Here is a 70,182-nt window from a genome sequence, read left to right as displayed (position 1 = left end):
AAAGTCAGATGCTTAACCAACTGAGCTACCCAGGGGCCCCTAGGCAGACTCTTTTACTTTACTGGTGTCCTGGGTCTAACCACTGCCTGCTAAGGGAGGGTGGGGCCGGATGGGAGTATGACACAGCTACGCTCAGGGACTGCTGTTGCACCCAAGATCAGAATGTTGGTGTGTTACCTGTCAGCCTGACATCAGCCTTTTTCACCAGCCAGTCAGGAAGCTGCCTTTTTGTCTCTGGCATTAACTGGATTCTCAGTAAGCAATCAGAGTTTCCTCCATATACACCCTCTGTGTTGGGGACCTGGAGAGATCAGGAACCAGAGGTGTAGAGAATGGGTCAAGAATAAGAAATAAAATAGTCTTAGGGTCACCTAACTGGCCTGGTTAATAGAGCATGTAACTCTTGACTGTGGGGTTGTGAGTTTGTGCCCCATGTTGGTGCTTAAAAATTATAAATTTTTTATTAAAAATAATTTTTTACTTAATTAAAAATCTAAAAACAAATAAAACAGTCTACCATTCATTATCATAATGCAGATCTTACAACTGATGAGATACCTCATTCCTAGTCTATCTGAGCAGGGCAGGGCCTGTGACCATGCCTTGTTCAACCTTGTCATTTCATAAGCATAGGAATTAAGATTTCGGTGCTACTGGTGGCTCCTGAAAAGGAGGGACTTGGGGCGTCTGGCTGGCTCAGCCAGCATACCGTACAACTCAACCCTTGATCTTGGGGTCATGAGTTTCAATCCCTGTGTTGACCCTGAAGTCTACTTAAAAAAAAGGGTGGGGGGTGACTAAGTAAGTACATGTATAATTTAATTATGGACAGGTCCTATCACACAGTAGATGCTAAATTAAAAAAAATCTTTCACTGAATCTCAGGAAATCTTCATTAAAGATCTGCTGGAGGAAAGAGGGTGGAAGAACGGGGTCTAGGCTGAGCTTCTTAGGGGGAGGAAGAGGGCTAGGGAGAGCCACTCCCCGGCACATTGTGACTCCCATCCTCCCAGTGAATGGATGCCTGGTGTACCGTGGCTTCTCTATCAGTTTCTGCATATGTGTGCAGAAGTGCCGATAGTGGTGGAAATAGTTTCCTGAAAGTCCTACTCTGGCCCTGCTTTGACGTATCATGGCCAGCCCAACTCGGAGACCTGGAGAAGGTTCCCCCACCCTAAGAACCCTCCCCTGATGCCCTCAGGAATGCAGTGCCCACGCTCTGGGGTGGGAAGCCATAATGTTCATTTCTACAGGCCATTTTGGGCAAGTTGCTTTCTGCCCCCTCCCTTCTGGGAAGATCAGGTGATACTGGGACAAGAAGAGTATTGTGGTGCAAACCAGCATTGAAGTGTCCTTAAATGGCTGTGATTCTGGTGCACGCTCTAGGCACACACACACACACGGGCACATGCCTGCACATCCCCCACTGGCTTTACCCAGGAGAAATAAGGGGGTGGGTTGGTTGTGCCTTCTCTCCCTGAAGAAACACGGAAGTTGGATGATTTGTGACTCATTTTAAGGAGAAATGGGGAAGTGAATTTTCCTGGGTAGGGCATATTTGGTAACACAAAACAAAAATCAGGGTAAGAGGGAATTGTGAGGCTGTAACTGGAAATTCCAGGGATCTCCGCAAGTCCCAGGAAAGTCTGCCAGGCCTCCTGCGCTGGAGGTGGGGACTGGAGAGGCGGAGCCTGGAGGACTTGCTCAGTGTCTTGGGCAGCAGCTAGCTCTTACCTCAGTTTCTCCCTGAGTGACTGTGCTCTCCTGCTCCCTCCTGCTCCCTGCTGGCCTGCTCCATGTCCTCAGATTCCACTGGGTTCCACACGCCCCCCGCAGGACAATGGGACTTTGACCCTCTTGATGGACAGCCCTACCATTTCTTAGTTCACATGGCCTCGGAGTTAGCAGACCAGTCTAGGTTTGCCCTGAACCGGCAGTCAGCTGCTGTGTCCAGGATTATGTGTGTGCGTTATTATAGGTTAATTTATCAGATATGAGAGAGCTTACTGTATATAAGTTCGGCTTAATTACTAACAGCCTCATCCCGCTTCTGGAACAAAGCCCGCCTGCTAGGTAGGTAACTTAGGTTGCAAAACTCTCTCTCACCCCTTTTACTAAGACCTGGTCTAAGGCAAGGTCAATAAGTGAAAGTCACCTAGTCACTGCCCCCCGCATATCTTAGATGTCTAACTATGGTCATTTTAATGGGACAAAGAACTTTAAATGATAGGTTCCCGCCAAAACTAATGTCTGTGTATTACAATGTAATTGGCTACCATGGAATGTTGTGAATGTAATTGGTTAACTAAATAATGACGTATTCTGTCCATATAATCTCACTGATCACTTTGTTCAGGGCCATTCTCTGCTCCTTAACACCAGGGAGATTAGGTTTGGCCCGCCATAAATAAAATCTTGCCTCGCTTCTATTCGGTGTTGGTGGTCTTTTTGTCATCACCCTGTAACATGCGTGTGTGAGTGTGCGTGAGCAGGGATGTCCTAAGGTGGCTACCTGGAGCAATGGGTAGGACGGTTGGGGCTACCCCAGGATGAGGGAAACTGCAAGCTGACCTTCTAGGTCAGTGTGGTCAGGAAGATAGTGTGGCCTCCCATGGTGAGATCCGATCAGCAAAAGTGCCTTGCCGGAATAAAGGGCAAGGAGGGAATCTCATCACCTGGGTGTCTGTTCCAGGTCACAAGCAGTGCCCGCCTCCTCGGGAGCCGCCATCTTGGCACTAGGTGGCTCCACCCCCATCCAGAGTTGATTGGCCCAGGAACTGACATGTGACCAGGAGCTGAGCCAATCCGATTCTCTCCTCTGGCTAGCCAAACTGCATTGCCATGTGCACGTTGGTAGGCAGCCCCTGCGAGGTCAGGTCCTGATGCAAAGACTGGGAAGAGGGGTAGAGAGTCTGCAGGGAGAGAAGTGAAGCAGGTTGCCCGGAAACTCAGAGACCGGAAGTGGTCTGGATTGGTGACTGATCAAATCGTGCTTCTAATTTCTTTTGGAGGCCTGGCAGCCTCTCTGCCTTTGGCTGTCATGGACAAACCCACTTTTAATAAATTCCTCTTTGCAGGAGAGATTTTTCTAGTACCTGTAACTAGAATCCTCATAACATATCTAATAAAATAGTAATAGTCATACCTGATATTTATCGAATGCTCATTATGTATCATATACTCTTCCAACATGTTTATATAGTTTGTCTTAAACTTCTCAACAATGCCACGTGGTGTGTATTAGTATGTCCATTTCACAGCAGACATAACTCAGGTCACACAGTTCACTTGCTTGAGGTCACACAGCCAGTGAAGCCAGATTTGAATCCAGGCAGTCTGATTCAGAGTCTGGGCTGATCCATCGCTACATCTTTTTCAGTAGAAGCTTCTAGGAGGCAGGGACTCAGACCTTTGGAGGCCACATATCATATGCTTTTACTCTGGTCCTGCACCCTAAGCTGGGGGAGTTGGCAGCTGAAGTGAAGCATTTGCCCTCTGCTCTACCCCCAACACCACCCCCACCCTTAGAGGTAGAGGAAGAGTCTGGAGAGCCTGGGTTTCCATGACACTGCACTTTGGGGTGGTAAAGATTAAACCACTGGCCTTCCTCTGAATGCCTTGAGCCCTCTAGAACCACCAGGGAGGAGGCTAGAAAGGAGACCGAACTGTCCTGGAGGTGTGGCATGTGGTCACTCTCACCCCCCAGGGGTACTTGCTGGGCACTTTGTAAATTAGCAGCAGCGCATCCTTCCTTCCCTACTTAGAGACTGTGAAGTGCCATGGTTAGGGGCTAGGGACTGTGTGCCAGCGGCCTGCTCTCGACTTGTTCTCCAAGCCTCTGTTTCATTATCTGTAGAAAGGGATCATAATAATCCCTATCCAGAGGAGAAAATGAGCTAATGCATCCAGAGGATTTGAAAACCGGGGAGGGATTGGGAAAATGTGTGCATATTACATAAGAAAAGCAGGGACCTGCAGTCTGTATCCTATGATCCCATTCATTTAGAGTTTTTGTTTGGTTCTGTTTTGTTTTTAAATCTGGAAAGGTAAATACCAAGGTGTTAAATGGGATATTTCTGTGTGATAAGATTACAGGGTATTTTCATTTACTTTTTCTTTTTGCATTTAAACGTTCTAGCATGAGCATAAATGGTTGCTATATTTTAAAACATCATACTTTACACATATAAAATATTTTTATTATTATTTACTTCTAAGTGCTTTGAAGTACAAAGTCCTCCATAAATGCATGAGTGTGAGTACTTGCCTGAGTCCTAAAGCTATTGTGTGTGGGGTACTTGTGAGGTGCCTCCCCAGCACTCACTCCCCTCTTCCTCCAGCAGATTAGGTGAGCTGAGTCCCATCCCATTTCCACCAGCTGGCCTGGATTGGCTGGAATCAGTCATTGTGGTGACCGTGTCAGGGCGTCTACGATGGAGGTTGGGTCAATCCTCGGATTTGTGTTTGTTTGGGGAAATAGATTTCTACTTCTTTTTAAATTCTTTTCCTAATGTTTTTATTTATTTTTGAGAGAGAGAGAGAGAGAGAGAGACAGCACGACCAGGGGAGGGTCAGAGAGAGAGGGAGATACAGAGAGAGGGAGAGCAGGCTCCAAGCTCTGAGCTAGCTGCCAGCAAAAAGTCTGATGCGGGGCTCCAACCCACGAACCGCGAGATCATGACCTGAGCCAAAGTCAGACGCTCAATTGACTGAGCCGTCCAGGCGCCCCAGATTTCTATTTTTTAAAAATATCTTAAAGGTGACTTCTATAACCAGGTAACATTGGTCTGAGTGACTGTGGGGTCAAAAAGGAGGAAGAGGAGCTGAGAAATGGAAAAAGAAAAACGAGGTCTTGATTACATCACTAAGCCACTGAGAAAAGCCTATCTGAATGCAGACTTTTTGGTTTCATGTACCAGGGAATTCCCTTTATTTTCAAAACCAGTCTGAGAAGTTGGATTTTCTGTTAGTTACAACTTCCTAGCTGATAGAGAAACTGGGACCAGAAGCAGGATGTTGTGGGTAACAAACCCAGAGCTTCTGGGGCTCAGGAGATGGGGGGGCAGAGGTGGACCCTAGGCTCCTGGCTGAGAAGCTGGCAATCCTAAAATAGAAGGTGAAGGAGTTGGTTATACTGCAGCCTGTTGAATCTTGGAATTCACACCGGGTGCCTTTAAGGCTGCTCTTTAAAGAGACTTGTGGGAAAATCTCAGGACTTTGGAAAGGTTGTTCGTTGTTTGTAGTCATTAGTAAATTCCTGCAAGAGACGGGACTCCCTGGAAATAGGCCTGTTTAGAAGGCGGGAAGGAAGTCTGAGGGCTTTGCTCAGAGAAACCCTTTATACCTAAGGTCTGCAATCCAAGTTGACGGTGAGCTTGGGGTTCCTATTGAAAAGGAGAATTTTCTACATCAAGCTGTATTTAGTGTAAGCAGAGCCAGGAAGTAGGAGCCTTGGCAGGAGATAAAACTGAACACCCCTCAGGTCCCTCACAAGCATATCCTGTTAAGCATTCTTTGTCTGACAAAGATGCCCAACTCCTACTCTTTTGCTTTTGATGGGAGACAAGAGGGCAGTTAGTGACACCTTTCTACCCCTGCCATGGCTTTGACATGTCAAGGTAAAGGCCATCCATGAAAGCAAGGGCAGGGGACGCACTGAACCAAAGGCCAGTCATCGGGAGATAGATATCCTCAGGCCAAGTTCTGGACACAAAGATGTGGCAATCACATCTGGCTTGGGTTACTAGTACATGTATTTGATTAAAAGTAAATAGATTAGAATCCTACTAAGCCTTTAAGAATGTTGCTAAAGTAAACCTCAATCTACCAATATCGGCCTGCCATTGTCCACATCCTAAAGTCCTGACTGTGTCCACCAGGAAGTGAGGGGCCAAAGCGGTACAACCTCCCGCAGGAACATCTCCAAGAACCATCTCAGGTGTGTCCGTTGGAAGATAGAGAGGCGGTTAGGTAGGCCCAGGCACGGGCAGGAGGATGCACACATCGTCAAGGAAGATTTTATCAGAGATGACGAAAGCCTTGGTGCTAGGGCGGGATGGAGAGTGGAAAAGGTCTCTCCACTGCCATCCTGGGTACAGCCAGTTTTTCTTCTACTTATTAGGGATGGCTTCTCTCCTGCCTCCATTCTGGAAATGCCACGGGGCTGCTACCGCCAGGCCTGCCTGAATCTGCTCTGGCTTCTGGAATCCAGCCCCCAGAAGATGGCCTTAGTTCTTCCTTTTGGCCTACGGCCTTCTCCCTTTCAGAGCTGGGAGCTCAGAGCTCAAAGCGTGCTCGCAAGTCCTTTTAGAAATAAAACACAAAATGGGGACATTGTTCCCTGGACAATGGGGTTTCTCACTAGCGGGCTTCCCCTTTTGTGAGGAGGGCTCCCTTTAAGAGCAGCTGGGACTGGCCAGTTCTTAGGGTATTGAGCGCCAGCTGCAAAGCTGACTGCTGGGAGGGACTCGGGACTGGGGATGGAGCCATCCGCATGAAGGGACACCTTGGGGTAGTACTGCCTGGAAGATTGGACAAAGAGAAGATGGGGCCTGGAGCAAGCCTAGGCTTCAGATGGGATTCAGACAGGAGCTGGGGCAGGATTAGAGAGTGAGCCTAGGTCTGGGGCTGAAGCCAAGGCTGGCATGAGGCTGGGAGGGCCGAAGTGGTCTGGGAGGGCATGTCACACACAGCTCCAAAGCCCAGGGATTAGACATAGGCGGTTCAGGTCCTTCCCTGACTGTCTGGTTGGCCTCAGACAGGCTCTCTCTTGCCTTTCATCTTTGTTCCAGTGTCACCTTCCTGCCCTTGCACACCTTATTTAATGTCACAATCTCCCCTGGAGGTACTCTTGTTCCTCCTTATAGCTCTTTGTCTATTTTCTTAACCTCTCTCTCTCTTTTAAATGTTTATTTATTTTGAGAGAGGGGGAGGGGCAGAGAGAAGAGAGGGAGAGTCCCAAGTAGGCTCTGCGCTGGCCAGTGTGGAGCCCAACACGGAGCTTGAACTCACAAACGTTAAGATCATGACCTGAGCCAAGATGAAGAGTCAGTCGCTTAACCAACTGAATTACCCAGGGCCCCCCCACTTAACATATGTACCATATGACTTACATATTTATAACATTTATTGTTTATTATCTGTCTTCCCTAACTAGAACGTCAGCCCCATAAGGACAGAAATCTTAGTTTTACTTACTCGTGTCCCCAGTTCCTAGAAGAGTGCCTGGTGCAGAGCAGGCATCCAATACATCAGCTGAATGAGTAAAATTGTTAAGCTTCTCTGAGCGGAGAGCTTCCTGCTTTGAGAAGTGAGGAGGACATTCAGGACACAGCCTCAGTGTGGTGGTGAGGAGCAAGCGAGACAGCATTTCACACCGGGCTGGCAGGCGGGAGCTTCCGCCAATGACCGCCCGTGTATGCCTGAGTGTCCTCACCTGTGAAGTGGGAATGAAAGGCCGACCTTGCAGGGTTGTTGTAAGGATTAGAGAGGGGGATAGGTGCAAAGCACTTAGACAGGGCTTGTCATGAAGTCAGTGTTCAGTAATGTTGGGCATCAGTTTGGTCTAAAGAAACTATTTCCTCCTTAGTCTTCCAGAACCTGCCTTTCAGTTCGTGATTCTATGGAGCTGAAGGTGGGTTTGGAAGTGGTCCTGGGACACAAGTAGCGGAAACTTTGGTTATGTCTGGGCTTGAGATAAGATGATCTTTTGAATACAGGGGTCAAAATAGACAAAGCATTTCCAGACTCCAGTGCCTTTAAATATCAACCTAGAGGGGCTCCTGAGTGGCTCAGCTGGTTAAGTGTCATTTTGGTTTTGACTCAAGTCATGATCTGGTGGTTTGTGAGATCTAGTCCCAAGCTGGGCTCTGTGCTGATGGTATGGAGCCTGCTTGGGGTTCTCCTTCTCCCTCTCTCTCTCTGCCCCTTCCTTGCTCCTGTGTTCACGAAAGAAAGAGACAAACTTTTTTAAAAAGGTAAAAACAAATATCCACCTAGATTTCAGGCGGCTCTTCCCCAGCCCCAGGTCAGAGCCCACGCCTCACTGCCCTCCCCCTCCCCCCCAGAAACAGACCTCGGAGTTTTGCCTCTTTTCTCTCTGTCCCTTGTCCTTCCTGTCTCTCCATCCAGGGCCTGAGCCACCGGTGCTCTCCATCTCAGCATTTCCCAGTGAAGGAGGCTCCCCAGGGGACAGTGGAAGTCAAATTAAGACCCTGGACCTGCTGGCCTATTCATCCCAAACCTGGCTTCTAAGGCCCGGTAAACTTCAGGCCTTGTTAAAAGCAGAGGGTTCATAGCATGCTCTTAATAAGTATGGAATACATGGATGAGTAGAAAAAAAGTAGAAAAAGCCCCAACGTTGACCCTGACCTTTACTTTTTAATTTAAAAAAATTTTTAGGGGCATCTGGGTGGCTCAGTCGGTTGAGCGTCTGGCTTTGGCTCAGGTCATGATCTCACAGTTTGTGGGTTCGAGCCCCGCGTTGGGCTCTGTTCTGACAGCTAGCTCAGAGCCTGAAGCCTGCTTCGGATTCTGTGTCTCCCTCTCTCTCTCTGACCCTCCCTTGCTCATACTGTCTCTCTCCGTCTCTCAAAAATAAATAAAAAACATTAAAATTTTTTTAAAAAATGTTTTAATGTTTGTTTATTTTTGAGAGGGGCAGAGAGAGGACAATAGAGGATCTGAAGTGGGCTGTGTGCTGACAGCACAGAGCCCAATGTGGGGCTCGAACTCACGAACCGTGAGATCATGACCAAAGCCAAATTTGAACACTTAACCAACTGAACCACCCCGGCATCTTGACCCTGACCTTTCCGGAAATAACATCTTCAGCCTTCAGTTTCCTCATCTCTTATGGGGACTATACATGCCTGTCCTGTCCACCATATAAAATTGTTGTGAGACTCATTATGTCATTAGTTCTTTGGGCAAAGGGAACTTGGGGGCCAAGCAGTCCAAGTAACTTGTTTTTCCAGTAAGGAAACAGAGCCCTGGAGACAGGGTATGTATAGACGTGGAGAAACCTAATGCAGTGAACTGCTTTCTACCAGCTGAGTGGTCCTGGAATCCTGGAGTCTCAGCTGGATTGAGATATTGTCAGTCCATCCAGCCAGAGGGCATCTGAGCCTAGGCAGGGAGAGTGACTGTCTCAGCTCCCCCGGAACGCCAGGGCAGAGTTGGAAGGTGGGGCTCTTGGGTTCCCAACCAGGCCTCCTTCCTGCTACGCTGACAGCACCAGGAAGGGAGGTACCCAGGGAGCATGGGCAGCAGTGGCTTCAGCTGAATTTTCCTTGTGGGACAGAGCCCAGGAGCAGGCTAGGAGAGGTAAGGCAGGAAGGAGGTGCGGCTGCCCAGGGAGGTAAGGCAGTTCCTCTCAGTGGACTCCCAAGATGGGATGGTACCTTGGGGAAAATCACCCAGACACAGGGGCCCCCACCTGTCCATGTGGTACAACCGATAGACCCTATCCCTCATTACTTTGGGGAGATCAGGAGTCAGGGGCCAGTTCCACCCATGATAGGTGGAACGGGGTTGCCCCAACTTCCTGCTGGCTCAGCCTTCCAGCCTCTGTCTATGCTGGGACAGGCAGACTTACCATGCCTGGGGATGGTCCCCTGGCTCACTGATGACACCAGCTCAAGCCTCCCCTGTCCCTAAACCCTTGCTTGGAGTTTGTAAGCAATGACAGAGCCCCTCTTAGATTCTGGGCAGTTCTGGATGTCTTCACCCACAATGTCTTATACAAACGTGTATTTCCTAAACTTCACTTACCACATCCAGGATTTTTGCTATAATAACCTAACCTATTAGATATATAAATAATGCTCTCTTGAAAAAAAAAGTGTGGGGGGGTGGCACCTGGGTGGTTCAGTCAGTTAAGAGTGCGGCTCTTGATTTTGACTTAAGTCATGATCCCATGCTCTGAGCAGAGCATGGAGCCTGCTTGGGATTCATCCTCTCTCTCTGCCCCTCTGCCCTGCTGAAGAAATTTTGTATTATTCCTGTAAACGAAGAAATAGTATCCATTGCTAAACAAATACAAAGACATTCTTGGTTTGGGCCCCGTTCTGGCTCCAGTCTTACTGACAAGTCATGTGCTTTTTCTGGGCCTCTGTTTTCTCTTCTGTAAAATGGGATTGTTGGGAAATACTATATACAAGATGCCTGGCCCTGAGCTACCATGGCAGGTCAGAGAGTTCTGGGCTGGTATCGGGTTCTGCTGGGGCTGACACCATCTCCCCTCTGCTCTAGACTTGACGCCCTTCTCACTGTTAGGAGGTGGCTACAGGAAGATTGGGGTTTAGATATTGAGGATGGCAGAGATCTGGGGGAGCCAAGGTTCCTGCCTTCAAATCTCTGACTGGTTTTTTTGGGTTAGAAGCACAGAATGCTCCCGGCAACCCTAAAGACCACTAAGAATACCCTTTTCTTGGGAAGCAGTGAGCTCTTTGTCCCTGAAGGCATTCGAACATTGCTGGGAGACTTGGCAGAACATTGTCAGGAGACTTCAAACTCAGTCCGGTTCTCAGGGAAAGGAGGCACATCTCCCCTGCTCATGGGGGCTGCTCCCTGGGTAGCAGCGACAAGGCCTGTAGTGTTCAGCGTCTGCTCTTGTCCACGTCCCTCACACTCATCTAGAATTGTAGGGTTTCCTGTGCACTTTCCCACCGCTCTCTCATGGCTTTCCCAGCATGTGGTGAGGGAAGCCGGGGTGGGGGTGGGGGTGGGGGGGACACTGTCTGCTAAGGAGCAAGGGCATCCACAGGGACCAAGTGACTTGTCCAAGGTCATTAGGGTGGAGTTTTGAACCTGGGATGCCTGACTCCTTTGCCTGGGAAGTGTGGCTCACTCCTCTGTCACTCAGGAGACTCAGGCTGGGACAAGTCAGCATGGACCCTGGCTGGCTCTTTCCCTCTCAGGAGAAAAGAGGTAACAGCCCCTGTCTAGCAGAGGCTCCCCTCTGGAAGCCACCACTCCTAGGTCATCCCCTGCTTCCTTTGACTTTAGCCAAAGAGAGAGTCCAAGGGCAGGGAAGAGTGCTTGCGGTCTGGACTGAATTGGAAAGGAGAGGCCAGGGAGAGTCAGACAAGACAGGTGGACAGAGACAGAGGACACGTGGATAAAGATGAACAGAGATGTGGAGAGACCCGAAGAAAGATAGGTACACAGACACAGACAGACTCAGAGAGGGGCAGAAAGACAGAGGGCAGGAGAAAGACCCACAAAGAGACGCAGAACGAAGTTAGAACCAAAGATAGAGACAACGGGGCTACGCGTGCAAGAGACCTGAATCCGCCAGACCTCGCAGACAGGGAGGCCGAGAAGTCCCCGGCGGGAGGCGCGGAGGAGGACAGGGACCGAGACTGCGGATAAGGGAGGGGGCAGTGGAACGAGCCGGCAGCTGCGGCCCCCCGCCGTCCCTCCCAGCTGCCGGAGGAGCCCGACGGAGGTGGGGCTCCCCGCTTCCCGGCAGGGGGCGCCCTGGCCGCGCGGCCGGGTCAGCCTGCACAGCTCCGGCCGGGGGCGGGGCGGGGGCGGGGAGGGCCCGGCCGGGGGAGGGGGCGGGGAGGGGGAGGGGAGGGGAGGGGAGGGGCGGGCGCGGGGGAGGGCTGCCCCGGCCTCTCTCTGGGCCCCGCGGCCGCCTTTATAAGCCCGCGGGGGAGGTGGCCCCGGCAGCGTCGCGCTCCCGCCACTCCGAGCCCTCGGCCCCAGCGCAGCGACCCCACGTCCCTTGTGCCAGGACAGATCTTCGCCTACGAACCGTGCTCAGGTAAGGACCTGATGCCATCCCCCGGCTCTCCGGGACCCCCGGGGACGTGGTCGATCCCGGTCCCACCCATATCTTCCCCTCGTCCGTGGTCGGCGGTGAGAATGGATAGAAAAGTCAGCGCGCGGATCTCCACGCCCGCACACCACCAGGGCAGCGCAGTCCCGACCCTCAGGCACCTGTCCGGCTCCCGAACTCGTGCGCATCCGAGGCTCTCGGCAGCGCGCTGGGCCAGGCTGAAGGTTGGACGTGGCGCCCACGGGGACCGCGAGCTAAGGGGACCACGCTCGGGACCGCCGCTGCAATCCTAGGGCCTCCTGCCTCTTAGGGTCTCTGCCGGGGACCCACACCTGTCTACGCGCCTCTCTCTGGTGTCCCGTGACCAGGCTGCTCTGATGATACCTCACTCTAGGTGGGAGATCAAGAGACTCAGGCTGCCAACCCCAGCCTGGTGTCTTTCCATGCCTCCCACCTAGGAACGTCTAGATCACGCTCAGCCGCTTGGGCAGGAGGCTGTGTCCACGTGGTGTCCAAAGTAGTTTGGGGCAGAGCTGGTATGAGCAGAGAAAGAGTGGTGCTGGGGTCCCAGAACCGCGTGGTTGGAGGGGGGGAGGGAAGCGGGGACATCTGGCGTCTGTTTGCTGGGAGTTGGGGTGGACACAGCAGCCGGGGGCGGGGCGGGGGGGGGGCAGGGGAAGCAAAGCCCTGGAGCCCCGGAGGCGAGGGAGCCTACCACTCACCCCTGGCTGCGAGCAGGTAAGTGGGATGCCCTGGGTTGGTTCCTCTGCCCAGTTTAAGTTAAATGCACTGTCACAATGGTGGGGGAGGAAGCTGAGAAAAGCCCCATCATTGTCCCTTCCGACCCTTTTCCAACACATAATGGGGTTGGGGGAGGGGGACTTTACAAAGACCTCTGGGTGGAGGAGGAAAACTCTGGAGATCAAAAGAGGGGGGAGGGGGATTCTTGGTCCAGAAAGGGCTTTTGTCCCTGGGGAAAACTTCAATAGGTGGGCAGGTTTCCCAAGGAGGCAAGGGTTGGCTCCCACCCTTAGTGAAGATGTCAGCGACTTCATTGAGGGCTGATTGAGGGCTGCCGTGTGCCAGGCCTGCTCCAAATCCTCACATACATTATCTGGTTTACGGATGGGGAAACTGAGGCTTACAGAAATTAAGCAAGTGAGGAGACCAGGATTTGAACCCAGAGTTCCAAGGCTTCATCCCTTCCCACCCTCCAGACCTGCCTTCTCGAAATGTTCCGCCCTCCCCTTCCCCACCCCTCTACTACTACCCTGACCTTCTTGTCCCTCTGCCTCTTTTTTACTTCCTGAACTCTGTCTCTGAATTTCCTAAGCAGAAGAGGCCCCTGGACACAGCTTCCCAGGTGCCAGCCCCTGGAGTGAGACAGACTCTGTGTCCGTGGCACCCCCTGTAAAATGGGAGTATGCCCCTCTTGTAAGACTCTTTGAGGAATAAAACTGAACTGAGGCCAGAAACAATGCTATCTTTATTCAACAAATACTGACTAAGCTTTGTGCCAAGCCCTGTTCTAGGTGCTGGCGATGGAGCAGGAAAGAGAACAGACAAGAACTCTCCTCGTGGAGTTGATGTTCTGACATTCCCATAGAATCACCAGCAAGTAATTCACAGGAGAGGAGATTAAAATGCAATAATGTGAGGGCTCCTGAGCGGCTCACTCGGTTGAGTGTCTGACTCTTGATTTCGGCTCAGGTCATGTACCCAGGGTCGTCGGTTTGAGCCCCACACATCAGGTTCTGTGCTGGGTGTGGAGTCTGGCTGAGATTCTCTCCCTCCCTCTTTCTATTTCTTCCCCTCTCCGCCTCACCCCTTCCCTTTTCCCATTCTCTCTCAACTAAAAATTTTAAAAAGTTAAAATGCAGTAACATGTATAAAACCAGTTGGCCAAGGGGCGCCTCGGTGCCTCATTCAGTTAAGCATGACTCTTCGGCTCAGGTCATGATCTCACAGTTTATGAGTTCCGGTGAGTTTGAGTCCCGCATCGGGCTCTGCACTGACAGCTCAGAGCCTGCTTGAGATTCTCTCTCTCCTTCTGCTCCTCTCGTGTGCTCTCCCCACCCCTCTAAACATAAACAGTCTTTAAAAAAGTTTTTTAAGTTGATTGACCAACCTTTCAGTCTCACTAATAGAAAAGGCAGCCTAGCTGTGTGACCTGAGACAAGTTCTGTCCCCTGTTGTGCTTCAGTGCCCTCCTTTAAGCTGAGGACATCAATAAACTGTACCTACTGGTGGTCTGAGGCACCTGCATGGCTCAGTCAGTTAAGGGTCCCACTTTGGCTCAGGCCATGATCTCACGGTGGGTGAGTTTGAGGGCCCCATCAGACTCTCTGCTGTCACTGCAGAGTCCTCTTTGGATCTTCTGTTCCCCCACCCCCACCCCCGCGCCTATCCTGCTGTGCCTGTGTCCTCTCTGTCTGAAAAATAAACATTTACATTTCAAAACAAAACAAACCAGTACCTACTGGTGTTGAGCTCTATACATAAGTAAGGCATGCAAGGTGTTTAGCCCATGCCTGTATTGGCTATAATCAGTTCTAATCTCAGCAAAAAATGCAACTCTGACCCTGGGTGTGAGGTTACGTCACTGTCCTTGAACCTTGGTCACCCACCTTTGCCTAGGCTCAACCCATTCTCTGACTAACTACCCTAGAGGATGGCATGGTGCCCTCGCTACCATCGGAGACAGCCTTGCTCAGGAGCCTGGAGCTTTGTGGCCCAGCACAGGTTTGGGGCTGTCATGTCTGCAGTGCGCCCTGCCCTCTGCCTATCTTGTGCCTCCCAGTGTCCCACCCAGCTTAGAAATGGGGTGAAACCAAGCTCAAGTCCTGTCACTTGACTTACTTACATACCTGACATTCCCTGCTAGCTAGATGGTACCCTCGATTTACATATGAAGACACTGGTCTTAGAGAGGGGAAGGGATTTGCCCTTGGACACACAGATGCTACCTGGGGAGCTGGGGTGAGGGCCCAGGTGGCTAAAATTCCAGGTCTGGTGATCTCGGGGTTGTCCCCCTCTCTGGGTCTGGGGATGCGGTCCTCCTAATCCAGCAGTAGGATCCAGCAGCACAGCTCAGAGTTCTCACCTTGAAATAGGTCCGACTGAAGTTATGAATACAAATCCCAGTGCTCCGAGAGCCTTGCGGGGAGAGTGAGCAAGCGGGGCTGAGAACCAGTGCTCAGAAATCTTCCTGCGTGGCCACAGGAATGCTGACTAAGCTTCCCAGAGCAACGTAGTCACAGGCTGGCTGGAGCTAGGCTGGGTGACATGGCTGCTTTTTTTTTTTCCCCTTCTAGAGGTATCCTGACATTCAGAGGACAGCTGGGGGCAGTAGATAAGAGGTTCATTCCCAGCACTTCTTTGTGACCCTGAAGCAATCTCTTTCCCTGAATCTCAGATGAGGAAATCATCTGCAGTATGGGTTGATACGTACTTTGCAGCTGCTATAAGGGGCCAGCAAAATCATAAACGGTTTTCCAACACTGGGCGGAGAAGTGTTGGTGGCTAAGAAGTTTCTTCCCAGGGCATTTTCCCTCATCACTAGCAGGCGATCCTTAAGGGCCAGAGGAAAGGCCCCGTTTAGGTTAAAACACTTAGACAGCAGGGAAAATTTTGGCTTTGGGGTTGGCATTTTGGTTTCTAGTCCTAGCTGTGTAACCTGAGGCAAGTCACTTGGCCTCTCTGAGTGTTGGGTTCACAGTCGGCCCTCAACAACTTTTATAGAGTGTTCAGTGTCCAAAGAACATTTAAGAAGTAGTCTATATTTTCCACCTCCCCATCCCACCCCCCAACATTTCATAATTGCTCCCAGAAAGGGTTCCTGCTTAAAGTTTTCCATGCTGAAATTCTCAACCTCACTGTGGCATGAAATCAATTGTTTGCATTTAATTTGACTTCTCAAATTAAGGGGTAAAATTTGAGATGAGGGTAGGGGGTTGGGGGAGGAGAGAGGAACATGAAGTTAAACCAGATGTGTTTTTGTTTAACTGTCAGATGGTGGTTAAACTGCCTGAGTGTTACCCTTGTTCTTTCTGAATTCCAGTAACCAGGAGTCAGGTTTCACTAAAAATTGTAGTGTTCCTTCCCAGCTAATGTGGACTTGTCCTCCCCATTATTATTATTATTTTATATTCATCTGAGGCCACAAAGTACTGACCAGTGGGGATACCTCATAGATGCCTGGGATTTCAGAGCTGGAAGGTGTTTAGAAGCTGACTCAGTCAACTGGCTCCTTTGCAGACCAGGGAGACTGAGGCCCAGGGAAGGGCAGAGGCTTGCCCAGATCACCCAGCCGTGCAGGGCAGAGTTGGAACGGGAATTCAGTCTCTTTGCTCTAGGTCCGTTACTTTTCCGAAAGTAACCACTGTCTTGAACTTGGTGTGTCTCAGTTCCCTATTGCATCTGTATTTTTTGAAAAGAATTGTTGAGGGAGGATGCAGAGGGTGTGGATTCGTAGATAAAGCTCCTCAACTCGGGAGAGCAGAGTTGATGCACTACCAGTGTGACCCTGGGCAACTCCCTTCCCCTCTCTGAGCTTCAGTTTCCTTATCTGAAACCACGACGCCTGACTTCTCCAAGAATTGGAATGGGTCTAATTCAATCAATTGGCCTTCAAATATTTATGGCTCAGGTAATGGCAGGTCTGGCACCGACTGCCCTCCAAAGGTGGCAGGGGACAGTTGTGGCAGATTAGTGATACCTGCAGTGACTTTAAAACATGGATTCCGTTGTTGCTGTCATTCAGTCAAGTGATTTCATTTTACTCTCTTGAAAGATCAGAGGATGTGGCCACACGGGGCTGCAGCCCCCCTGGCCACCGTGGCTGGAGCGGAATAGCCGCTGCTCCGTCCATGTTCCCACAGTCCTCATGACCGCCTCCTCCCTCACGCCCACCAGCCTCTCTGACATTACCTGCCTGCCTTGTGAGTTTGCAGTTTCTGGGTCAGGTGCTGTGAGGCCTTGGAAGGAGGGCTCAGGTCTCATCTGAATACCGCACGAGGCTTGGGCCGCTCACGGTAGGAATGCGGTACACGTGGACGTCCTTCTGTGGTTACATGGGGCGGGGGGCTTTCTTCTGGCTCTGGTGGTTCCCAGGAGAATCTACAGGCTGTCAGGACTCAGATAACTGCTTGGAGAAAGGCAGTCCTGGGTGCTCACCACGGTGGCAGCACAGATCTCCAGGTCCACGTGTGACTGAGCTGGAGGGCAGTGTGGGAGGCATGGAGCCTTGTGGTTAAATACAGGGGCTCTGGAAGGAGCTGCCTTGCTGTGAGATTGCACCCTGGGGGTTCAAGATGAACAAGCGGGAGCCCTCATTCCTGAGAGTAACCATGGGCCCCCTGGTCCGTGGAGCTCAGAAATGTGCCCTTCGTGGGCTTGCATCTTGTGATGCCCGCTGGGTGCCAGTACCTCCAACATTATCTCTGGTCCTCACCCACTCCTCACCTCCTGCCGTTTTGCAGCTAAGACTGAGGCTCAGAGGGTAGATATGTGGGGTTCAAACCCTTCCCCAGTACCTCTGACGCAGGGAAGGGAGGAGAGGAGAGGGGAGGCTGGGAAGCTATTTCTGGGAAAGGACCTCCACCCACTGGGTAGTGAGGCCCTGCCCCCAGGCGTGTTCCACAGAAGTATCTTCATCCTCCCAGACCTCAGGGTGACTCGGGGGATGAACTTCGCCAGGTCAGGTGCAGCAAGCTGCTGGGCAAAGATCAGTAAACATTTAACGTTCTTTAAAAAAGTGTTTAGGTGGCTTTTATTTGAAAAGTCATAAATCAGTCTTTAAAAAAGATCTACCATGTGACTTTTTGTTAAGTCAATCTCTTGCCTTCTTTGATTTACCTTTTCACTTAGTCTCTGGAACAGCCAAGTGTGTACCCTCTCAGATCCCAGGCTGAGGCTCCCAGGGTCGGTGTCCTGTAATCCCCCGGGGCCTCTTGTTGGCTGGCACCAGACTGTCAGGCTTGGCCTTTCTGAGTATCATTTGTTAATTTCTCCTTCTACCTGTCCCCAGGTTGACTTACTGGTCTCTTAACATACAGGCGGTAACAGCCTACCCATCTGCCACCCTTCTGGGCAGAAAATGCCTCAGTGGATTCTGAGTCTCCTTCTTGTCCCTCATTCCTATTAAGCAGTGCAATCACTGCTCTCTTTTCTGTCTCCTTAAGTGAGGTTCCCATCTATGTTAACGTTGCCAGGCCAGGGGTGGCCCAGTGGAACTGCTCATTTGGTCTTACAGCAGCCCTGTATGGCCAGTGCTACAGTACAAACGAGGGAACTGAGGTACGTGTCACATAGCTGGGAGGTGGGAAGCACACCCATGTGTCCCCTACCATTGCCAACCCACCCACTCAAGGCTGCCTCCTTCTCTGACATGATGACAGAATCCATTTCCCTAGAAGAATCTGGGTCCTTATTTATTTTGGAATCATCAAACATAGTAGTTCATAGTTCAGTTCAGTTAGGCAGATACCAAAGATGAACAGGGCTGCTCCCCAAATCCTTGCCTAAGTCATCTGAATAGTTTTGGTGTGAAAATACTTTCCCCCTTTTGACCTAATCCTTACAATTAACTTTGAAGGGTTTACTCTGTGCTGGAATGAGGCTAATCACTTTCAATGATTTTATTGTATTTTTGTCCTCCTCCCTTTTACAAGAGGAGGAAATGCAAGCTGGAGAAGCTAATTAACTTTTTCAATGCCACATAGCTGGAAGGCAGAATAACTGAATCCAGGTCTCCGGCTGTCCCGACTAATCAGATAACCATCTGAATTCAAATCTTTATGGTGGGACACTAGCCCTGGGAGACCTTGCTATCTACATTTATTTTCACTGGAACCTTCTGCCTCTGGGGTTTGCTGGAGGTGGGGTTGGAGGGGGTGGTTGAGAGGAAGGAGGGAGGAAGGTAGGTGGTAGGACAGAGTAGAACCAAGCTTAGGGGGTCCTGTTCGGGCTTTTATTCTCCCAGACAATGGCTCTTGGGGCCTGGACCCTCCCTCTTCTAGCCCAGAGGAAGGAAATGACAGTCCTGGCAGGACGCATCTTCAGAGAGCCAGAGGACCCTGGGTGTGGGTCCCCGCCTGGCCATTCAGACTGTGTGACCTTAGGGAAGTCCTTTTCCCTCCTGGCATTCAGTTCCCCACCTGAGCACCATGCTTATATTGAGTGAGGGAAAGCCTTAGGACTTTTTAGCTCATGTATGAGAAGCATTTGGCCTTCATGCTGCTATTTGCTTGCCTTACACCCATGTCAGCCATCACTAATCAGCCACTGTTTCCTTTAACCCCAAGCCCCTTCTAAATATAGCCATCCAGGGGCGCCTGGGTGGCTCAGTTGTTTAAGCATCCAACTTTAGCTCAGGTCATGATCTCACAGTTTGTGGGTTCGAGCCCTGCGTCCGGCTCTGTGCTGACCGCTAGCTCAGAACCTAGAGCCTGCTTCAGATTCTGTGTCTCTTTGTCTCCCTGCCCCTCCCTTGTTCACGCTCTGTCTCTCTCTGTCTCTCAAAAATAAATAAATGTAAAAAAAAAATTAAAAATAAATAAATAAATGCAGCCTTCCCTGCAGCCATTATCAACTAATTTGAATTGGCAAACAAGACTGAAGGATGTCACAGAGCCAAATTAGATTTACTCATTGTGTGGACGGTAGAGAAGGGACATGCCCAGGGTGGCCTTCAGGTCACTGTCACCCTGCTCCTCCTTTGTATGGGAAAGCAGGAGGAACTCAGCTAGACTGGGCCAGAACTCACCTCTGGTGCAGGGTGAGGACCTTTCCAAGGGCACCCAGCTGTCCCCCTGTTTAGTCCTCAAGGGGGCGGTGCTGGCTTCTAGAGCTGGTCACAGCCCAAGCTCTAAAGTAAGAGTGGAGAGAGGCTGGTCGCAGGTTGTCCGAGAGAGTGAGGCTCACACCCCCTCCCATACTGGTACCAGTAGTAGTAATAATGGTCATAATTAGAGTCACTAACGTTTTCTGAATATTCCTTACGCACCAAGCCATTCTGCAAACGGCTTTATATCTTATTCACACGTTTAATCCTTCTAGCAACCCGGTTTTCGAGTGAAGGAAATGACTCAGAGGTGAAGCAATTTGCCTGAGTTACCCTGACTGGCGACCCAGCAGAGGCCAGCAGAGGTGCTGACACTTTCACACACAGCTGGGCCCCTCGCCACCCAGAGTGGGGACTGCAGGCTCCGCGCTTGCTCTCCCCCCGCTCACCACCTTCATTTCTCATCGGTGACTGTCACCCTCCTTTACCTGTGTAGAGGGCTCTCCCTCACGCTACACCTTCCGTTCCACATACTCCAGGGGCAGCACAACCACCAATGACGTCTCTGCTTTGGCAGCTTAGAAAATTGGGTCTGGAGGGAGGAAATGGTAATATCCCTGTGACAGGGGATTCCATGTTCTTTCTGATTGTTTATTTTTGAGAGAGAGAGAGAGAGCATGAGCAGGGGAGGGGCAGGCAGAGAGAGAGGGAGAGAGAGAATCTAAATCCCAAGTAGCCTCTGCACCATCAGCACAAGTCTGACGTGGGGCTTGACCTCACGAACTGAACCGTGAGATTATGACCAGAGAGGAAGTCAAGCTTACGTGACGAGCCACCCAGGGGCCCTGGATTCGGTGTTCCACCTGTTCCGTGGGACTTGCTGAACTGATGACTGGGCAGGAGGTGGGAACTCAGGAGTGGCGCCGCTGAGGTGGGGTGGGGTTCGGTCCCCCATCCTGGGTGGACCAGTCCTAGCCCCTCCTCTTTTTTATTTTTTTAAGTTTTTAAAAAGATTTTCTTTATTTTTAAGTTTATTTATTTTTATTTTTTTAAATGTTTTTTTTTTTAATGTTTATTTACTTTTGAGAGACAGAGAAACAGCGTCAGCAGAGGAAGGGCAGAGAGAGAAGGAGACACAGACTCTGAAGCAGGCTCCAGGCTCTGAGCTGTCAGCACAGAGCTGGATGCGGGGCTCAAACTCATGAACTGCGAGATCATGACCTGAGCTGAAGTCGGATGCTTAACTGGCTGAGCCATCCAGGCGCCCCAAAGTTTATTTATTTTGAAAGAGAGCAAGCACGAGTCAGGGAGAGATAGAGAGAGAATCCCAATGCAGGGCTTGAACCCACGAACTATGAGATCATAACCTGAGCCAAAGTCAAGAGTCGGGGAGCTTAACTGACTGAGCCACCCAGGCGCCCCTTAAGACTTTATTCTTAAGTAATCCCTACACTCAACAACGTGGGACTCACAACCCCAAGATCAAAGGCTCTCTACCAACTGAGCCAACCAGGTGCCCCTTTAACTCCTGTTCTAATCAGCCACACGATTCTGGATAAGTCATTTTGATACTCCCAACCTCAGCTTCTAGGCTCCTATCATACTTTTCCATTTTTAAAGCCCTTTCTTTTCTTTATTTTTAAGTTAACTCAACACTCAACGAAGGGGCTTGAACTCACACCCTTGAGATCACAAGTCACATACTCCACCTACTGAGCCAGCCAGATGTTCCCTTAAAGCTCTTATTTACGAACTCACTGAATGCTTAAAACAGCCTGAAAAAAAATGTTATTTTCACTATGCCAAAAGGGGAGGCTGAGGCTGAGGTCAATCCAATATGGCAACATCAGTCCTCAAACTCCGATGAGGATCCCAGACTAACAGGCTTTCCCCAGATGTGTTTTCAGCCTCTCGTCTCTTGGCCTTTGCACCCTCCTTGCATTGCCTTCGTTGCCTGTTTTGCCTGTTAGTAGCATGGTTTTTTTTCTAGACCTCGCTCAGAAATCTTGAGCTCTTTGTAATCTGATCGTCCGCCTCGTGTCTGCCTCTGAGCACGAGTTCCTGGAGGGCAGAAGCCTCATCTGAATCCTTTGTGAAATCCAGTGTCTAACAGGGTGACTGCGTGCATCAAATGCTTGATGTCCTTGGGTTAATGAAAGGCTGCCACGCCTGGCAGGGCTTTCCCCAGCTCAGCTGGACTCGGTTTACCATGGGGGGAACCTGTGGAGACCATCCCGTTCCGTTTGAACACCGGAGCCTCCCCCAGGACAAGCCTGGCTACCCTACCTGCATCTCCATTGGTGGCCTCATGTCTCCATCGATGACACCAGCTCATAAATCATTTGTTAGCGATTGGCAGCAGGACAAGGCAGTTTTATTATTAGCGGTTCAGGCCCTTGGTTGGGTGTGGGTTCCCCCAACGATGACCTCTGCCCCGTCTTTTGTCCATTTTGTTTACAGAGGGACCCTCAGTGCCAAAGAACCTTAATTTCTTTAATAATAATAGTAACAGCCATCAAGTGCTGCATCTACATAGGAACCATCTTCTTGCTGCGTAGTAGACACTTGGTACATATTTGGTGAATGAATGAACCCTTGCACAGCTTACACCGGGGCTGGACCTAAACAGAGATATCCAGGAAGGGAAACCAAGTTGTCACTTCATCCCTGCCTGGGAAAGTCCCTGCATGTGTCAGCTCCCTGGTGGCCTGGCACTGTCCACGGCCAACAGCAACAGAGATGAGCACCCCTCCAGGTGAGGAAGGTCCATCACTGCTCCGAAGGAGGTACTGCTGGGATCTATAGTGCAAAGAGGTAGAAATGAGGCTCAGTGTGGTCAAATAACTTGCCCAAGGTCACGGAGCTGGTAGGTCGGGGAGCTGGGATTTGAACCCAGAGCCTAGAGTCTTTTCCCTTTGCTTCCCAGTCTGTTGAGCAGATTGCTTTTGGCTCTGGTGAGGGAGATAATGTCTGTCTGGGGATGTCTGGTCCAGAGTTCCAGGCCTGGCTCCAAACAACCTTAACTTATTCAATAATAATAATAGGCAGCACCAGCTTTCCCTGAATCCCCACTACGTGTGGTGTGCCCTTTTCCACTTGGTCCTCTTAGCCTCCCCCAGAGTAGGCTCTACAATCCCTGTTTTTAAAGGTGGAGAATTGAAGCACAAAAGGGGACTGTCATGTAGCTCATCAGTGGTTAAGCCAGAATTTGAACCTGGGCTACCTGGCTCCAGAGTGTGGACCCGTGATCATTTAATACTGATAAATCCCTGTAGGCCAGATGTGTAAACTCCTCTTGAACCGTCTGGTTCTTCCGGTGCCAGACTCAGGTGCGAGCGCGGCAGGGGGGAAGGTGCAAGGCAGGAACAGACCGTGGGACACTTCCCGGCCCCCTGAGCTGAAGAGTGCAGGGTTTATCTGGGGGGCGGGGGCGGGGGCACAGTAGGGCCGTCCTTGTGTCTCCAGGACCAGGTCAGGGGGAGGCCAGGGCAACTAGCCTGGCTGAAACCACTGTTAGCTCAGAGCCCTCAGTGGGATATTGGCCCCAGCCTCCGTCCACGCCCTGGCTTCAGGCCTGACTCTCCTGGGTTTCTATCCCAGCCTTCCAATATCTTCCTGGGACAGGAAATCTCAGAGCACTGGCTTAGGTGAGGTCTTTGCTCTGAGATTTCCTTCTTCAACACCAAATCCCTGGGCTGGCCCGCCCGTCCCACTTCCCCCTTTTGGAGGAAGTAGATCCTTTCCTCTCTTAGGTAGTTGCGTGATTTGAATAATTGAGTATTTCCCAACTGGCACCTCGCCCCGGGGAGCTCAGCTGTACAAGGCTTCTTGCTGGGGCTCTGAGGCAGGCCTGCCAACTTCCTCATCCAGTCATGGAGGGCGAAATATAGGGAGCGTGTCTGTCTTGCTGGTTTGGCCAGGCCAGGCCCCAGATGATGCCTGGGAGAGGCAGTGCTGGCCTCTGGTGGTGTCTCCTCACTTTCTGACCTGGCTCCTGGTAGAGGAAGAAAGGGGCTGCTCCTGCTTCGGGGTTTTCCTGCTCGAGTGGTCTTTCTCATCAGCTCAACTGGGCATCAACTTCTTAGCACCTGTCTGGGTGGAGAAGGGAGGAAGCAGAGGCAGGAATGGGGAAAGATGAATGAGATGGACAATATTCATTTGTTCGTTCATTCATTCGACAAACATTTTCTTTGCCCCGCTGCCTGGTAGGCCCAGGGCTGGGTGTTGGAGTTCATGGATGAATCTGGTCTAGTTTTTGCCTTCAGAAAGCATCCAGTGTGCGAGAAGATAGTCTTGTAAGGAGCCCCTACAAAGACCCAGGAAGGAAAGTAAGTGTAGGAGCCATGGGACTGGAGGAGGCCACCTAACCAAGCCTTGGGCAGAATAACCACAAGGGATTTCTGGAAAAGGTGGGGTGGTGTTAGATCTTTTTATTTTTTTCCCCAAAACAAATATTTACTGAGCATCACCTAAAGGCAGGTGTGGTTCTAGTTGCTGGGGATACAGCAGTGAACGCCACCAGCTGGAGCTCCGTGGTCCCGGAAGAGACGGACCATAAAGTAAGTTAATTTCAGGTAGTGGCAAGCACTGTGGAGAATATGAACAGGGTTGTGAAATAGTGAGGAACTGGAGAGGAGTGGATGCCTTTTCACCCCGCGTGGGCAGGGAAGGAAAGGGCACGAGAGGTGGCCTTCGACCTGAGGGAGGAATGAGCCAAACGGTCCTGGGGGAAGAGTGTACTAGGCAGAGGATTGGCCAGGGCCAAAGCTCTGAGAGGAGAAAACAGGACACGGAAGTTGTTAGTGGTGCAAGGTGGAGGTAAGTGTCAGACAGGCGGGCAGGACCCAGGAATTGCAGACGTCTGACCCGCTCTGGAAGAATGAGCAGGGCCTGCCAGGAGAAATAAGGGGTTGGGTGACCTCCCATTTGCTGGATGGCCCTTTGCAAAGTGTGAGTAGGAATGGCCTTTGGGACATGCCATTCCAGCCCTCTCCAAGTACACATGGGTGGGGGGGTGCGGCTGAGGCCGGACGGGGAAAGTGACCCTCCTGAGGTCAAAAGGGAGGTGGTGGGACTATATCTAGGTCCCATAGCCATTAACCCGTTTTTCTCCAACATGCCCACACAGCCCCTCCGAATTAAGGTGGACGTTAACTTTGCCAAGCTAGTTACACACATTGCCTAGTCTGACAGAAAGGTGAGGCTCAGAGAGAACAGGGACCTGGTTAAGGGTCATTCAGACCTAGGTTCCATACAACTGGCTATGGCCAAGTGTCCGAATCTCAGTTTACTCCTAAAATGGGGACAGTAACGGTTTCCACCCCACAGATTGCTGAGGATAAGGTGAGCCAATAGGTGTTGAACACTGTCTGTGGTGTTTGAAACGATACAAATACGGGAGCGTTTTAAGTTATTGTGTGGACCCTGCGGTCTTTTTCAATGGATGAATCATGGTCCTCATCACCGGTCCACAATAGCCCTTTGTCTATTTTATTATTAAAAATAAATTAACCCCCACTATGAACCATCATCTACACTGCCAGGACTAGGAAACTGACGGTCATTTACGTCTTCCTCGGGGCTCCTCAAGCCCTCTGCTGTCACCTGTCTTCATGTGGGGCAACTCTCCTGAATCTAGGGTTTCTCTTTCCCTTCCTCTTTTCTTCAAATAATCTCTGTGCCCAACATGGGGCTCGAACTCACCACCCTGAGATCAAGAGTCACATGCTGTATGACAGAGCCAGCCAGATGCCTCAACCTTTGCCTTTTTTGATTGTTACAATTGAAGATCGTATATGTGTGGTTCATATATATGAGTCATATGCGAATGTATATATTTAACTTTATAGAAGTATCATACTTTATATCTCCTTGGACTTGCTTTCTCACTGAATCTGAGATTGATACAATTACTGCATCTATCTCTCTATCTATCTCTCTATCTATCTATCTATCTATCTATAGGGTTATTTTCAGGTTTTTGCTAGTGTGGAAAAGTACCTATGAATATTCACTTACACGTCTTCCAGCGCATGCCTATAGGAATTTTCTCTTGCTGTGTACCTAGCCATGGATTGTTGGGTCATAGGGTATGTGAAAATTTGATCAGCGTTATAAGACAAGAGCAAGATGGGTTGGGTCCGTTTGCACCCCTGCCAGGAACATGTTAGGAGAACTGTTCTGTGTATTCTGTGACACATGGTGTTGTCCGACTTGGAGTTTTTTCCAATCCAATAAGAATAAAGATTTGACAGAATTGATTTGCAATTCCCTGATTAGCAGTGAAGTTGAGTAAGTATGGATGAGTCATCTTCTGGTGATGTCTTTGCCCATTTTTCTTTGTCCTTTTCTGATTTGTCATAGTTCTTTGTATTCCTGAGTAATCATATTTGGAAACAAATTCTAAAATTTAACAAAGGTCAATTTAGCAATCTTTCTTTTTTTAATGTTTGTTTATTTTTGAGAGAGAGGGAGAGACAGGGAGCAGGGGAGGAGCAGAAAGAGAGAGGGAGACACAATCGGAAGCAGGCTTCAGGCTCTGAGCTGTCAGCACAGAGCCTGACATGGGGCTTGAATTCATGAACCCTGAAATCATGACCTGGGCCGAAGTTGGATGCTTAATCCACTGAGCCACTCGGGTGCCCCGCTTTTTTTTTTAACAGACAATTTTATTTTATTTATTTTTAAGGTACAAATTATGATTTTTTTTAAAGTAGCCTCCATGGCTAGCATGGAGCCCAATGCAGGGCTTGAACTCACAACCCTAAGATCAAGACCTGAGCTGAGTTGAGTTCAAGAGTCAGACGCTTACCTGACTGAGCCACCCAGGAGCGCCTGTGATAGTTTTCTTTTGTAGTTTTAGAGCCTCGTGCTTTTGAACTTTTTCTTTTTTTTTAATTAAAAAAATTTTTTTAAATGTTTATTTATTTTTGGGACAGAGACAGCATGAGTGAGGTTGGGGCAGAGAGAGAGGGAGACCCAGAATCCAAAGCAGGCTCCAGGCTCCAAGCTGTCAGCTCAGAGTCCCACATGGGGCTTGAACCCATGAACTTAGAGATCATGACCTGAGCCTAAGTCGGACGCTCAACTGACTGAGCCCCCCAGGTGCCCTTGAACTTTTTTCTTATTTGTCTCAGACAAACTTATTACATGTCAGTACAATCTTAAATAAAAATGGTGGTACCAGGTATCTTTGCCTTGTTTTTTTATTTTAGAGAGAATGTTCTAATATTCCCCTTTTAGTATATATGTCTTGTAGGTTTTTAAGAAATGTTTATTTATTTTGAGAGAGAGAGAGAGAGAGAGAGAGAGAGCATGCAGGGGAGGGGCAGAGAGAGAGAGGGAGACAGAGAATCCCAAGCAGGCTCCTCACTGTCAGCACAGAGCCTGATGTGGGGCTCAGATTCACAAACCGTGAGATCATGACCTGAGCTGAAATCAAGCATCTGACACTCAGCTGACTGAGCCACCCAGGCGCCCCTCATAGGTCTTTTGTAAACTGATTTTTTCAGGTTAAGGAAGCTCTTAACAACTTAGTGAGCTTTTTGAAAATAATAATTGGTGTTGGATTGCATTAAATGCATTAAAAAGTATCTTGAGATGATTAGATGGTTTTTCTCCTGTTTTGTGTTAATAAATTTAATCACATTATAGATTTTCTAATAAACTATCATTGCATCCTACTAGAAATGTAACTTACTCATTATGTATATATTGGTTATCGTCTGATAATCTCTTGCTTGGAAATGTTATGTCAATTTTCATGAATAAAGTAGGCCTCTAATTTTCATTTTTATATTGTGCTTTCTTGGCTTCGGTACTGCAATTACAATGTCCTTCATAGAAGTAGATGGCAATGTTTTCTCTTGCTTTCCTCTGGAAAAAGTTTGCATATATTTGAGATAATTCATTTCCTTAAGTCTGATAGAACTGACCTGTAAAATCACCTTGGCCTGTTGTTTTCTTTGTGGAAAGATTTTTAATTACTGCTTCAATTTTTATTTATTTATTTGTTTATTTTAAAGTTTTTTAGCGTTTATTTTTGAGGGAGAGACAGAGTGCAATCAGGAGAGGGGCAGAGAGAGAGGGAAACACAGAATCTGAAGCAGGCTCCAGGCTCTGAACTGTGAGCACGGAGCCTGATGTGGGGCTTGAACCCACAAACCATGAGATTATGACCTGAGCCAAAGTCTGACGTTCAACCAACTAAGCTATCCAGGTGTCCCTGTTTCAATTTTTAAATTTAGGTTTTTTATTTCTTCTTTTAGTTTTGGTAAGTTATATCTTTAGGAATATATGTATTTAATCCACATTTCAAACTTACTGGCAGCAGGTTGCTTATAGCATTTAATAGTTACTTTGTATTTTTTAAGTTAATCTTGCCTCAAGTTTATGGACTTTTTTAAAGGACGTACTTGTGGCTTTGATCTTTTCAACTGAATCTTTCTTTTCTGTTTTGTTGATTCCTGTTTTTTATAATGCCCTTTTAAGTTGGACACTTAACTCATTAATTTTTACTCTTTCTTTGCTGCATTCTATAATTTTTGATGTATAAACGGTTTGTGATCATTCAGTTCTAAGTAATTTTAAATTTGTGCTATGACTTTTCTTTGATCCAGTTTATTTAGAGATGTTTTTAATCTGAGTGTATGGGGAATTGTTTGTCCTTTTAAAAATATGACTTCTAAAAAACAAAAGATGCAAAAACATGACTTCTAAATTGTACCAGTGTCAGAGAATGTGGGCTATGTGAAAACCTGTCATTTAAAATCAGAGCCTTGCTTTATGGCCTGGTATGAGATCAATTTTTAAAATGTTTGAGTGTTTCTGAAAGAATGCGTCTATGTACTTTTATTTCTGCCTGCCTACATTTTCATTTCAATTTATCTTGCTTTTTCTTTTTTAATGTTTTATTACTTAAAAAAACCGTCAGCTGTAGTTTTTCCCTACAAAGACCAGATTAACATTTTCTCATCTCCTTCCATCTCCCTCTTAAGCCCTCATATTCTTCACTGACTTGTCCTTCAGCCCCTGTGACATCACATTTAACTTGTTTTTAAACACTAAACTTGGGGCGCCTGGGTGGCTCAGTCGACTAAGCCTCCGACTTCGGCTCAGGTCAGATCTCACGTTCGTGGGTTCGAGTCCCGCGTCAGGCTCTGTACTGACAACTAGCTCAGAGCCTGGAGCCTGCTTCCGATTCTGTGTCTCCTTCTCTCTCTGCCCCTCCCACTCTCATGCTCTGTCTCTCCCTGTGTCAAAAATAAAATAAAACATTAAAAAAAATAAACACTAAACTTTATTCGTTATTTGCTCAGCCTTCAGATATCTTTAGTATCAACTTTTTTTTTTAGTGTTTATTTCTTTTTGAGAGAGAGAGAGAATGAGCAGGGAAGGGGCAGAGAGAGAGAGGGAGACACTGAATCCGAGGCAGGCCCCAGGCTCTGAGCTGTCAGCACAGAGCCCAATGCGGGGCTCGAGCCCACGAACTGTGAGATTATGACCTGAGCCGAAGTCGGACACTTAACTGACTGAGCCACCCAGGCACTCCTTTAGTATCATCTTTCGACTTTGTTTTCTATTAAGTGGTTACTTCCAATAAAATTGGGGGGGGGGGTGGGGTGTCTTTTTGGACATACCTGAGCCATGTGGTGATTTTCATTAGCATTTAGTATTTGAATGACAGTTTAGGTGGATATGAAATTCTTAATTCAAATTCTTTTCCTTTTGGTACTTTGGTCAGGTTAATTTGATACCTATTCCTTTGTAAGTAATCTGTTTTTCTCTAGACTTTAGAATGATTTTGTTGGCTTTTGATATTCACTATTTCTTTTTTTTTTAAGTTTATTTATTTATTTTGAAAGTGAGAGAGAGAGCAAGCAGGAGAAGAGCAAGGGGGGAGAGGAGAGAGAGAGAGAGACAGAGAAAGAGAGAGAGATAAAGAGAGAGAGACAGAGAGAGAGAGACAGAGAGAGAGAGACAGAGAGAAGGAAAGAATCCCAAGCAGGCTCCATACTGTATTGAGCCCAACACAGGGCTCAAACCCAAACTGCAAGATCATAACCTGCGCCAAAGTTGGACGCTTAAATGACTGAGACACCCAGGTGCCCCTTCACTATAATATTTCTTAAGTGTTTATGTTTGCTTCTCTGTCCTATTTGGTATATATGAGGCCCTTTCAAAGGGAGATCTTTCATCTTTTAGTTACGAGGTTATCTTCATTACTTCTTGAAATATCTCCTCCCTTGGCTTATTTTCCTTTCCTGGGACACCTGTTACATAGATGTTGGCACTTAGACTTCCATCTCTCTTTTTGATGATGTATAATTTCATACAATAAAATCCACAGGTGTTAAGTACACAATTCGGTGTGTTTTAACAAATATGCATTATCTTGTAACCATGATCTCAAACCAAGATTTAATTTTTTTTCTGTTTTTTTATTTATTCTTGAGAGACACAAGCAGGGGAGGGTCAGAGAGAGGGAGACACAGAATCCGAAGCAGGCTCCAGGCTCCGAGCTAGCAGTCAGCACAGAGCCCAACGCGGGGCTCGAACCCACAAACCATGAGATCATGACCTGAGCCAAAACCAGAAGCTTAACCAACTGAGCCACCCAGGCTCCCCAAAACCAAGATTTTAAAAGAGCAACATTTCTATCTCTCCAGCAAGTTCCCTCATGCCCCTTTCCAGCCCATTTTGCCTCCAAAATGCTTTCATTATTCTGATTTCTTTCACCATAGGTTAGACTGGTCTTTTCTGGAGTTTCATTTAGATGGATCACACAGCACAGACTCTTTCATGTTCTGTTTCTTCACTTGGCATCGTGTTTCTGAGTGGCATCTATATTTGTTGTATTCTTTGTTCACTCTTCTTGGCTGAGCAGTTTTATCACTATATTTTATCACTGTATCAGCATTGTTTATTCATCTGTTAATGAACGTGTCAACTGTTTCCAGTTTGAGGTTACTATAAATAAAGCTCCTGCAAACACTTATGCATAAATCTTCATATAAGTATGTTTTCATTTCTTTTGAGCATTTACTTAGGGATAGAATTGCTGGATCATGTGGTTAAATACATGTGTAACTTTATACAAAACTGCTGAACTCTTTTCCAACTTCACTGTACTATATTATATTCTCATGAGCAATATAATGAGGCCTCTGGAATTTTACAAGACATATTTTCATTTGGTTTTGGTTGTTCTGGTGGGCATTAAATGGGTTTAATTTTCATTGATAGTAATGACGTAGAAAACCTTTCTATGAACTATTGGTCATTTTTTCTTTTTGAATTGGCTAAGTCTTTTGCCCATTATGTGTGTATGGGCTGGGTTGTTAATCATGTACTTGTCAGCTTGAGTATTTTTAACTTAACTGGATATAGTCTTGTAGTTACTATGCGTGTTCTTTTCCATTATGCGTCTTGTGTATTCACTTTCTTTTTTTTAACTTTTTAATGTTTTTTATTTATTTTTGAGAGACAGAGAGAGACAACGCAAGCAGGGGAGAGTCAGAGAGAGAGGGAGACACAAAATCTGAAACAGGCTCCAGGCTCTGAGCTGTCAGCACAGAGTCCGACGCGGGGCTCGAACCTACAAACTGTGAGATCATGACCTGAGCTGAAGCCGGACGCTTAACTGACTGAGTCACCCAGGCGCCCCAACTTTCTCTTTTTTTTAAGTTTATTTATTTATTTTGAGAAAGAGAAAGAGCACTTGTGAGTATGGGGGAGGGGCAGAGAGGAGGCGAGAGAGAGAGAGAGAGAGAGAGAGAGAGAGAGAGAGAGAGAGAGAGAGAGAGAATTCCAAGCAGGCTCTGCACTGCTCAAGAGGAGCCTGATAAGGGACTCACTCAAATTCAGGAGCTGGGAGATCCTGTCATGAGCTGAAGTCAAACACTTAATCGACTAGCCACTGAGGTGCCCTGATGTTTAACTTCTAACTGATGTTGTACCACGTCTTTCATATTTTATTTCCTAATCTTTCCTGGCTTCTTCTTGGAAATGTTCCTCCATCTTGTATCTCAGCTCTCTGTTTCCACTCTACCTATTATGCTTGTTATTTCAACAGGTTTTTCATGCAGAATATTTTTACTTGAGTCCTCTAACACTTTATTGTCTTTTTTTATATTGCAAATATCTTCCCTTACTTCCTCTGTGTTTCTAATGTTTATTTAAAATTTTTTAATGTTTATTTTTGAGAGACAGAAAGTGAGCGGGGGAGGGGCAGAGAGCGAGGGAGACACAGAATCTGAAGCAGGCTCCAGGCTCCGAGCTGTCAGCACAGAGCTCAGTGTGGGGCTCCAACTCATAAACCATGAGATTATGACCTGAGCTGAAATCGGACACTTAACCGCCTGAGCCACCCAGGCGCCCCTCTAACACTTAACTTACTTAAAATTCTCAGTCCATCTGTTGAATACAGCTGATTCCAGTGGTATCTCTAATGAGTTTGTTTCTTGGGATTCCCTGTTCTCTACCCTATGAGCTCATTTCTTGGGGGGGGGGCTCTGGAAGGGGGCTCAGCTATTCTGTCTGGTGCTGTGCACTGGGCTAAAAATCACAGCCTGACCCTTGTCTCTGTCAGCACCAGTGAACCCCCTAGGAGATGACAGTCCTGGAGTGGAGACCCTCAGTTTGGCGTTGCCCCTCCTCCTCCCCAGGTAACCAACTCTACAGGACCGGGCTTCACTTCCGGCACCCCAGGAAGAAGGGGCTGTCTGGTTAGGTCAGAATCCACCAGCCGTGAGGTCCGGAAGGGAACGGGTTGTCGAGCGACTAGAGGCCTGTCGGGTCCCTCTCGATTCCTGCAATCCCATGTGGCCTGCTGTACCGTGGTGACTTCACTCCACCGGACACTCATGCCATCAGCCTGGGCTGTTGGCGTCCAAGTGAAAGCCCCGGCTTTGGTGGTTCTGGGGCACTGGGCGTGTGGGGGAAGGACATGTATATACTGGGTAAGGCTTGACGCAGAGAGGCAAGAGCAGAGCTCAAATCCGATTTACTTCTCTATTCTAGTATTTTCTGCCACCCTAAAGATTATGCGATGCTCCCTCTCCTGGCTGTAGTCACCGACCCCCTACATTCACCAATTTAAACCCTCCACTCCATCTCCCCAGGAGGTTCTGTTTTCTTCATAATTTCCTAGGTTTAGTGACGTTTTCCTGTTTTGTTACTCAGGTGTTAATTTGGGGAAGAGGGTCCAAGAACCAGATGTCTTCCCCTTACTGTTAGTTTTACGACAGTATGTGTTGTGAGGCACCTGGGTGGCTCAGTCGGTTAAGCATCTTACTCTTCTTCTTATTTATTTTTTGAGACAGAGACAGAGACAAGAGAACAAGCCGGAGGAGGGGCAGAGAGAGAGGGAGACACAGAATCCAAAGCAGGCTCCAGGCTCTGAGCTGTCAGCACAGAGCCCGACACAGGCTCAAACTCATGAACCGGGAGATCATGACCTGAGCTGAAGTCGGACGCTTAACTGACTGAGCCACCTAGGTGTCCCAGCGTCCGACAACTGATTTCAGCTCAGGTCATGATCTTGCTGTTCAGTGACATCATGTTGGTGGTAAGCATCTGACTTTAGCTCAGGTCATGATCTTACCATTCATGGGTTCAAGCCCTGCATTGGGCTCTCTCCTGTCAGCTCAGAGCCAGCTTTGGATCCTCTATCTGTCTCTCTGCCCCTCAATGCCTGCTTTCAATCTCTGTCTCTCTCAAAAATTAATAAGGAAACATTAAAAAGAAATAAGGAAAGTTAGGGGCTACATAGAAAAGAATGTGTTAAAATAAAAGAACAAAGTGAAATACTTTAAAACATTTTTTTAATCTTTATTTTTGATATAGAGACAGAGCAAGTAGGGGAGAAGCAGATATAGAGGGAGGCACCAAATCCAAAGCAGGCTCCAGACTCCGAGCTGTCAGCACAGAGCTTGACGTGGGGCTCAAACTCACGAACCACGAGATCATGACCTGAGCCGAACGCTTAACTGACTGAGCCACCCAGGCTCCCCAGAGTAGGTCATTCCTAGCCGCCCTTTCAGCTCTGACTTGCTGACACAGTAGTTAAGAGTAAAGGTTATGGAGTAGGGCTGCCAATGACCGCTTCCTGGGTTAGCACTTAGTGACTGTACATCAATACCTCAGTTTGCTAACCTAGCATCACTCCTAGTCCCAGCCCTACCACCGCTTGCTGTGTGATCATTGGCAAGTGACTTAACTTCTCTGTGCTTTTTGTTCTCTTCTGTAAAATGGGGTTGATACTAAGGGTGCCTACCTCAACTTGTGAGAGCACAAGGAATGTAGCTGTTGTTCTAACGGTGGTGGTTGTTCACCATTATGCAAACTTCTCTATTCATTCAGTTCAACAAATTCTTGACTGTGCTCTGCTAAGTGTTTTCCAAATACACTTTCTATTGAATTTAAACTCGGAATAGTTGCTCTCCATTGCATCTTATCTTTACAACAACCTTGCAAGATGGGGATGACTAATCTTGTTTGGCACTAAGGAGCTTCCAGCCCCAGAGGCAAAGTCACTTTCAAAGCTGCACCAACAGGACTTAAACCTTGTCCACTTTCTCATGGCCAAGGTCTTTCCGCTATGTTCAGAAAGATTAGATGGGGGGTTGGGGGATTACCGGACAAAACCAGATGGGAAGGCGCAGTGAGAAGCAGCCCACCCCCGAACACCTGTATTCCAGCTGTCTGCCTTCCTGCCCTTGGCGCTCCGCAAGATGTCTTTTGTAGTTTTCACGCAAATGGGCCAGAAGTTAATTGAGGAGGCAGAACAAGGGTGGGTTGGATAATTAGGGGCTCATGTGACCTGGGATAGAGAGCCAGAGGGGCTCTGGGAAAGGGAGGGTGACTCTTGGAGGACAGGGAATCGGCAAAGAGGAGGATTGAGTTTCCACAAGCCCAGAGCTGAAGCTAGAAGGCAAGGCCTGCGGAAGCAGATGTGAGCCTTGCCAAGAGGCAGCTCCCGAGGGTGGCACTGGGGTTGAACCCTGGCCTCCCTGTGCTCCTGCGGGTCTGGGCATGTGGCTTCACCTCTGAGAGCTTCAGTTGCATCACCTGCAAAAGGGCTGCTAGTGCCGTTTGGTAGAGTTAGGGGAGAGGGCATAGGGGAGCCCAGTAACCCCTAGTTAGATTAGCATATTCAGGTGGACACAAGATTTAATCCTGAAGCTTCCCAAAGTTTCCTTATCCACAGTTTGGGAGTCACATGCTCAGTCAGCTGTGTGGCATTATTGAAAAGCCAGCGTGAGGAGTTCTGCCTGAGCCTTTCTCTGACGTCTCTGTTTAAAACTGCAAACACCAGCTCCTCTTCCTCCCCGCCTCCACCTGGCACCCTATTGACTTTGTTTCTTCTTTGTCGGGATGTGAGTTGTTTGGTTCAGCATGTGGAACAGCTCTTAACTGTAGTAGTAGATGCAGGTTAACAGCGGTCAACTGATTGTTGGTTGGATAACAAGGAGGGAAGGGTCAGTATCAGCCGGATCTTGGAAATGTAGGGTAGAGGTTGGGACAGCTTGCTTAGGGTGTCCAGGCTGCCTGGGAAAGCATTTGGGGCTTCAGGGCCTAGACTTCAGGGTGGTACCTGGTCCCTCTCTGGTCCCAGCTGGCGGGAGGTGAGTCCCGCATGATAGTAAAGTGTTGGGCCTGCGTGCTGGGGTTTCTTGAGAAGCTAAGAGCCTCAGGCAAACAGGAAGCCCATGACACTTGGCTTTCTTCTTTAGCTTTTTTTTTACTCAATTTTTAAATTTTTGTGTGTATGTGTTTTGTTGTTTTTCTGTGTGTGTGTTTTCTGTTTTTTTTTTTTTTTTTTTTTTAAGTAATTTCTATACCCAGTGTGGGCCTGGAACTCACAACCCTGAGATGGAGAGTTGCAGGGGTGCCTGGGTGGCTCAGTCGGTTGAGCATCCGACTTCGGCTCAGGTCATGATCTTGTGGTTTGAGAGTTTGAACTCCTCATCAGGCTCTGTGCTGACAGCTCAGAGCCTGGAGCCTGCTTCGGATTCTGTGTCTCCCTCTCTCTCTGATCCTCCTTCCACTTGCTCTCTTGCCTCTGTCTCTCTCTCAAAAATAAATAAACATTAAAAAAGAAAGTTGCATATGCTAACAACTGAGCCAGCCGGGCGCCCCATTTCTTTAGCTTTTTACACCACTCTCCCTTCCCCTAAGCAGAACAGATCATCTCAAAGAAATGACAGCCCCCAATGCCAACCCTGCACCCAAAAGCCTGGGAGAAAAAGCACAGGGCTTGGAGCCAGGCAGATCCCAGAGCGGGGCCTGGCCTTGTCCCTCTTTGGCAGAAGGATCTCGGGCAGGTCACTTCACCTTTCTGTTTCTTCTATGAATTGAGTGTAGCAGTATTTCCCCTGTACTCTGACCTCTAGGGCTTTTGTGTAAAACCCAGTAATAATGTGTATTATGACCAATCCTCACTAGACCGAAGGGCCTACGAGAAGATCTTGCACTGCAGCTGCTAACACAGGGCCAGGCACAGTAGACACTGGGACCGTGGTGATCTGTGGGGAGCGGCAAAGATCTCAGCTGCTTGGCCATTTGCTAGCCGGATTTGTCACTGCTGCGCTGGGACCTGGCTCCGGGTTAAGACAGTGATCCTAAATCTAAAGTCCACTGACAACAGCTTTAGGAAGGGGAGGGTCTGATGGGGCGCCTGGGTGGCTCTGTTGGTTAAGCGTCCAGCTTCAGCTCAGGTCATGATCTCACGGTTCGTGGGTTCGAGCCCCACATCAGGCTCTGTGCTGACCGCTAGCTCAGAGCCTGGAGCCTGCTTCAGATTCTGTGCCTCCCTCTCTCTTGGACCCTCCCCTGCTCGCACTGTCTCTCTGTCTCTCAAAAATAAATAAATTTTAAAAAAAAAAGGAAGGGGAGGGTCTGAGTCCTGCCCATAGTAAGGTGTTAGGTCCTATGCAACGATCCTCCATAGTTCTAAGGGTTTATAGATTCTGAAAAGAAAACCTAACTTGTATTCAGTTGGACTCTTATTTAGCCATGCACTTGAAGTTTACTGACCAGTCTTTACCTTGTTTGCAAGATTTTCCCTTTGGTAGGAACAGCTGGCTGAGTAGGTCATGATGCAGTTGCTTACATGATAAGGGGCTCAGAGAAACTGACTGAACTGGAGTTCCGACGTCAGAATGAGTTCCGAGTAACAGGAAATCCAAGGCAAACAGTAAGGAGTATTAACTGGCTCGTGTAACCTGGATGTTCAGAGTAGGCTTCAGCCATGGCTGCATCCAGGGACTCCAGCAATGTTACCCAAGATTCCAGATTCTCGGCATCCATTTCACCTTCTAAGGAGTTGCTTCATCTTCAGGCTCCACACAGGGCCCCTCCCCCATCACAACATCCAGGGGGAGACAGCCTTCCACTTTAAGCCAATCAGGACCTATCTGGAGCTGCTGCGGGTGAGATCAATCCCATCCAAACCTCCTGGCCAAAAGGGGAGGGTTGCTGTCCAAGGAAACAGGGGTATTGTCAGGAAGGGGGAATGGATGCTGGGTGGCCAAATATTACAGCAAATATCCATGATCGTCGTCAGAAGGAACGTGAAAGGCCAGAGGAACATCTGCGTGGATCCTTACAGTTTGCGAAGTTCCTCCCTCCCAAGAGGCTGACACTGGAGGCAGAATGGCATTTATTTATCCCTGCCTCGCAGATGCGGAAACAGCTCTTGAGCATTTGGCCAGGACACTGACATGTATTCCCTAGTCTCCCCCTGCCCATCTCAGCCTCTCTCTCTTTTTTTATTTTTTTAATGTTTATTTAATTTTGAAAGAGAGAGACAGAGAGACAGAGAGTGAACAGGGGAGGGGCAGAGAAAGAGGGAGACACAGAATCCAAAGCAGGATCTAGGCTCTGAGCTGTCAGCACAGAGCCTGACACGAGACTCAAACTCACGAACCGAAGCCGAAGTCAGATGCTCAAACGACTGAGTCACCCAGGCACCCCAGCCATCTCAGCCTCTCTGAGGAGTTAAAAACCCAGAAAGGCTGACCTGGGAGGGAGGGAGCCAATGTGACCAGCTGGGGCCCTTCCCTTGTGGAAGCAGCCCAGGGGCCGTTGGCCAGGGGCAGACGCCTGACTTGGTGAGCTGGGGGCTGGGCACACACACTATGGGCAGAATGAGATCACGCAGCACACTGACGCAGGGCTCCCCATACCTGGGGGGCTGAGGGCTCCACTGGGCCATCGGTGATGGAAGCCGTCCTGGCAGATGACAGGAATGGCGGTAGCAAGCTGGGTGCGGAGCCAGCCAGGCCTGGCCTGGATCCCGGCTCTCCCACGTGGTTGCTGTGTGACCCTGCTCCTCCCGCCCATTTCCTGAGTCTCAGTTTTGTCTTCTGACCCAGAGCTGATAATTCCCACCTCACAGGATCCTTGGAAGGCAGAACCAAAAGCTCCAGCGCATAGTAGGTGCTCTTTTAAGAGTCTTTCCCCTTCCGTCTCCATAGCGTCCCCAGTGTCCCCGATAGCTGTGTGACGTTGGCCAAGTAACTGAACCTCTCTGTACAGTGGGAGCAATGACAGCACACACAGGAGTGCTGCTGCGAGGGTGAGCGAGTCGGTGCATGTGAAGTCCTCCGAACGGGGCCCAGCACGCTCGCTGTGCCATTACTACCAGCCCACGTGTATTGAGTGTTTCCGGGGCCAAGCCCTGGGCATTTGCCTTCCGGCTTTTGGTCGAATTCTCATGCTTACAATCGCCCGGCGACATCGGCACTCACCATGATGATCTGGCTTACACGAGTGAGGAAACTGAGGCCCAGAAAGATGAAGTGATGCACCCATGGTCATGAAACTAGTAAGCTGTGGGGACTCCGCTGAGTTGTGCCCGCTTGGGTGGGACCCTTGCGTCCATGGACCCAGGTTTCCTGTCAGGAGAGGCGGTGTCTCTGCCCCGACACCTCCTGGGGCGGGTCACCGGCAGGAGCCTCCTCTCCTGCTGCTCGGAGTCTCCTGGGAATGTCAGGAACGCTGTTATCCAGGGCCAGCTGCAGAGTGCTATCTCTGGAAACATCCGTGTCCTCCCTGCTCTGACGCGCGCGCAGGGGGATTGCGACCCCCCTGCACATGCCACCCAGGGATGCGGCTTGTGTTGGCCGCCACCCAGCAGGCTACAAGTTCACTGCCTGTCTCCCCAGTCCAGAGCTGTCACAGCCTCTCTTCGGGCCCGTGCAGGGCCTGGGGAACGGCAGCTTTCTCTCCTAGGGGATGGCTGCCAGGGTGCGTGGGCCTCGGGGCGCAGGGAGCAGAGAGGGCCATGGTGCTCAGTGACCTGCCTGAGGACCAGCTGGAGTAGGGGGACTAGGGGGGAGGCGTGTATCTAGGATGTCACGATGTGTGGCCCCGGGGAAGTCACTTCACCTCACCCCTCTTCTGTAAGTGGGGTGAAGGGCAGCCCTCCCTCGGGCTGGGACCTAGCCAGTGCACCCAGCAGCAGCTGCATGTGATGTGTGTGCCCACGGACACACAACGTCCGCGGTGTAGCCGGAACAAACGAGGTTCATTTCCAGGCTCGCCTGCTGCTTGGGAGGTTTTACTCTTGGCCTTGGAAGACAAAAACATCCACAGGGAACTTGGATTCTGGCTTGATCACTTATAGACTGTGTGACCCTGGGCAAAGGACTTAACTTCTCTGCGTTTCTGTTCTCTCACCTGTAAAATGGGGGTAATAACAGCGCCCATGTGGTGGGTTGTTGTAGGAATTAACGGAGGCAATAGAGGTAAAGTAGTTAGAACAATGGTTGGCACGTAGAAATGACGATGAAAACCTTTCCTATTATTCAAGGATACAATGACGTGTGAAACAAGGGCTTTTTTAGAACAGTCTTTGTTTGAATTGTTCTTTTCAATTGACACAAATCATTCATGTCTGGAATTCCAACACTGGCACCCACGAGAGGCCTCACAGACCACTTTGTGCTTCCAATCAGAGCCTCCAAATTGTAGCTGGTTACTGTGGAGACTTGTGACTGCTGTTGATGTGCTGTGTGACCCTGCGGAGGTCGTGCACCCTCTCTGTGCCTTTCTTCTCGTGCTGTTGATTGTGAGAGCAAGGATGGGACAGTCCTGTCTCCTGGTAGCACCGGAGCTTCTGTGCAGGACTGCTGTGTGCAATGCCCAAGTACGAGGGTGGGGGGCAAACACCTCACAGACACACAGCACATGCCCCCCTCCCCCCACCTTGGTGTCAGCTTTCTGGCTCGGCCCGGAACGAGGTGATCTGGGACAGAACACATCCTCCTCATGGGATGGGAGAAGCCTGTGTGCCCACAGAGCGGCTCTCCCTGACCCGCCTGCTCCCAGGCACCCCAGTCATCTGAGGTCCCAGGAGTGGGTTTCTGGGCCCTGCCTCCCTGCCCCCCACTCCTTACCCCTGCCAGCTCTCCTCCTACCAGCTGAACCTTGACTGGCTTCAGTCTTCTGCCCACAGAGCCAGTTCATGGCATCAAGGCCACCCAGATGCCCCCGGGGAGCCCCAGAAAAGCTTTGGCTATAGAACCCAGGCCTTTGGGGCTTCGGATTCCAGCTCTGCTGTGTGGCCTTGGGCAAGCAGCAGACGCCTGATCTCCGGTGTCTGCATCTGTAAGATGGGCTGGCATGTGAGTGCGCAGGGCACATGCAGGGTGTGCTCCTGACCCCCTGAGCTCAGCAGGCACAGCCCTTTGTGGCCGGTCCCGGCTGCCCTCTGTCTGCCCTCCTGTCAGAGGCGCCCCCTCTCTCTGTTCACCTCAGCCCCCGCTGTCCTTCCAGCCTGGCTCTCCTCCCACTCTGTCCATGGAACCTTCCAGACTCATCCTGGGTGTTCTCTCGTTCTCCCCGTCAAGAGGAAAAGAGCATGTAACACTGCTTCTGGTGGGCTGTCTCTTCCCATGTGGAAACATGGAGCCCCTTGACTGTAAGAACCGGAACCTCTACCCCTTCCTTTTAATGAAATACCCCCCTCCTGCCAAGTGGAGGTGTGCAGCAGGCCTCCCAGGGGGCCTTCTAGACAAGCAGGTCTGTGGGAAAGCCCTGGGGGCAAATGGCTGCCTGGCCGAGCTGAACAAGCAGAGAAGGATCTGTCTCTCTGTCCGTCCAACCGTGTGTTTTGCTCCAGGCCCTCACCAGCTCCTCGTACCCATCCTCTGCCACCCTCTAATCCTAGCTGCGGGCCCACATTCACTGCACACTTACTGTGCCCTGGGGTCTGCTTGAATCCGTCCACTTACTAACTCATGCAATCCTTACAGCAACCCTGTGGTTTCTATTGGCCTCCGACTTTCAGACACGGGCGTAGGGTCCCCCCGGCCCAGGAGGGGCAGAGGCAGGATCTGAACCCCGTGGCCTGGCTGCGCAGCTCACTCTCACTGCTGCTCTGTCTTCAGCCGCTCCCCCCTTGACCCCGCCACCCTTCCAGCCCACCCACCAACACTCCCTGGCCGCCCAGTGGTGCGCCAGGCTCTGCCAGCCACGGGGCCGCCACCAGCAGCAGAGCTCACGCCACAGAGGAAGGAAGTGACAACCGATGGCTCTCGAAGGCTCTGATAGAGGTGACCAAGGGCTTGAGCGCCCCAGGTTCTAGAAGCTTTGGGAAGACCATGGGCGGAGGCGGGGTGGGGTGGGGGGCGCAAGGCAGCTATGTGGACCTGAGGTCAAGGTGGAAGGATGACGGGGGGGCTGCGTGGAGTGGACAGCAAGGAACATTCTAGACCAGAGAACACTGTGTACAGGGCTGCTGAGGCTAGAAGTGCTCGGGGGACAGCTGGTGGACAGCAGAGCCCTAAAGACAGCGATGGCTTGGCAGCGAGCACAGTTGACAGCGTGCCGCCCAGGGCACTCCCACATCTGCTTTCTGCTGGGAGAGTGCCGTCAGCAGCTGAGGTCTGCGCCTTGCCCTGTCCCTGGCATCTGGCCCTCTGCCCTCTGGGGAAGCCCCCCCTTGAGTCTGACCTGCAGCCCACTCTGACCACCACACATTCCTTCCTGAGCCCTATACCCAGAGGCTGCTTCATGGCGGCTATAAATAACACACGTCAATGAATGAATAAAGTCCTGGCCAGCAAGGCTTGCCAGGGACACCGGACTTGGCTGAGAGGGATTCCGTGTCCCCTCTCTCTGACCCTGCAGCTGAAATGTTCCTCCCTGGGCAGCTGCCTCAGCCCAGTTTGGAATCGTAGGCGGCCTACAACCCCCATCCCAATCCCCAGCCTGCCGGGAGCTCAGGGAGCACTCTGTCCTTCCTGTAGCCACAGCTCCTTCACAGAGCCAGGAAGGCCCAGCTGACAGCCCAGAGGGCACTGGCCTATTCTCGTTGTTCCCCATATGTGGGGAGAGTAGGAGCTGGGCAAGCAGGGTAAGTCTTCTCTCTTTAGGCCTCGGTCTTCCCATCTGGGCAATGGGGACACTGTAAGGCAGTGTTTCCCAAACTAATCTGCTCACAGAATGACTCAGCACGTCCTGCCCTAGGACATTCTGACTGAGTAGGTCTGGGGGGGTGGGGGAATGGGAATTTGGGGCTTGGTATGTATCTTTAATCTCCTTTTTAAAATTTGAATAAGTCGCACCGTTTTCTTTCTGTAGGATCCGATCCCTGCGCTCAGACCTCATCAGGTTGTCTGCACTTAGCAATCCTGGTGCGGGGCGGGGCTACTGACTCCTGGGTGGCGTTTTGCGTGCACATTCAACTACCTCCCAGCCATTGTCAAACCCTCCACCACTCAGACTCTTCCCAGTCTGTCTCCACCCCACCCCTCCACCCTCCAGGAAACCTTGAGAATAGGGTTTTTTCCACCTTTGCCCCAGGTGAATCCCGTGGCCTAGTTGGTTTGGGAAAAACACGGCCTGGTTGGCTTAGGAAAATGTGCTCAAAGGACCCGCCACAGCCCAGCTTTCCAGGTCAGTGACTTTAGTGGAAGGCTCCCTGAGGGCAGATAAGTGCCTTCTGGCCCAGCCGGCTAAGGCCAGGAGCTAAGACGTACCCCCTGAGCCTTCCATTGATGTGTGAGGCTAGTGGGTGGGGGTGCCTTACCACGGTCCCAGCGCTGGCGCTGGGTGTGGCCAGGAGGGTCTCTGGGTGAGCTGTGGTGGAGAGAGCCCATGGCAGGGGTGACCTCCAGGCAGGTCCTGGGAGGAGTCCTATGCAGGGCGTGGCACAGCACCTGTCATCTGTGTGAGCCTGGATCATCACCACCACTGTCTGCCCCCCACCCCAATACTGCCCAGGCCCCTCTTCCCTCGTTTGGGAAGGGGGACAAATTATCTAGCTCAAGGTTGTTAATGAGGACTAAACTAAGGCCCAGGGTATCACACAGTGTCTGGTAGACTGTAGGTGCTCTCCTGAGTGAGCAATGGATGTTAGGGGCAAAGGAACCAGGACTGACCCAACGTCACACAGCGAGGGGGAGGTGCGGCCAGGCCCAAACATGCTGGCTGTTATGACAGCCGACCAAATGACTTTACTGATGACTCTCAGTTTCCCTATCTGTCAATGGGGCCAATAAGCCAACCCTGCCTGCATCGCTGGGGTGTTGTGAGGGTCTGACACAATTTGAGTTCAGGGCCTGTTGAGAAAGATAAGGCTTTCACAGAGTGATACCACTAGGATTCCTGTGTTCACGGTGAGCTTAGTGGCCCTTCTGGGACCATGTCTCTCTTGGCATGAGGGCTGAACTTGAGTGCTTTGTACAGTGACCTTGAGTGTTTTGTACCATAGGATCAGAGGCATTCCAGGTGGCAGGAAGTATAACTGGAAAAGGCCTGGTCTCACGGGCACACAGGCTGGTGTTGCATCTGGGCTCTGAATGTGTCTAGTGACTTCGCTTCTCTGAGCCTCAGTTTCTTTTTATTTTTGACAGAGAGAACACACGGGGGAGGGGGAGAGGGAGAGAGAATCTCACTCAGGCTCCTTGCTGGCTGTGAGGTTACGGCCTGAGCCAATAGCAAGAGTGGAAACTCAACTGCCGGGGGCACCCAGGCACCTCTGAGCCTCAGTTTCTGAATCTGTAAGATGGGAACTCTAACCACCATCCTGACTTGAGGAGATGTGGTTGGAACCCAAGAGAAAGGGAGATGGATACGGAGAGGGGGGCTTTGGAAGCAGAAAGGGACCTTCCGGCAGGCAGTCTCCGCTCCCTCCAGCCTGTGTTTGTCTCAGGTGGCTTTGAACCCACGCCTAGCAGCCATCTAATTGAAGCTGCCCGTCTGTCCTGCAGGGCTGATGCTGTCCCCACTGAGGCAGTGCAGGGGCTGGGGCTACAGGCTATGGAGGTTGGCAGACCCGGGTTCAAATCCCAACTCTAATGTCACGCCTCTGAGCTTCTGTTTCCTTCCGTTGTAAGCAGGGATACTAAAGTCTGTATCTAAAGCCTGTCTGATGGGGTGAGGCACACAGTTGGTGCTCAATAAGAATAGTGCCTCTTAACCTGGACAGGATTCCAGTCCGGGGCTTGTAAATGGGGTGGAACAGCCACGGTTGCTGCTTCAGAGGAATAGCCAGCTGTGGCCTGGGCCACCCAGGATCCCTTCCTACTGTGCTTTTGTCCCACAGGGTGACCAGCACAATGGCTGGTGCATAGTAAGTGTTTTTTCTACCCTGGCTGGTCAATAATCTCCAAGTTGTTAGAGACCGAATCTATCCTGTTCCCCCAATGAGTCCTTAGTCCTTGGAACAGAGCCAGGTACACAGCAGGTGCTCACTAAATGTTTGGGAATGAAGAATGGATGAATAAAGTGGAACAGGCATCAGATGCGGAAGGCCTGGCTTGGGGGAGGGGAACCTCATGGGCTCTTCCCTTCTCCTGTCTCATCCCTCCTGGGCTAATCCCCAAAGATTAACCCCAGGGAACAAGGCCAGGTCACAGCCACTGACCCGGGGCTTCGGAGCGAGCATCCGGACGCTAGTGTGACCAGGTGTGCACAGGCTACAGGGGCCCTCTTTGCCTCGAGATGACCCTCCTGTTCCCCGCCCTGGACATGGTCCTCACGGCGGTCCTCAGCCTCCTTCTTCTGGCGCTGACCTTGAGCTTGCTCTTCTTTTTCACCTGTCGCCTGGCCAGGCCCCTCAGGTAGGAGAACTCACCTGGGCCCGACTCGCTCCGCTGCCAGATCTCCTGCTCTAAACTCACTATTTGCTCTTGTGGAATAAAAAAAGGGCAGGCACTGGTCTCTCTCCTTCTCTGCAGTGGGGAAACCGAGGCCCCGAGAGGCTGAGTCAGCCTGGGATTGAATTGGACTTGGCCACGGACTAGCTGAGCTCCTGTGCTCAGTTTCTTAATCTGTAAAGCGGGCTAACAATAAATACTCTAGCCGTGAGGATTAAGTAAAATCACAGATGTCAACGGTTAGCACAGTGTTCGGCACAACATGTGTGCCCAAAGGAATGGTAGTGATTTTTATCTGTCAGTTGTCCCAGACTTTTTGAGACCTGCCATCCAGGACTGGCTTTTTCCTAACTCCTAGGGACTCCCATGTCCTCTGCCCCAGGATACTGAGCCAGTCCTCAGGGCCCAGGGCCCACCCCTCTGCTCCCTGTCCTGACCTGCCAAGTAGCTGCTCCTTCTCCAGGGCCCAGAGCCCAGTCAGGAGACACAATTGTTATGAAAATCAGGGCATGAAGCTGGGAGGTGGGGGGCAGTGGGGCTGGCACACACTCAGGCTGCATTCTGAGCTCATAGAGCATTGGCAGAGAGTCGTGGACAGCTGGGGCCTCCGCAGCCCCGGGCTGGGCCCCTCGGAACCCATCACCAGGGCTGTGAGAGAACAGAGACTTGGATACCCAAGCAGGGGTACCCAGCAGAGCAGACTCTGGCTTCTGAAGGGTTTCCTAGACTCTAGCCCCCTCCCCTTTTTGGGCAGAGGCAGTGGGGGAAGGGGGTGTCTAAAGGCCACATCCCTGGAGCCAAAATTCCAGAGCCTTGTAGCCTGAATCCTGAGACTTTTCATTAAGTTAGCATTTACAGAGCTGCTTCGGTGCGTAGGGCTGGGGATTCAAAGCCGGAGAGATGATGTTTACTGTCGCAGAGCATCAGGGTAACAGAGAAGAGAAATAAGAATAATCACGCAGGCTGGATGAGCTTTTGAGATCTCCTGGGGCCACCCTTCACTTTTAGTTTTTTGTATTTTCTTGTTTGTATTGGATGGAGAGAGAATTAAGTGCTGCTTCTCAGAGCATGGTGTGCTCTCATGAGCCTTGATTTTTTCACAAAGGAGTCATAGCAGATGATAGTAATGTAATAATAAAGGAGATCATAGACCCCTCCGTCCACTACATAGGTTATTAGAGAGAAATGGTAAAAGTACAGTGGAGTGCAGTACACAGGTCATTTTCATGCTGTCCGTATTTATAGATTATTTCTAGATCGTTTATGTACATTCTCAGAGAGTAGCGTTCTAATTTTATTGAAGTATAATATACATTCATACAGAAAAGTGTCCTTATCATACATTGACAGCGTATTGGGTTTTCAGACGGAATCCACCCAGGCAACTAGCTCACAGATCAATCGCAAGTCCTCTGTGCCCCCTTCAGTCTCCACACCCCCAAGTGTAACCTTGATCTTGTCTTCTAACACCTGGCTTTGTTCGTGGGGCTCACACTTCTGTACTCTCGGGTTGGCTTCCGTCATTCAACCTTTCCTTTGCAAGACTGTGTGGACTCACTTTTGTATAATTTTCCATCCTGTGAACCCACACCCCGCTGAAGATGGAGCTGCCCTGAGGCCGTGACAAGCAGGGCTGATGGGAATGTTCTCATGGACGTCTTTTGGTGAACACGTGTGTGTATCTCTATTGGAGATAAATGGGTCAGAGGGCATATGTACAGTGTCACCTTTGGTAGATGCTGCCGATTTTCTTTTTTTTTTTTTAATGTTTATTTATTTTTGAGAGAGAGAGAGAGAGACAGCACAAGTGGGGCTGGGGCAAAGAGAGAGGGAGACACAGAATCTGAAACAGGCCCCAGCCTCTGAGCTGTCAGTACAGAGCCCAGCGCGGGGCTTGAACTCGGGAAGGGCATGATCATGACCTGAGATGAAGTTGGATGCTTAACCGACTGAGCCACCTGGGCGCCCTCATGCTGCCAGTTTTCCAAAGTGTCTGCACCGGTCTATACTCCTCCAGACAGCTCTAGTAATGCCAGCTCCTTGCCAACACTTGCATTTTCTTTAAAAAAATTTTTTTAAACATTTATTTATTTTTGAGAGACAGGGAGAGACAGATCCTGAGCAGGGGAGGGACAGAGAAAGAGGGACACACAGAATCAAAAGCAGGCTCCAGGCTCTGAGCTGTCAGCACAGAGCCCGACGCGGGGCTCCAACCCACAAACCTCGAGATCATGACCTGAGCCAAAGTCGGACGCTCAACCAACTGAGCCACCTAGGCGCCCCAGCACTGGCATTTTCTGCACACACAATGGAAGGATTTGGTGGTGATTCTTCCCTTCCCCCTGCCTCCCTCTTTAGAGCATTAGCTTTCAAGTGATGTCAATATTTACTGTGTCCAGCACAGGAGTACGAACAAACAAGGCAAAGTTCCTGCCTTTAGAAACCCCCGGTGTGGTGACAGAGATGGAATAACCAGAAAAGAATTGCTTTCAAAACAGGTGCCTACATACAATGATGGGAGTGGCAGGAAGTTCAGAGGTAGTGTGCTGGAATGAGCGGCCATCCTGAAGACTTCCTGAAAGAAATCGACTTCGGTTTCTAGGCTATTTGGAATGAAATTGCAATGTATTGATATCGTATGATAATTTTTTTAAGTTTATTTTGAGAGAGAAAGTGAGCACATGTGAGTGAGGGAGGGGCAGAGAGAGAGAGAGAGAGAGAGAGAGAGAGAGAGAGAGGGAGAGAACCCCAGGCAGGCTCCACGCTGTCAGCGCAGAACCCAGTGCAGGGCTCCATCTCACAAACCGTGAGATCATGACCTGAGGCAAAATTAAGAGTCGGACACTTAACCCACTGAGCCACCTAGCACCCCTCCCCCCCGATATTATATATCAATTTAATAACATTTTTTCTGATGTTAGGATTTACTCTAGAAACACTTGGAAACAAAAGTAGAGTAAAAAGAAATCAGGGGGCCCTTGGGTTGGCTCAGTCTGTTAAGCATCTGACCTTGGTTCAGGTCAAGATCTCACAGTTCGTGGGTTCGAGCCCTGCATCAGGCTCTGTGCTGACCGCTAGCTCAGAGGCTGGAGCCTCCTTCGGATTCTGTGTCTCCCTCTCTCTCTGATCCTCCCCTGCTCACACTTTGTCTCTCAAAAATAAATAGACATAACAAATTTTTTTAAAAAGAGAGAAATCCGAAATCATCTGAAATCCCACCTCAGAGTTAAGTGCTGATAGATGTCAGATGTAGAGTATTTCTTCCAGTTCCCGCGTGCCCACTGCTCCCCCATCAAGCTGGGGTTTTAAGGGAGCCAGATGGATGTGGAGGAGGGGTGGTAAAGCACAGGGTTGTGCAATTCCCCAGGTGGTGACACTGGGTGTTCTGCGGGTGGGGTACCGGTGAGCCGTCACCTCTGGGCACTGAAATGCAGGGTGTAGGTTTTTAATATCGAATCAAGATCCCCGTTTTAGGGACAGAGTGGTTTCTTATCTACTGTGACACTCAACAACGGTTTCCCACGACAAGTGGAATCATCACTGTTATCTGGGTTTTTGGTGGAAGTAGTATTTTCCTGTGAAACTCTTGCTATTTAACATTTCTCCTCTTCCAGGAACGTTTATGCACAACAGGGTTAGTTCATTTCTGAGCTGCAATTGGGGTTATCCCTTGTGATCCTGACAATATGACCACAATTCAGAAACTTTCTTGTGCCATTTCATACGTGCTTATTTTAGGCAATTTGGAAAATTCAAAAAAATAATAGTAAAGGGAAGAGGAAATACTCATTCATAGTCTTACTGCCCAGAGAAAACCACAGTTAATGGTTTCCTGTATTTCCTTCTAGTGTGTGTGTGTGTGTGTGTGTGTGTGGTGTGTGTGTGTAAAGGTTTTTTTTAATTATAAAGATAACATCTTTATTTGTGAAATGCAGAAAAGACAATGGGGCCATCTGAAATGTCACCACCCAGAAATGGGCACTCTTAGCAGCCAGATTTCCTGTACCTTAGTTCTATACCTTTTATATCTCTCACCATAAATGACAGGCTCTGAAAGAGAATGGGACAAGTGTGGTTGTCTCTGTAAGAAAGGGTGCGCTCTACTGTGTCTTCAGGGTGCGTGGGATGTAGGTAATTAAAAGGCTAAAGACTGGTTCAGAATCAGGAGTGGGAGCAATCTCCCCTGGGGGCTTGCTGGAAACGCACTCGAGTCGGGGCGAGGCCAGGTGGATACTGGGTCTGGTTGGTTTTTTTTATTAATAGTTTATTGCCAAGTTGGTTTCCATAGAACACCCAGTGCTCTTCCCCACAAGTGCCCTCCTCCATGACCACCCCCCCCTTCCCCTTTCCTTCTCCCTCTCAGCCCTCAGTTTGTTTTCAGTATTCAAGAGTCTTTCATGATTTGCCTCCCTCCCTCTCCCTAACTTTCTTTTCCCCCCCTTCCCCTTCCCATGGTCCCTTGTTAGGTTTCTCCTGTTAGACCTATGAGTGCAAACATATGGTATCTGTCCTTCTCCGCTTGACTTATTTCACTTAGCATGACACCCTCGAGGTCCATCCACTCTGCTACAAATGACCAGACTTCATTCTTTCTCATTGCCATGTAGTATCCCATCATATATATATATATATACCTGGGTCTGTTTTAACAAGCCCTCTGGGCAGCCCTACACAGAAAGACTGAACTCTGGCGGGTTCCAGGCTCCAGATGGACTGAAAGTGGGAATTCACCTGGAAAATGGGGAAGGAACCATTTTACTGCATGGAACTCGTGTGTTACTCTTGCACAACTATTTGTGGTTAAGCTTCCTGAGGGAGGGAACCCCTGGGTGTTTACATCCTAGTGCACAGCCTTGGGCCTGCCCAGTGATAAGTGCTCCACAAGTAATGAATGAAAGAGCGAATGTGTAAGTGGATGGAGCTGTGGCTCACATGGCTTTTTCCCCCCTTTAATTTCTAGGATTGGAGCATCGGTTAACATCTGACCACTGCCGGCCTGTCCCCTCTCACCCACGTTGGTCATACCTCCGCGCCCGAGAGAGAAACCAGGTCTTGGAGTGCACCATGATTTCTCCACTCTTAGTGCTGGCTATCGGCACCTGCCTCACCAACTCCTTAGTGCCAGGTAGGGTGGGGGACCGGGCAGAGGGCGGGGGAACCTGGTGCAGGTGGGTCAGGAGGAGGGCTGTGTCTATGCTGAGGGTCCCAGAACTGTCCAGGTTAATTAACAGCTGCAGACAAATGTTCACAGAGCAGGAGCCCCCAGCTCTGCTGCTGTGGGTCCTAATGTTGGACAGGCCACCCCTTTTCTCTTTATATTGTCTCCTTCCTTAATTGGTGCATAAACTATTCCAAGTCTTCGGATGCTGAGTGTCCTGTTGGCTTTGTCTATATAACTCTCCTTCATGATGATGCGTTTCCTTGTGGTTTGTAATGTTTGCTGGTGAGTTTGATAATTTTGTTTTTTGTTTGTAATTGGAGACTAACCTGGAAGTGTTTTTATGGTGTGGTGTTGTGTTTGATTCTTCAACTAATTCTCGACAAGTTTTTGTGTTCATTCCTCAGTTTTGAGCTCGGACCCCACTTAGACCGGGCTCAGATCTGGAGTGGTGTCCGCATTTCTCAAGACTGGATTTTTTTCCCCATCCCTTCCATAGCTGCAAGGTAACACATGCACGTTACCAACCTAGACCTGTATCTGGTCAGACCCACCAGGGCCGCTCAGCAGCAGGCCCAAGTGGGAGAAGGGAGCCCACCCTGGCTCAGTCCATTATGTGGCTAGAAGTCCCTGGTTGCCCTCCCAGAATTTTATGTCCCCATCTGCCCAGTGGAGATAGGAATTCTTCATCCTTAGGTCTGTTGTAAGAACCACTTGTTTAGTCAGTGTCAGGCAAGGAGTGAGAGCTCTTAGGAAGATTATTTTCTTCTTTTTAAAATGTTTATTTATTTTCGAGAGGGGAGAGGGACAGTGAGAGAGGCAGACCCAGAATCCGAAGCAGGATCCGGGCTCCGAGCTGTCAGCACAGAGCCTGACATGGGGCTCCAATCCATGAACCATGAGATCGTGACCTGAGCTGAAGTCAGACACTTCAACAGAGCCACCCAGGCGCCCCAAGAATGTTTTCAACAGATGAGGAAATTAGGGTGTAGGGAACGGACTGGCCCTTCCTGGAAGAGAGTCAGGGCTAGGGATAGAACCTGAGCTGCTGGATCCCAGGCCATCACCCGCTCTGCAATCCCATGATGCCTTGCGGTGTGTATCCATGGGGACCAGCGGTGGCTCTGGGACCAAGTCCCTTCTTTCTCCACGCTCACAGCCCACCTGGGTGAAAGATACACAGATGGATAAAAAGTGGGAAGATGAAAAAGCGACAAAATGAAAACTCTTCAAATATTCAGCAATTCAGTCTTTTGTATTTGTTCCTTTTTAGCCATTCTGATGGGTGTGTGGTGGTGCCTCGTTGTCCTCTGTTTTTTAAATTAGGTATAACTTGCAGTAAAGTGCACCAATTTCAAATGGATAGCTTGATGAGTTTGTACACATCATATGCCCTGGGAACCACCACCCAGATTAAGACAGACATTGCCAGTCGTGGGACACTAAGGGCTTTCCTGTGCACTCCCCAGCCAACCCCGCCCCCCAAGTCAGAGGAAGTGACATAGGCTCACTCCTGCCAACATAGAGGAGTTCTGTCTGTTTTAAACTTCATGTAAATGAATTACACAGTACGTATCCACGAGTACTCTTTACGTGGCATTATATTCTGAGCATCGTTGCGTGTCATTTAATGTTATCCCAAAACAATGTCCTTTTGATACTTGGTTGTCCAAAGCCACAATTGCTTAGGTCAGTCCTCTGACAATGAAGTTGGGTCAGGCCCTGGGGTGGCTCTGGTCAAAAAGACACGTCTCTTAGTCTCACAGCGACCAATGACAGCGGGGAAACTGGCAAACTGGGATCAGAGCTTGAGTCAAGATGAAGTAATAGTGCAGGGCACGCTGATGCCAGTCCAGCCCCTGGGGGTCTGCTGAGCTGCTGGGCAAGGGGGAGGGAGGGCCAAGTATATGAAAATCAGGACGGCAAGAAGTTCATCACCACTCAGATGGCACCCAAATGGCCAAAGAAGCTCCTTGACCAAAGCCTCACCACTGGTATGCGTGGAGGGAGGCAGGAAGGAGAAGGGAACCAGCCCTGAGCCAGTGGGATCCCCCATCAAGACCACTGGCTCTGGCCTTTGTTGAGATGTCATTTCAGTTCTAAAACTGCCTGTGCTCTCCCGTTTTCCTGGGGGGCAGAAACTCAAATGGAGAGAACTTGCCTAAAGGTATACAGCTAGATAGAAGGGCTGAGGCTCTCCAGACTCCAGCTGGGGACTCCGCCTGTGGTGTCTGAAATTGCCGCGTGGCAGACACCTTTGGAAGAGCGGCAGCACTGGAGGCTGCCGTGGTGAGGAGGTGGGCTCGGTTCCCGGGCCTCTCCTTGGAAGAGAAAGGGATTCCAGGGGGCACCTGGGTGGCTCAGTCTGTTAAGCGTCTGACTCTTGGCTTTGGCTCAGGTCATGATCTCACGGTCCCTGAGATCGAGCCCACGTTGGGCTCTGCACTGACAGCATGGAGCCTGCTTGGGATTCTTTGTCCCCCTCTCTCTCTGCCCTCTCCTGCTTGCCCTCTATCTCTCTCTCTCTCTCAAAATAAATAAAAATTTTAAAAAGGGGGGGATCGCAGTTCTGGCATGGAATTACTGGGGGGCGGGTGGAGAATGTGGATCTCCTGGGGGTCAGGAAATCAGTGGATCGAATCCAGCTTTCCTAGTGACCCTGAGAGGAATAGACGAAGAACCGCATCTGACAGGGAGGGAAATGGAGGCTCAGGGAGGTGATTTGCCCACACGGGGATACTTGGCATCGCTGTGGTTTTCAAGGGAGGTCTGTTTGGCACTATAGTTGTGATCTTACCACTGGAGAATTGACTACTGGACACATAGACCCGGGGTGGGGGGTGCAGAGAGGAGCATTCCTGGTTCCCAATTTCTCTCAACGTTAGGGACACAGAACATCTTATTTGCTAATTTGCTAACGGGAATGAGATTGTGCGTGGCTGCTTTAAACTGGATTCATTAAACAGAAGGCAAGGCCTGCTTTCCAGCACCAGAATTCATGCCATCGCTAACTCAGGTGGCTGCTGACTTTAATGAATAAGCCAAGTGGGGTTGATAATTGATGGCTGAGGACATCTGGGGACTCCTTCAGGTGAAAGTAGTTCGTTTTCTCGGACTGATTAAATATTACCCTCCTTCCTGATTGTGCTTGCACAATTCATTTGCTGCCTTAGCAGAATGTCTCTGTTGGGTGGAAGGAAACAGCGTGAGTTTTGGAGAGTAGAGCCAGAGCTGTGTGGCCTTGGGCAAGTTGGTTGGTGTCTCTGGGCCTTGGTTTTTTCAGTCTGAGACATGAGGAGAAGGCCCAGGGTCCACAGGCTTGTTTGACATTGGACTGGCCAATGTCAAGCCACACGGTGGCTGTCTGAGATGGACCACTACGGTTTCCTCCCCCAGGTCCAAGCAGCCCTGCCCTCAGGCACGAGATGCTGGGGGAGCTGTAATGCATGGGGATGGGAAGCTGCCCCCTATGCCTGCCAGATAACTCTGCCTCTCTGTCTATACAGAGAAAGAGAAAGACCCCAAGTACTGGAGAGACCAGGCTCAACAGACCCTGAAAAATGCCCTAAAGCTTCAGAAGCTCAACACCAACGTGGCTAAGAATATCATCATGTTCCTGGGCGATGGTGAGGCCTGGGGGCCCAAAGGGGAGGGCTGGGTGGGGACACCTAGGGAAGGGCCCCAGGGGGACAGGCTTCGTTGAAGAGGCTGGGGCCCTGGGAGGGTCCAGGCTGGGGACCCAAGGGGTCTGCTCTGCCAGGCAGTCCCTGACGGTTGGAGAGGGAAGGGAGAAAGGGGCCTCTTGGTCACATTTACAGAGCCATGCCCCCGTGCCCACTGCCCAGGCAGCCCTGGCAACACTGGAGAACTATAGGTATCCGAGATGGAGAGACGCAAAGCCCTAGAGACTGAGCCCCGCCCTTTCCCCTGCCGCAGGGATGGGTGTTTCCACGGTGACCGCCGCCCGCATCCTCAAGGGTCAGCTCCTCCGCAATCCCGGAGAGGAGACCCGGCTGGAGATGGACAAGTTCCCTTTCGTGGCCCTCTCCAAGGTGAGCTCCGGCCCCGAGCCCGCAGCTCCCAGGAAAGGCAGGGGAATCGAGCCCTGGCGGCAAGGCAGTCAGCTCTCCTGGGGTCTCCAGGCCGCCCCCCCCCCCCCCCCCCCCCCCCCCCCCCCCCGTGAATCGAGGGTGGCAGAGCTCCTTCCCAAGACTTTATTTTGAGGGTCTTAGTCATTGATTTAAAAACCGATTGAATAATGAAGAGCACAGAGGGAAGTGCGCATGCGCGTGCCTGTGTCCACATGACCAGCGTCCAGGCTGAGAATCAACGACAGCAGCCGGAAGTCCCCCAGCACTCCTCCAGTCCCTTGTCCCCTGGGACCCCACTGACCTCCAACACCACAGAGGAATTGTGCAGTTTACGTGACGCTTCTGCGCCGGATCCGTTGTGTTCATTGGCCCCTCCAGGCGCCTCCGGAAGTGAATCAGATCACCGACTGCGGCTCCCGTTGCTGGAGTCGTAGGTGCTGGTGCTGGTGGCACTCTGTGATAAAGATCCTCTGGACCCTCTGGGTCAGGCCCAGGGCTCACTGCTGGGGGAATGGCAGGGACTGGAATGTTATCTGTGGCTCTCAGGCTGGTGGGAAGGAACACAGGCGAATAGTTTCAGGGTCTCGGCTAGAGGTCTGATGGGGGAGGGGGGCTTTTCCCCATTTTCCCCATTCTAGATCCTGCTTCTCTTCCCTTTTCCTGCCTTTCCCCCAGCCTCTGCCACCTCATTTTTTTAAGTGAGGTGCCGCCCCTGCCGCCCCCCCCCCCCCCCCCCCCCCCCCCCCCCCCCCCCCCCCCCCCGTAGAACTTATCTGCTTCATCTCTTCCTTGCTGGCTCCCATAGCCCCCAGACCCGGAGGAAGGCCTGAGTGACCCAGCTCCCACTCCTCTGCAAGTTGGAGGGCTGTATTCGCCCCTTCCTGCTGTCCTGGCTGCCAGGGCACACGGAATGGGGGCAGGGACCTCTGTAGGTAGCAGGGCTCAGCCAAGGCCATAGGAGGCCTCTCTGTCTCCATCATGCCCCAGTCCCCGTGTGAGTGGGGGCGAGAGGAAGGCCATCAGCAAGGCCTGGCGGACTCCTGACCCTCCTTTCCCATCCGCAGACATACAACACCAACGCGCAGGTCCCTGACAGCGCGGGCACCGCCACCGCCTACTTGTGTGGGGTCAAGGCCAATGAGGGCACTGTGGGGGTGAGCGCAGCCACCCAGCGAACCCAGTGCAACACAACTCAGGGGAACGAGGTCACCTCCATCCTGCGCTGGGCCAAGGATGCTGGTGAGTGGGGGTAGTGGCAGGGAATGGGGCCCGGCTCTACCTGGGCCTCAGTCTGCCCCACTATATAATGGGCGAGGGCAGAGACAGATGCTCTCCGAGGCTCTTCCAGCTCCGATGTCTCAGCATCTATGAGATATTCAGGGATGCCTTCCATGACAGGGTGGGCTCGTGGCTTTAGGAGGTTCCTCGGCTGTGGGTTCTGGTCCCAGCTCCTTTCCCCGAGTCTATTTATTTGACTATAAAACGGGCACGAAAACCTCGTCCACTCATATATCTGGCATGAGGAAGGTAAGGGGCGTAGCCCGGCAGCAGTTCAGTGTCTTCTTCTCCCTTCCTCCCTGGAACTGGGGGAGACCCTGACCCGTGTCCCAGGAACTCTGGGGTCAGAGTATGAGGTTGACAGAAAGTGACAGAGCCACACTGCCTGACGGCTCCTAGGAGAGCCCCTGTGTTCTTGCATGGGACCTGGGGGCTTTCCTGCAGGAAGGGTTCCACGGGGCGCATGATAGAGGGAAGGACTCCAGCTCAGGTGCTCACAGCTCAAAGGCCCTCAAGAAGGGGCGGGTCACAGAGGCAGGCTGAGCTGTGCTGCCCAGATATTCCAGAAGCTACCCCCCCCAACCCCTTCATTCAGTACTGGTGGGGAGACTGAGGCCCAGGCAGTCAGCTGAACTGCCAGGAGGCCAGTCTTTCGTCAGGAGAGGGAAGGAGAAGGCAGCTGGGACGCCACCGTCCCCAGACACAGCCCAGCTGTCCTCTCCCGCACCCCAGGCAAATCTGTGGGCATCGTGACCACCACGAGAGTGAACCATGCCACCCCCAGTGCCGCCTACGCCCACTCCGCTGACCGCGACTGGTACTCCGACAGCGAGATGCCCCCGGAGGCCCTGAGCCAGGGCTGCAAGGACATTGCCTACCAGCTCATGCACAACGTTAGGGACATCGAGGTGAGTGTGGGGGTGCAGCCCGGTCGGGCGAGGGCGGGCTCGGGAGGCGGGGCCTCCGGTGGGCCTGGGCCGCTGCTGGCACAGGAAAAGCAGCCCGGCCTGGCTGCCCACACACCTGGGAGGCTCTCCCAGCCCATTAGGGGATTTGTGGTTGGGGCAGGGAGGCTGGGGCTTTCTCCGCGGTGGGGCTGAGGGATAAACCCCGATGTGGCTGCCACCACACCCCAAGAATCAGGCGCCCGGGGATTATTCTGTGAATTAGATTCTGGCGCTGCACCTCCAGCCTCCTCCCTCCCCCCACATGGAGAGGCAGGGGTGACACCGTGGCCATCTGAGGGGAGCACCTGCCCTGCACATTCGCACGTGCACTGACAGGCACGTGTCCCATGTGCTCAACCCGCGAGCCCAGAGGGAGGGTGGTAGGGGCAGTGGTTAGCACAGGCTCTCATTTTTAAACTTCACATCCTTCACATCCTTGCTAGTTGTGGATGTGACCTTGAGTCAGGTACTTAACCTCTATGGCCATTCCTTTTACAACCCGTTTGTGAAATGTACCTACCTCGTTAGCCCATAGAAATCTCCTAATAAAATAATCCCTCAGAGCTGAGTAAGGCCTGACACCCAGTGAGGGCTCACACAGTGGTCGCCTTCCGCCCTGCCCCTGAACCATAGCTTCTGCAGACTAACAGTCTGGGGGGTGTACGTGCACACACAGAACCCGGATACTGTCCACCTGGTGCTCAGACGGGTCCCTACTTTGTTCTTATGTGAGAACATCCGGCTGGTTTCTTTGTTAGGCTCGTGTTACCCACTGCTGGGGTCTGCTGAGGGGGGAGGAAACTTTAGCTCCTTGAACCTAAAACCGGGCTTCAGCGAGGCTCAAAGAAAGCCCCCAGGTCCCACCTACGCCTCACCTGTTTCTACCACCACCAGACACCAGCCAGTTTGCACCGGTTCCCAGACCCACCTTCTGTCCCCCATGCCACGCTTCCCCCCAGTTTCAAGGCCCCTCTGCCCACCCAGGACTTCCTTTTTCTAGGCAGTGGCTTGAGCACCCCATTTCAGGATGAACAGTCCTGTTGATCCCTCCTAGTGAGCGTGTATCCGAGGCAAAGTCTCTGTCTGGATTTTGCTTCTACCTGACACACATCCTGGGGCAAGTTGCTTCTCCTTCCTGAGCCTCAGTTTCCCCACCTGTGCAACAAGAATAGAGAGCCCCACCTGCCCTCTCCCAGGGCCACTGGAGGCCGAGATGAGGTCATGGATGTGAGAACATTTGTTGTACAAGCGCAGGGTGTAATTACGGGGCTGCTCCTTGGGGAGATGTGCCAGGAACAGCCGGAGAGGGGGACAGGAGCGCAGGGGAGAGTTCTCCACAGGGTGAGGTGGACAGGGGTCCTCGAGCCCCTGGGGGATGAGCTGGGGCACGAGTGAAGTGGCGGGCCAGGGTGAAGACTGCCCTCCCCCCTCTCCTCCTCCTTTTCTCTCTCCGTGTGCCCCTGCATCCCCAAAGCCCCCCAGCCCCCAGGCTGCACTTGAAACACAACTCCTGGTGTCCGCCCTGAAAATAAATATCTTTTGCTAAAAAAAAAAGGGAAGAAAGAAAGAAAGAAAGACACAAACCCAAACCCCAAAGCCAAACAGCAAGTCTGTTATTTGGGAGTTTAATGAGCGTGTGAAGTCCCTGCTGGGGCTGGAAATGATGAGGCTCCAGGCAAGAAGATTGGGGGCTTCATTTTCCACTCTGAAAATGCCAAAGGGTCAGGTTCTGTGGGAACGGGTGGGGAGCTGGGGCCAGTGACCCGGGGTCCCCTCTCCTTCCCCTCACAGCCTGCCCCACCCCCAGAGCTCCTGCCTGGGCTGGCAGTGAGGAACTCTCTGGAAATGCTCAGATGTGTATGACCCCTGGGGCTGCCTCCCCACAGCCTCCCAGTGCTGGGACCCTATCACATCCCTGCATTTCCTTCTGTAGCAATCCTGTGGGTGGGTGTTACTTCCATTTTACAGATAAGGAAACTGAGGCTCAGAGAGATTAGGTGACAGGCCCTTGGTCAGTAAGCAATAGAGTCAGAGTCAAACCCAAGGCGGACTTCCAAGCCCGTGCCCTTTCCAGCTTCCCATGACCCAGGGTGGCCGTGGGCGTCTCCCCCACCTCTACCGTCGGTGGAGACCCCTGGGCTCTGAGGGGGCAATGAAGCGGAAGGGAGAGAACAGTACCACGAAATGCCAGGCCCGGCACAGAGGAGCTGAGGCCAGCCATAGCTGGGTTCTGCTCTCCCAAGGTGTCGAGGGGCGGTGGCCTGGCCTGGCGCCCGCGGTGACAGGAGGACACCGGTGTGGCGGTCACCGCAGGCGGCGGCTGTTATGTTCTTGGCCCCATTTTAAAAATAGTCAGAACTTCAAACATGGACTCCCAAGGAAAACAAACAGTCCCGCGTCCGTCCGCCCGTGCAAGCCAGCCGTGGTGAGTAAAATTAGCCTGGCAGGGACTGCACAGATGTGAGCGCCGGCCACTGTGTGCCCAGGCTTCCAGCGGGGCTGCCCCGAGACCTCCCTGGCAGAGGCCCCTGGCCTGTGGCATCCCGCCTCCCACAGGGGAGAGGAGGCTCTCGGAGGCCCTGTCCTCGGCTCTGCAGACGCACCAGCTCCCGGTGCTGGGGTCAGGGAAGCCGTGCCCCTTACTGCGTGGCCTTAGGGGAAGAATCCCACATTTCTGTTCCCATTTCTTTAGTTGGAAAATGGGAACGCAGGTTCCCTTGCAGCCTTGGTATGAAGTGGATAAGATCATGTGTCTGAAGGGGGCGCCTGGGTGGCTCAGTGAAGCATCCGACTTTCAGCTCAGGTCTTGATCTTGAGGTTTGTGAGTTTGAGCCCCATGTCAGGCTCTGCTGCTGACAGCTCAGAGCCTGGAGCCTGCTTTGGATTCTGTGTGTCTCTCTGCCCCTCCCTCGCTGTCCACTCTCTCAAAAGTAAACATTAAGAAAAAAAAATTTTTTAAAGATAATGTATCTGAAGTGTTTAGTGCTCTGTAGATGTGTTATCTTACATGAGTGGGAGGTGAGTCAGGCTTCCGGAGAACCAGGTAGGAGAAGTTATCAGTACCTCCAGTATGTCACCCAGAAGCCCCAAAGCATGGTCCCAGTATACTCATAACTTTGTCTCCGCATGTGGGAAAGCGGAGGCTCAGGGCAGGCAGTGTGGACCAAACCAAGGACTCTCCAAGCTGGAGAAGCAACCGCACTCTTCCCAGCACCTCCGGGAGCCCAGCTCTTGAGGCTTGGGGCCCTGGGATACTGATGTTTCCTGTGTCCCTTTTAGGTGATCATGGGGGGTGGCCGGAAGTACATGTTCCCCAAGAACAGAACCGATGTGGAGTATGAGCTGGATGAGAAGGCCAGAGGCACGAGGCTGGACGGCCTGAACCTCATTGACATCTGGAAGAGCTTCAAACCCAGACACAAGGTACCCCATTCAGGGGCCAGCTGGCTGCTGGGTTGTGGCTCTGGGGAACCCTTCTCTGAATCTCTGTTTCCTCCTCTGTAAGTGGGGGGTCATAATTCTTACCTTGATGGGGCTCAAATGATCTAACAGATACATGAATGGCACATAATAGGTGCTCACTTGATCCCTCCCTTCAGAGGAGGGCGCCCAGGAGAGCTAAGCGGTGAACAGGGGGCCGTAGGGTCACCTGCATGGACATTCAGGCCACTTGAGTCCCTACTGTGTGGGGGCCCCTCGCTGGGCATGAATTCTGGGGGATGAATCAGATGGTCAAGGGAATGTAGATCTCTGTGTGCTTGGATGGCTGGCAGCCCAGGACCTACGGGAACCCGGAGGGGACAGACCACAGGGAGGGGCTGAGAAGCCTTGAGGAGGAGGAGGGGTGGGGTGGCAGGGAAGGGAGTGTGCAGGCCCTGGTGGGAGGTGGAAGCCCTCCAGCGTGAGTTGGCCTTGGCCCTGGGGAGGGCACGTGCTGGGGCCTTGGAGTGGCTCTGGCAGCCGCTGGGCCTGGGGCAGCTAGGGTCTGGAAATGACTGTGGTCAGGGCTGAAGACAGTGGGGAGCAGCCTGGGAGCCACTTTGATGTCACTCTGGGGTTGGGTTTCTGAGGGTTCCAGGACTGGCCCCCAGGGAGGCCTTGTGGGATGGGGCTGGGCCAAGAGCGAGGTGGGGGCAGGGGCCTGGGGATGGCCCCCGCAGGGTAGATGATGGCGGAATGCGCTGCTTTGAACCTTTTCCATTCCTCTGAGTCAGCTCTGGCCCCGCCGGAGCCCCTTCCTGGCCCAAGCCAGAGAGTCACTGCCCCTCCCAGCCTCAGTTTCTCCATATGGGCCGTGGGGCTCGGGATTAATCCTTCTAGCCTGGGCAGGTGCTTAACCCTGGAGCTCAGTCTAGACTCCAAGAGGGAGAGATAGGACCCACACCAGTCAGTGAACCAGGGTGTCCCTGTGGGGTTCCAGGGAGGCCATATGTACCTCGAAAATCATGCCTTAACAGCGGCTGCTGCAGTCAGACTCTCCTTCACCACTGAGCGGCTCTGTCATCTGGGTCTCAGTATCCTCGTCTGCAAAATGGGAATAACAGTACCTCCCTTGTAGGGCTGACGTGAGAGCTGAATGAGGTAACACAGCTCAGCAAAGTGGGGGTGGAGAACCCCCCTTCCTCAGCCTTTCCTCCCTCCTTCCCTACCAGCCACTGAGGCTCCAAAACCAACAGATCCCAATGCCGTTGCCCAGAGAAGGCAAGGGGCTGTCCTGAGGATGCACAGCGGATTCCTGGCAATACCATAGCCCCAGCCCTGGTGCTGAGTGGTGGCTTTTCCGGTTAAGTCAGGCAGCCTCTTCCTGCGGCCTCTGTCCGGGGAAGCCACACTTCCTTTATCAGCCTCTTAGATGAGGTCTCTGGGGGAGACCGAGGGCTTCGCTTCCTCCTTAGCTCTCTGCAGCTTCTAAAACACACACGGCCCACACCCCGCAGTGGGTGGTCAAGGCCCCTGGGGCCCTGCACCTTCCTCTTCTTGGTTCCGTGATCACGGAACCAAGCTGACCAATGGCTTCTTGTCCTCCAGGGCCCCTTGAGGACATCACCTCCACCAGGAGGCCCTCCCTGATCCTGCTTCTGGGCCCACAGTGGCCCCTGGTCTCTCGGAACTCTCTTTCCTAGAATTGCCTATATGTCGTTTCTTGAAGGCAGAGATGGGGGAGCCTCAGGGAGGGGTTAGTAAATGGCTGAAATAACAAATACACGCCTGTCCCCGAGACCAGCGGGGTCAGTCCTCCTAGCCCCCAGCTCCCACGTGGCTGACACTGGCCTTTCCTCCTAGCACTCCCACTATGTCTGGAACCGCACCGAACTCCTGACCCTTGACCCCTACAGCGTGGACTACCTCTTGGGTAAGTGGAGGGTGCCCGGCAGAGGACACCCAGCTGGGTGCCCTGGGGCTGGGGCTGTGAGTCCAGCACCTGAGGCGCCAAGGTCCCAGCCTTCCCTCTATTCAGGGACCCTTGCTCTCAGGTCTAGGGCCTGGGAGAGGTGAGGAGGGGGTTCTGGTTCATAGAATTGGGCCTGAAGTCTGCTGGCTGTGTGGAGTTCCACCGAGCGCAAAGGGAAAGTGACGCTCGGGTTGGAGAAGGGACCTGCGGTGTGCCACTCAGCCCATTAGCATCAGGGCCCAAGTAAATCCAAACCCTGGCTGGGGCGGGAGGCCTGGAACTAGCCCTGCTGTGTGGCCAGGGCGGAAGCCAGCCAGCTTGTCTCTGCTGGTCTTGACTCTGGGGGATGTCCCCTGGGGAGTGGGGAGCGCCAGAGCCCTGGCGAGGTGGAATGAGGCCCTGAGCACCACCATGGCAACCCCTGGGGCCCCTTTCCCACCTGGCTTTGTGCCCAGTAAGCAGTGGCAAAATTTCCTACAAACCTTTCCCAAGAAGCACATCCCTGGATCCTGGGTGGATCACTGGAGGCTATGCGTTCAAAGCTGGGCACCTGGGAGGATCCTCTAGACACACACACACACACACACACACACACACACACGCACAGCCCTCTGCTTGCCTGGGTCACACAGCACACACCCTATACCACACACAGGCTGTGTGGACTCATGCGTGTCCCCATGTAGCACCACTGCCCCTCATGGATCTTAGAGCCAGAGTGCTGGGTTCAAATCCCACTCTACCACGTGTAAGCTCTGCAACCTTGAGCAAGTGGTTTCTCCTTTCTGTGCCTCAGTTTCTCTTCTGTAAAGTAGGAATAGTGACAGTTCTGTAAAATGAGGCTAATGATAGGGTCTACCTTAGGGTTGCCACGAGTGTGCGTGAAACAATGCATTGTATAAACTACTTGTTGAGGCTCCTGGGTGGCTCGCTCGATTGAGTGTCCAACATCAGCTCAGGTCATGATCTCGCCATTCCAGAATTGGAACCCCGCGTCAAGCTCTGTGCTGACAGCTCAGAGCCTGGAGTCCGTCTCGGATTCTGCATCTTCCTTTCTCTGCCCCCCCCCGCCCCCCTCCCCCCCCCCGCGCTCTATCTCTCTCTCAAAAATAAACATTTAAAAAATAAATTAATTCATTGTTACCATGTAACAAATGATCGCCAGCCTCAACAGTTTAAAACAAGAGTTAACATTTATTCCTTCACACAGTTTGTGGGGTCAGGAATTTGGGAGCAGCTTAGCCGGGTCTCATGCGGTTGCAGTCATTCGGAGTCTTGCCTGGCACTGGGCTTCCAGAATAGCTCACTCCCGTGGCTAGCAAACTGACACAGGCTGTTGTCAGGAAGCCTCTGTTCCTTGCCACATGGAGCTCCCCACAGAGTTGCTGAAGGGTCCTTACCACATGGTGGCTGGCTTCCTGCAGAAGAGCATGCAAGGCTAAGGCTGCATCATCTTATGCCCTGGCCTGGAAGGCACACACCATCATTTCTGCAGTATTCTACTGGATCCACAGGATAGTCAGTGTAGGAGGGGACACACAAGGGCGTGAATCCCAGAAGACAGGGATCGTTGGGCGCCATCTTGGAGGCCAGCGCCTCTGCTTCCAAAGCGCTTAGGACGGCCTGGGGCGCGCGGTGCGCCTCCGTTCATTACAGCTCCTGCTTGGCTGTGCCCACACTCACGGAAGAGGCAAAGCGTTTTAAAGGAACATCCAGGGCTAGAAACACCATCCCCGGTACATGCGGAATCTTGTAACATGGGCAAAGAGTGGATCGGTCTTATTTCCCAACTAAGAAAACCAAGCTTAGAGAACAGAAAGGACAGTGACCCAAACCTCCTACCATTTCATGCACAGGGCACTATGCCCTTCCCGCCTGACCTGTAAGTGACATGTAAGTGCACACGTAAGCTGGCTGTGGCTTGGGGGCTGGACTGATGGTTTAAGTCCCAGATCTCCCACTTAGCAGTCAAAGATACCAAGGTACTGAGCACCTGCGCCTCAGTCTCCTTCTCTGTAAAATGGACTTTGGTGAGCCTCTCACCATAGTGTGGCTGCAAAGGTAAAAGGAGGCGGTGTTTTCAAAGCACTGGGCACATTTGGGCCCACAGGAGCTCTCCCCCGCTTGCTCTAACCCCAAGCTGTGTGTCCGAACCTGTGTTCCCCGGTATAGCCCAGGCTCCTTGGGGGCCCTCCTTGCAGAGTCAGGAGAACTCACCACCCACATCATCCTGTGTCCCCCTCAGGTCTCTTTGAGCCAGGGGACATGCAGTACGAGCTGAACAGAAACAATACAACTGACCCGTCACTCACCGAGATGGTGGAGATTGCCATCAAGATCCTGAGCAAGAACCCCAAAGGCTTCTTCTTGCTGGTGGAAGGTAGGGCCCCAGCCTGGCACCGTCCCTGGGAGCTTGCAGAGGGGCAGCCCTGGGGTCGGGGGATGGGGTAGGCCAACTCTCAAAGACAGCTGTCTACTTTTGGGGAGAAGGAGATTCCTTTTGGGGAAGATAGGGTATGTACGGGTGTGGAAGCCCTCAGCCCGACAAGCTGTTCTCCTCTGGGCGTGAGGATGGCCCATCAGGCTGACTGGTCCAGGAAGACTCCCCAGAAGCCTTCCTTTCGGGGGTCCCTCCCCGAGGCTCCTGAGAGTTGCTCCTCCCAAAAGACAAATCAGCAGGCGCTGATGGACCTCTGCATCTGAGCGGCGGCCTGGCTGGGCTCAAGGAGCAGGAGCAGGGGCCCATCGGTCTGCAGGTGCCCTCAGCTGGGTGGTGGGCATCTGCTGGTCACCAGGCACGTGTGGGGCCAACGTCAGACTCATGAGTCCCGTGCCGAGGGGAGCCCCGGGGCAGCCCTGGATGTCCCAGGTCCCCCAGACGGGGGCAGCCAGGACGTTGGGGTTGGCAGTGCTGTGCCAGTGTTCCCAGGGCTTCCCCGCGCTGTGGGGGGGCGTTGGGAGTCAGGCGTGGGTTCTGTGCTGCTGCTGGCCTCCACCTGTCCATTTCTGTAAGATGAGGCCCAAAATAGTCTTAGAACAGTTATTAACATCCATCATGTTCAGAGACAGAAAGTACTTGGAACAGGGCCCAGCAGAGAATAAATCTGTGTTTCTATTATTACCTTTATTATGATTACACAATAGCAAAGTCAATAACAATAGGAAGTGGGAGGAAGTGATAGTTTCCAGAATCTTCCAAAGTTCTAATAGCCATTGTCTTTTGTGGTTCCTGATGTTGCCTCACTGAACCCTACACACACACACACACACACACACACACACACACACACACACACACACTCTCTCTCTCTCTCTCTCTCTCTCTCTCTCTGTCTCTCTCTCTCTCTCTCTCTTTCACTCTGTCACCACACATACACACACACTCAGGCCCCTCTACCTTCCAGAGGCCAGTGACCGCCAAGCCGGCTTGGCTGCTTTCTTGCCAAACCCCAGGGTTCCCACTCTAGCATGGCAGGTCTCAGCCGGGCCGGAACAGGCCTCTGATGCCAGGGACCCAGCCAGGAACCATGGTGGTGAGCGCCGGCTCCCCTGGGAGCCTTTCTCTTTGTGACTGCTCCCGGAGCCACAACAAAGGGAGGACCCACCCTGCCAGCCTGCCAGCCCAGAGTGGTGAGGCTCAGGCCAGTGGGAAGGGAGGGTGGCCAGACGCCCCGGCTCAGGACCCCCAGAGCTGGGAGTGTCCGCTCAGGCATCCTCCTCTTGTTAGAGACAAGGAGGGGTCCCCTCAGGTCATGCAGCCCCGAGCCATGAGCTTTAAGCCAGGCTCAAAGCGAGCGCTCATACGGGAGAGGTGGCACAGGCTTCAGGCTTCGGAGGCCTTTATGAAGGTGTGCCAGGAGCACTGAGAGTGAGAGTCATGCCCGAATTCAAATCCCACTACTCCCACCCTGGTCACGTCACTTCTGCCCTTGAGGCCTCAGTTGCTCCATCTGTAAATGGGGCCAACTGTACCCATTTCTGCCCAAGAAACAAGACACCAGCTTGTTATGCCTGGCACCCAGTAGGACCTCAGGCTCGCTGGTTCCCCTCTCTATCTGTCTGAGGTCTCAGACTCCTCCAAGAAGCTGAAGACGCTGCACTGAGAGCCGCACGGGGTCCCAGAGCACAAGGTTTTTGCTCCGGTGGATCTGGCTTTGCTCTCTCCGAGCATGCGCCCTGGGTCTACATCCCACCTTCTCTGAGTCACTGCACAGGTTGAATGCTGCATAAAATGTCCAGCATGGCACTTGGCACATGGCAGTTCCCCATCAAAGAAAGGTTAATCCAGGGGTATCGCAGCGGGGCCTGGGGGCACGGATCTCCCCTCCCCCTCACCCAAGCCCTCTGCCTCGGGGTCTCCAGGAGGCAGGATTGACCACGGGCATCATGAAGGCAAGGCCAAGCAGGCGCTGCATGAGGCGGTGGAGATGGACCAGGCAATCGGACAGGCCGGCGCCATGACGTCTCTGGAAGACACACTGACCGTCGTCACTGCGGACCACTCCCACGTCTTCACCTTCGGCGGGTATACCCCCCGTGGCAACTCCATCTTTGGTAGGTGGGCCTCTGTTGGAGTGGGCCTTGGGTGCTCCCCGGGGCCGCCCGTCTGGGAGCAAGAGCAGGGTGAGAGAGCCAGCAAGCTCCCGGCCTGGCCCATGTGGCATCCATGAGGATTGTGTCGGACAGAAAAGCACTGATGGGTGGGGGGTGTAGGGTCAGGTGCATGGGTGGGTGGATGGGGGGCTACCTGCATGATGGGTAGATAGAAGAATGAGAGGATGGATGGATGGATGGGTGAGGGGTGGGTGGATGGACAGACGGACAGGTGGACCAACAGATGAGAGGGATGTGGACATAGTGAAAACTGAGGGAGGGTTGGCTGGAAATAAAGTCAGGTTTAGAAGGTGGCTTCATGGAGTAGTTCAAAGGGGACTTCAGAGTTGCCAGACTGGGGCCTGGGGACTGCAGCATGACTCCTAGGCCAATGCCCTCCTGTGCAGGTTTGGCCCCCATGGTGAGTGACACGGATAAGAAGCCCTTCACCTCCATCCTGTACGGCAACGGGCCCGGCTACAAGGTGGTAGGCGGTGAGCGAGAGAACGTCTCCATGGTGGACTACGGTGAGAATGCCAAAGTCCAGGGCAGGGAGGGGACACGGTGACCCTTGGGGATGGGCCTGGGGACCTGTAGGCTCCCTGTAGGAGACCCCAAGGTCAGGGATTCTCCTAAGAGCCGGTTGCTCCTGTCAGAGCAATCCCAGTTCAAACCCCCTTATATGACTGAGCAGCTCTGTGACCTTGGCCATGCAAGGTTGTCTTCCCCCCATAAAGGGATTCTAGCTCCCAAGGTTGTCTGAAGGACTAACCGGGTCTGAAGAGCTCAGCGTGGTGCCCGGGCCGAGCAGGTGCCTGCTATGTTACACTGCCGTTTTACCGGCTGTATAGTATTCCAAACTCTGAGCCTTTTCGGTGTGCTCATCTGGTTCTCTGTTGTTGAATATTCATTTGCTCATGATGCCCCGGTGGCCCATGGCAGTCACACTGTGCGGCCAATGGTAAGAGGCTCTCCCGGGTTGACTGTTCCCAACTGAGGTTGATTTTTCTCTTCTGGGGGTTGAGGGCACGGCTTCTGTGTCAGAGCGGACTCAGGCCCGAATGTGGTGGCCTTGCACAGAATGACTTCTTCGCACTGAGCCTCAGTTTCCTCCTCTATAAAAGGCGGGCATCTGGGGCAGCCTGGAAGGGCGGGGAGGAGCGGCTGCAGGGTGCCAGCCCTCATCGAGGGTTCCTTCTGGCCTACAGCTCACAACAACTACCAGGCACAGTCTGCTGTGCCCCTGCGCCACGAGACCCACGGCGGCGAGGACGTAGCGGTCTTTGCCAAGGGGCCCATGGCGCACCTGCTGCATGGCGTCCACGAGCAGAACTACATTCCCCACGTGATGGCTTACGCCGCCTGCATCGGTGCCAACCTTGACCACTGTGCCTGGGCCAGCTCGGCAGGCGGCCCTTCCCCAGGCCCTCTGTTCCTCCTGCTGGCCCTGCCCGCCTTGGGCATCCTGTTCTAAGGGCCCGCGGCCCAGGCACCCACTTGCCTATGACAGATGGCCAGCCTCCCTCTCTCAGCACGGCCCAGCACCTGGGAGCCCACACCTCAGGGGCCTTCACAGCCTCAACAGCTGCCAGCAAGAGGGCCCAGGAAGCCAACGTCTTCTGCCTGCCTCTCTCCCCTCTGGAATCCTCCACTGGCACCAGGCGCCTCCGGCCTCTGCTCCCTCCCTGCTGCCCCTTTGGCCAGCAGAGTAGGTTTCTCTTGGGCAGGCAGAGAACACAGACTGCTGGAATTCTCAAAGCATCTTATTTTTCTAGCAAACATATTTCTCCAGGCCTGGAGGCCCTAAAGCCTCCATGGAACATTCCGGATCTGACCTTCCCACTCCCCTCCCCTCCTGGAACCACCAGGCCCCATCATGCTCACGTCCCTACCCGCAGGGGAGACCGAGACCTCCGCCACGAGATGGGGATTTGCTCACTCATTCCAAGGCCGCCGGGGGCTCCCAGGAAGTGATCTGGGACTGGCCATCCAAGCCCAGGGTGGCCCAGGCTGGCGCGAGCAGCCCGGACAGGCAGACACTCCCTGGCCCTTACCACGCGTGCCCACTCCTCTCTGAATTGACACTCCTGTTTGGAACAGCAAAAAAAATTTTTTTTTCTCTTTTTGGTGTTGGTTAAAAGGGAACACAAAACATTTAAATAAAACTTTCCAAATATTTCTGAGGACAGAACTGAGTCTCTGTGGTCAGTGAGGAAGAGAATGAAACAAACTTGTTTCTGGGGGAAGAACTGGACTCCGGGCCCAGGAGCAGAGTTGGGGTCGAGTGGGGAGGAAGGAGCGTCTGCTGACCTGGGGCTTTATCACCCATTGCCCCCGTGACTGTGGACAGACGGCTTTGTAACTCTGTGTCTCAGTTTTCTTAGCTGTAAAATGGGCCACAGTCCAGTCTGGGTTGCTGTGAGAGAGAAGTATGTGTCTGGGCCCTGAAACCCACAGCAAGGCCCACAGGGTCACTCTTGCCACAGAGCTCCATGCCCGGGCCCAGGGAGCTGTTCCTTTGTTCGCTCGTTCATTCATTCATTCATTCATTCATTCATTCATTCATTCATTCATTCAGCAAATCCAGCTGACCCTTGAACAAGACAGGTTTGAACTTCAGGGTCCACTTATATGCAGATTTCTTTGGATAAAGACAGTTCTGAAAATGTATTTTCCTTATAATTTTCTTTTCTTTTTTAAAGACACTCTTTTTTTTTTAGTCAGAGGGAGACAGCATTAGCAGGGGAGGGTCAAAGAGAGAGGGAGACACAGAATCCGAAGACAGGCTCCAGGCTCTGAGCTAGCTGTCAGCACAGAGCCGGACGTGGGGCTCAAACCCACAAACCGTGAGATTATGATTTGAGCTGAAGCCGGATGCTCAACCAACTGAGCCACCCAGGTACCCCAAGACACTTTTTTAAAGCTTATTTATTTTGAAAGAGAGAGAGAGAGCGAGAGACAGAGAATCCCAAGTAGGCTCCACGCTGTCAGCACAGAGCCTGATGCAGGACTCAGTCCTGTGAACTGTGAGATCATGACCTGAGCTGAAATTAAGAGTCAGATGATCAACCGATTGAGCCACCCAGGCGCCCCTTCTTATGTTTTTCTTTTTTTAAATAACACTTCTTCTCTTGCTTACTTTATTGTAAGAATGCAGTATATGGTGCATATATAATATCGAATATGTCCATTGTTAACATACTGACTTTTATGTTATCAGTAAGGCTTCCAGTCAGTAGGAGGCTGTTTGTTAAATTTGGGGCGGGGAGGGTCAAAAATTATACACGGCTTTCTTACTGTGCAGGGGGTTGGCGCCCCTAACCTTGTGTTCTAGGGTTAACTGTTGGGTGGGTGCCAGGCACCTGACCAGGTCTTATGAACTTAGTGTCAAACAACACCAACATGCTCTTTGCCTTCGCAGAGCTTTGGCCTCGCGTGGCGAAGGCAACCTTCCATTCCTGATTATCCGGCCTGAGTACTGGACTCAGGGTTGCACCTGATATTGGGGTGTACAGGGCTCCCCAAGTCTGCTCCTTGCCTCATTGGAATGATAGTCCCTATAAGTAATAATCCTAACAATGAACATGGAACACTTACCATCCAACGTGTTCTGTGCTCGGTACTTTACACCGAGCTCCAGCTCATTTAACCCTCACTAGGAGGTCAGGCCCTGTCACCCACACTTATAGATTAAGGAGACCGAGGGTGCAAGACATGGAGTGATTACTCAAGGTCCCCCGGGTTGTGGAGCAGGGGGGACTCCATCTGCATCGATTCCACAGCCCTATACTTAATGACATGCTGTGTCTATAATCCACATCCAGCTTCCTGACAACCTTCTAACGCAGCCAATATGAGTGACTCAACACACACCAGTCAACTAGAACTCAGAAAGGTGAGAAACCATGTCACAAGGGCCTCATTCTTCAGGGGCGAAAATGCAGTCGAGTTGATTTCTCTCTGAACTTTCTGGCAGTCCCGGCAAAAAGGGGAGTCCAGCCATGCCGATGTTGGGAGAGAAAATTAAAACTGGGGCACTTGGGGGC

The 70,182-nt window shown here is 51.5% G+C and overlaps 1 protein-coding gene across 3 annotated transcripts; it reads left to right on the top strand.

Annotated features, from left to right (window-relative positions):
• The first annotated feature begins 11,634 nt into the window (after positions 1-11,634).
• On the top strand, positions 11,635-68,311 carry ALPL (alkaline phosphatase, biomineralization associated). 3 transcript variants are annotated; one of them, XM_029947521.1, is made up of 12 exons: positions 11,635-11,770; positions 49,638-49,802; positions 53,342-53,461; positions 53,772-53,887; positions 54,991-55,165; positions 55,937-56,112; positions 59,431-59,574; positions 61,435-61,504; positions 63,789-63,923; positions 65,906-66,097; positions 66,544-66,663; positions 67,345-68,311. In XM_029947521.1, the coding sequence occupies exons 2-12, from the start codon at positions 49,742-49,744 to the stop codon at positions 67,608-67,610; spliced, it is 1,575 nt and encodes a 524-aa protein (XP_029803381.1). In that variant the 5' UTR covers positions 11,635-11,770; positions 49,638-49,741; the 3' UTR covers positions 67,611-68,311. The 3 variants fall into 3 exon arrangements, with proteins under 3 accessions (XP_029803381.1, XP_029803383.1, XP_029803384.1); XM_029947523.1 differs by lacking the exon at positions 11,635-11,770 and adding an exon at positions 24,369-24,386; XM_029947524.1 differs by lacking the exon at positions 11,635-11,770 and adding an exon at positions 41,913-41,931.
• The last annotated feature ends 1,871 nt before the right edge of the window (positions 68,312-70,182 follow it).

The sequence above is a fragment of the Suricata suricatta genome, chromosome 8 (assembly GCF_006229205.1).
Source record: "Suricata suricatta isolate VVHF042 chromosome 8, meerkat_22Aug2017_6uvM2_HiC, whole genome shotgun sequence".
Classification (NCBI taxonomy): Eukaryota; Metazoa; Chordata; class Mammalia; order Carnivora; family Herpestidae; genus Suricata; species Suricata suricatta.
Note: the sequence above shows the minus strand (reverse complement) of the source record. Positions and strands in the feature narration are given on the sequence as shown.

Coding starts and splice junctions, on each gene's coding strand:
- ALPL (XM_029947521.1), top strand. CDS start 49,742: ATGATTTCTCCACTCTTAGTGCTGGCTATCGGCACCTGCCTCACCAAC. Junction 61,505..63,788: donor CAGCGTGGACTACCTCTTGG/GTAAGTGGAGGG, acceptor TGTCCCCCTCAG/GTCTCTTTGAGCCAGGGGAC. Junction 63,924..65,905: donor CTTCTTCTTGCTGGTGGAAG/GTAGGGCCCCAG, acceptor CGGGGTCTCCAG/GAGGCAGGATTGACCACGGG.